The sequence below is a fragment of the Ictidomys tridecemlineatus genome, chromosome 10 (assembly GCF_052094955.1).
Source record: "Ictidomys tridecemlineatus isolate mIctTri1 chromosome 10, mIctTri1.hap1, whole genome shotgun sequence".
NCBI classification, from domain to species: Eukaryota; Metazoa; Chordata; class Mammalia; order Rodentia; family Sciuridae; genus Ictidomys; species Ictidomys tridecemlineatus.
This window is the reverse complement of record NC_135486.1, coordinates 87,458,297-87,519,244: the sequence shown is the minus strand read 5'-3', so window position 1 is coordinate 87,519,244 and position 60,948 is coordinate 87,458,297. Positions and strand designations below refer to the sequence as shown.

General features: G+C 41.0%; 1 protein-coding gene and 1 pseudogene across 1 annotated transcript; both read left to right on the top strand.

Annotated features, from left to right (window-relative positions):
* The first annotated feature begins 220 nt into the window (after positions 1-220).
* On the top strand, positions 221-41,832 carry LOC101957444 (melanoma inhibitory activity protein 2-like). The gene is given in 5 exon segments (XM_078024685.1): positions 221-453; positions 1,067-1,308; positions 3,086-3,331; positions 40,942-40,994; positions 40,996-41,832. Coding segments are annotated over 5 exon segments (1,611 nt in total).
* Positions 41,833-47,972: 6,140 nt separating this feature from the next.
* Positions 47,973-49,696, top strand: LOC144364788 (protein lin-54 homolog pseudogene; annotated as a pseudogene).
* The last annotated feature ends 11,252 nt before the right edge of the window (positions 49,697-60,948 follow it).

Genomic DNA, 60,948 nt, shown 5'->3' with positions numbered 1-60,948 from the left:
GAGCTCAGGCCAGAAACAGGGCAGTCTCCGCCCAAAGGCTGACCCCTGCCCCAGCTCATGTGCAGGTCCTATCTGCCTTGCTGATCCACTCAGGAGTCCAGAAAAGGGTATGTCCTGTTTCCTCCTGCCAACAGCCACACTCTGCTGGATCTCAGGATCCAACCAGGTAAGTCTTGCAGATGTGCACAGGAGCAAGGGAAGACAGTCACCCTGAGAACATATGGCCACCACCAGACCACCACCTGAGCTCAGGCTTGGCCCAGGACCGAATCCGCCCACAGGCAAAACCTTGCCAAAGCTCATAGAAGGCCCAGATCAGTCCCACTACCCTGTGCTAGAGCCCAGGCAAGGGGAAGCCTGGGTCCATCCCGCTGCCTGCAGAACCCCACCTGAGTTCCAGCTCTGCCCAGATTCTACTCGACTACCTGGCAGGAGACTGAGCCCAAGCCCAAGGTACCCCCAGTTCATCCAGTCACCTTCAGACTGGCACCCGAGTTCAAGCTCTGCCCAGGAATGACTCCACCCACTGTCAAACAGTCACCTAAGTTCAGCCCCAGTGCAGATCAACCTAGCTGACAAGGGCGAGAGCCTGGTCCAAGGTAGGCCTGGGCCCAACTGCCACAAGCAGGCCACAAGCAGAGTTCAGGCCAGACAGAGGACCCCCTCTACCCACAGGCTGACCCATGCTGGAGCTCATCCATGGCCAAAATCAGCCTCACTGCCTTGCGCGGGAGCCCAGGCAACAGCAGGGCCTATTCCATCCCGCCACCTGCAGAACCTCACCAGAGCTCAGGCTCTGCCCAGATCGAACTCGAAGGCTGGGCATAAACAAAGACAGAGACCAGGGTAGCCCAAGTCCATCCAGTCACTTCAGATGGGCACCGGAGCTCAGGCTCCGCCCAGAAATGACTCCACCCACTGTCAGGCAGCCACCAAATTTCAGCCCCAGTGCAGATTAGTCTAGCTGAGAGGCGTGGAATCCTGGCCCAAGGTAGGCCTGGGACCAACTGCCACAAGCAGGCCCCAGCAGAGCTCAGGCCAGACACAGGACCGCCCTCCCCTACAGGCAGAGCTCAAACACGACCAAGATTGGCCTCTCTGACCTGCGCGAGAGCACGAGCAAGGGGAGGCCCTCTTCCATCCCGCCACATGAAGAACCCACTAGAGCTCCAGCCCTGGCCAAATCCAAATCGACGATATGGCAGGACGAAAACCGAGTACCCGTGTCCTTCCAGTCATCAAGAGACTGGCATCCAAACTCAGGCTCCTCCCATGATGGACTCTGCCCACTGACAGACAGCTGCAGAAGTTCAGCCCCAGCCTAGATCAGCAGTGCTGACAGGTGAGGGAGCCTGGCCCAAGGTAGGCCTGCGATCAACTGCCACAAGCAGGCCCCAAGCAGAGCTCAGGCCAGACACAGGACCACCTCCGCACACAGGTAGAGCTCAAACATGGCCAAGATTGGCCTCCCTGACCTGCGTGGGAGGCCCGGGAAGGGGAAGCCTGGTTCCATCCAGCCATCTACGGAACCCCACCATAGCTCCAGCTCTGCCTAGATCCAACTCCATGATCTGGCATGAGATGAAGCCCAAGCCCAGGGTAGCCCAAGTCCATCCAGTAACCATGAGACTGGCACCAGAGCTCAGGCTCCTCCCATTACTGACTCCGCCCACTGAGAGTCACTGAAGTTCAGCCCCAGTTCAGATCAGCCTTGCTGTCAGGCTCAGGAGCCTGGCTCAAGGTAGGCCTGGGACCAACTGCCACAAGCAGGCCCCTAGCAGAGCTCAAGCCAGAAACAGGGCAGTCTCCACCCAAAGGCCGACCCCTGCCCAAGCTCATCTGCGGGCCCTATCTGCCTGGCTGATCCACTCAGGAGTCCCGACAAGGGTATGTCCTATTCCCTCCTGCCACCAGCCAACCCCCTGCTGGATCTCAGATAAGCCTTGCAGATGTGCACAGGAGCCCTGGCACAGGGTAGCGCTGGGAACATATGGCCACCACCAGATCTCCACCCGAGCTCAGGCTTGGCCCAGGACTGACTCTGCCCACAGACAAGACACCCTTCAGAGCTCAGTCCCAGCCTAGGTCCACCTGGACCACCTGGACCAAAGCCCGGGAAAGGATTGGCATGTTCTATTCCTCCACTGTCTGACCCCTGCTGGAGCTCAGGCTTGGCCCAGGACCGCCTCCACCCACAGACAGACCCCTTCCGGAACTCATAAATGACCCAGATTTTCCTCGCTGACCTGCCCGGGAGCCCGGGTAAGGAGAGGCCCGGTTCCATCCCACCACCTGCAGAACCCCACCAGAGCTACAGCTCTGCCCAGATCCAACTCAATGACCTGGCAGGAGATGAAGCCAGAGCCCAGGGTAGCCCAAATCAATCCAGTCACCATGAGACAGGCACCAGAGCTCGGGCTCCGCCCATGACTGACTCCGCCCACTGACAGTCACTGAAGTTCAGCCCTAGCCCAGTGCTGACAGGTGTGGGAGCCTGGCCCAAGGTAGGCCTGGAACCAACTGCCACAAGCAGGCCCCTGGCACACCTCAAGGGCCTGTACACACAGTACCGCCTTGCTCCACAAGCAGACACCTTCTGGAGCTCAGGCTCTTCTCAGAACAGCCTAGTCTACCTGCATGGGAGCCCTGGCATGGGTAGGCACAGTTACATCCTGCCAGTGTCCAACTCCCGCTGGAGCTTAGACTCATCCCAATACCACCTCTATCAATGGTCAGATGCCCATCAGAGCTCAAGCCCCGGCCAGGACTGCCTCTGCTCACTTGCTGACACCTGCTGGAACTCAGGCTCAGCCCAGATTATCCTAGTACACCTGTGGGAGTCCAGTTCCAGGGTAGTAGGCCTGAGTTCATCCCACCACTGCGAGATAGCAGGTGGAGCTTAGGCTTGGCTCAGGATTGCCTTGCCAACTTTCATGGGAACCCTGGAAACGGTAGGACTGGTTCCATCCCACCACCTGCACACCTCCACTGGAGCTCAAGCTCTGCCCAGGAGCTGGGCCCCAGGGAAGGCCCTGGTATCTGTGGTTCTTAAGCTAGGCTCAAGACTGCCTCTGCTCATTGCCAGACACCTTTGAGAGCTCAGGATTGCCCCAGATCTGCCAGGATGACCTCCGGTGGAAGCCTAGGCACAGGATAGCCACAAGTCCATTCTGCCACCAGCCAACCAGCGAGGAAGCTTATACCCAGATCTTATCCACCTGGCCAAATTCTCCCGAGCTGATGCTCAGGGAAAGCCCAGGATCATCCCGCTACTGGCTGACCTCTTCTGGAGCTCCAGCTCTGCCCAGATCAGCCTATTCCAACTGTGTGGGTATCCTTACCTAGGGTAGGCCTGAGTCCATCAAGCCACCAGCAGACCCTCACCAGATTTGAGGCTTAACCCAGGACTGCCTCAGTCCACTGGCAGACACTTCTGGAGCTCAGGAAGGGCCCAGGACTGTATGCATCCATCAGCAGATGCTCAATGGAGCTCAGATCTGGTCAGATCCTCCTCTCGGATCTACATGGCTGCTGAGACCCTAATTAGGTATGGGTAATTATTCATATTCTTGATTTTATTCACATTTACTTTCAGTAGGACTTCATGGATTGACTCTATTCTTCAATGCAAGGGACTTACTTATATTACCTAAGCCTGATTTGGGTGGCCCAAATGTTATCCATGTAAAAATAAAACATGATTGTAATATATTGAAAAATTTTTCCCTGACTTTCAACAATTTCAATCATATTCACCAGAATACCATATCTGAAAAATTTGATTTCACATCTGAAATTTGGAAATAGAACCAGAATTCCCAAGCTGGCAAAGGACTCTCTACATGAGGCAAAACTGTTGCCGGTTGGTAGAAAACACTATTTTGGTGACATTCCTTTGGGTTTCTGAACAGCTCACCAAAAGTAATCATATACCAAGCTCCCAAAATTCAAGGAAAAGAAAGAAACAGCCTAATAAAAATGGGAAAAGACAAATGTAGGCTGTTTATAAAATATACCATACACTTGAGCTGGCATTTCATGTCAATATAATAATCCAAAGAATACATAAAGTACATTTGTGTGTGTGCATATCACTTAAAAAGAATAAAGAGAATGAGAAAACCTAATGTTGAAAGTGTTGGAAAATGTAATTGTCATGCTCTGATAATTGCAATGAAAAATTGTCATAACCCTTCTGCAGAGAAGTTTTAAAATATATACCAAAATTTGAAGTGCCCACTTTCCTTTAACCCAAGAATTCCAACTCAAATAACTTATGTATAATTATTGTGGCAAATTTTAAATTTTACCATGAAATTGATCATTGTAATAAAAGTCCCACCGGCTGGGGATCAGACCTCAGGTCCCTGGGGAAAGCCACTGGGCATCATTTCTCTGCTCACACCCATGCCTTTCCTGGGGGTTGCTTGCACTCATAAAAAGATAGGCCTCCTTCCAAAGATGTCTCTCCCAGCTCTTAGCCTATAGTTTCATTGTACTGGTAACATTTTTGTGATTAAACTCTAGAACATTCTTATATATTTTGAAATTAACCGTTCCAACTCTTTCCTCCCATCTGCAGGTTGTTTCCTGCCCTGACATTTGTCCCCTTCTGCAGTATGGGCAGATATTGTCCATTATCTATTCTTGCTTTTGTTATCTGTGCTATTGATGTTGTGTCAAGAAAGAAAGAAAGAAAGAAAGAAAGAAAGGAAGGAAGGAAGGAAGGAAGGAAGGAAGGAAGGAAGGAAGGAAGGAAGGAAGGAAGGAAGGAAGGAAGGAAGGAAAGAAAGATAAAGAAAGAAATCCTTGCTAAGACTAAAGTGAAGACTGGACAATGAAGGTTTTTTCCTCCTGTTTTTTCCTAGGGAGATTATAGCCGATAGGTCTCACATAAGTCCACCTTACTGACCTGCAGAGGAGATGGTACCCAGGGGAACCCAGGTTCCATCCTTCCACAAGCTGACCCCAGGCAGATCTCAGGTTCCACCTAGATCTACATTGCCGACACGCCCGGGAGCCAGGGGACAGGGTATCCCTGGATCCATAAAGCCTCTTGAGAAACACCACTAGAGCTCAGGTTCTGCCCAGACAACCTGTGCACATCTGCCAACCCCACTGGAGCTCAGGACTGCCTCTGCCCACTGAAACTCCTGCCAGAACTCAGGCATGGCCCATGATCTGCTCTGGCCACAGACAGACACCCACGAGGGCTCACTACTGGCCCAGATCAGCTTCGATGACCTGAGCAGTAGCGGGAGCACAGGGTAAGCCCTGATTTTACCCACAACCCACAGAACCTAGCAGGAGCTCAGGTTCCGCCCAGATCCACCATGCAGATTTGCAGGGGAGCCTTGGCTCAGTTTGGGCCTGAGTTCATCTCGCCACCACCATACACTGGCTGGAGCTTAGCATCTGCCCAGGATTGCCTCTGCCCACAGGTAGACAACATTCAGAGCTCATACACAATCCAGGTGCTCTTCAAGGACCTATGCAGGACCTGAAGCCCAGGGTAGGCCCAGGGCCATCCCGCCACTTGCAGACCTCCACTGGAACTCAAGCTCTGCCTAGGATCCATGCCCTAGGGAAGGCTCAGTTTCTTCCCACCATCACCTGACGCCCCATAGATCCTTGGGTTTAGCCAAGGACTGCTTCCACTAATCAGCAAACATCTTTGGGAGTTCAGGATCGGCCCAGATCTCCCACAACGACATGAGGCGGCAGCCTGGGCAGAGGGTAGTCACAGGGCCATCCTGCCTCAGGCTGACCCCTGCTGGAGCTCAAACTAAGCCCAGGAATGACTCCGCCCACTGTCAGTGGCCCTCCAGAGCTCAGTCTCTGCCCAGCACTGACTCCACCTACTGGAAGACACCTGCCAGAGTTCAGCCCCAGCCCAGGTCAGCCTCTCTGACAGGCGTGGGATCCTGGCCCAAGGTAGGCTGCCTGGCTCCATCCCACCACAGGCTGACCCCCACCAGAGCTCAGGCCAGACCCAGGATCACCTCTTCCCAAGGGAACATCTTCCAGAGCTGAGGCTCCTTCTTGATAGCCAAGGCCAGCTGCTAAGGAGCCTGAGCAAGGGCAAGCCAAGTTCCATCCCGCCACTCGCAGACCCCTGATCTGCCTGATCTGCCCTGTTGAACTGCACATGAGCCGTTCTTAGGGTAAGCCTGAGTTTTAGGTGCAGGACAGGCTGAATAAGTTTTCTGCAGGACATGCCAAACAAAGTTAGCTGCATGGTGACCTGTATCATCTGTTTGCTTCAAGCCCAAACGCACAAGCCCCCACTCAAGGCTGAACGCTTCGCCCCACTGCTCAAGGCAGCTTGCAAACCCAGAGACTCTGTCAGATTTAGGCAGCACAGCAGAAGGGGTATAAAAACCTTCCCTGCCAGGCCCCCTGTTTCTTTTTCTCTCTTTTCTCCTCTGTTGCACAGCTGCAATAAAGATCTCTTGGTTGCTGGCAGAATTGTGGTCACTTTCCTTTCACTGGGTCCAACCCACCACTAGCTGACCTCTGCTGGAGCTTAGGCTCTGCCTTGATCAGCCTCTTCCACCTGCAAAAGAGTCCTTACCTAGGGTAGAGGAGGATTTCTAAACCACAATGTGGAAAGCAAGAAGGGAAAGTTGGTTACTAATGCATGTTTTGTATGCATATGGAGGTGTGTGTGTGTAAGGACATGTATACACATATACTAGCACACATTGCCTTTGTACTTTGGTGGTGTTAAAATAAATCTTTGAAATAATCAAATTCATACAGACAGGAAGAACGGTGCTTAATGGGATGAGGTACAGGGAAAAGTGGCAAGAGAGTATTTAATGAGGACGGGTTGAATTTGTGAGTAGGAAAGTCTTGGGGATGGACATATAACATATAATGGTGATGGCTGTATAATATTGGGATTCTCTTTGGTTCCATAGAACCATACTCCTTTTTAAAGAGTTAACATGTTAATTGTCTCATATCATGAACATGAACAACTGTAGCTGTGTTCACTTTTTTAAAAAAGCTCCATCTATATTCTTTTTTCCTGTTTTTTTCTCAGTTGTTGATAGATCTTTATTTTATTTATTTATAAATGTTGCTGAGAAAGGAACACAGGGGCTTGGACATGCCAGGCAAATATGCTTTGGCTGAGCTACAGTCCCAGCCCAAGTGGTAACTTACTAAAAAAAAATGTGTCTGAGATATAATCATATAGGAATATGTATCCGATATGTAAAAGTATTTTTAAGAAATAAAACACTAGAGGGGATGGAGTTGTAGCTCAGTGGTAGAGTGCTCAGCTAGCATAGGAGAGGCCCTGGGTTTGATCTGCAGTACCACATGAAAATAAATAAATACAATAAAGGCATTGTGTCCAAATACATTTCCCCCCACTCCCCCATCAAAAGAAATTTAGTAAAAATATATTTTTATATGCATGTAAAATGATTACAATGGACCACTTCAGGGCAAAATTTAAAAATTTGGACAGTAAAAATGAATGACTTATTTAAATTGAAATTCTTGGGATAAAGGTAGGCATGCACTTTAAATTTTGGCATATCTTCTGAAACTTCTCTGCAGAAGAGTTATGGAAATTTTGCATTGCAGAGCTTGACATGTTTATTGTCTCATATCATGAACATGTACAACTGTAACACGTACAATTCCATTTTCCAACACTGTTGACATTCAGTTTTCTCACTCCCTTTATTCTTTGTATTTGATAGGCAAAAATACACATGCACTTTATGTTTTCTTTGGATTACTAAACTGTGATGTGGAAAGTCATCTCAATTTTTGGTATATCATCTTTTTTTGATATGTCAGCTGTTTGTTTCTTCTTATTGATTTGTATGAGCTCGATATGTGATTAAGTTCTGGTGAGCTGTTCAGAAACCTAAAGGAACGTCACCAAAATATTGTTTTCGACTAACTGGCAACAGTTTTGCCTCATGTAGAGAGCCCTTGCCAGCTTGGGAATTCTGGTTCTCTTTCCAAATTTCAGACATGAAATAAAATTTTTCTGATATGGTATTCTGGTGAATATGATTGATATTGGTGAAAGTCAGGGAAGAAATTTTCAACATTTTACAATCATGTTTTATTTTTACATGGATAACATTTGGGTCACCCAAATCAGGCTTAGGTAATTTAAGTAAGTCCCTTGCATTGAAGAATAGACTCAATCTATGAAGTCCTACTGAAAGTAGATGTGAATAAAATCAAGAATATGAATAAGCTTTGTTTTTTCTTTCTTTCTTGTTTTAAAAAATATTTATTATTTTTTTTTTTTAGTTTTTAGATGGACACAGTATCTTTGTTTTATTTTTATGTGGTGCTGAGGATCAAACCCAGTGCTTCACACATGCCAGCAGAGCATGCTACCACTTGAGCCATATTCTGAGCCTTCCTTCCTTCCTTCCTTCCTTCCTTCCTTTATTTATTGTTTTGACTATTTATTTATTCATGAGCTCCTGGGGTATTTCCCCTGGTGGGATGGACCCATATCTAATTAGGATGGAGGCAGCCATGCAGATCTGCAAGGAGGATCTGAGTCCATTGAGAGTCTGCTGATGGATGCATACAGTCCTGGTCCCTGCTTGAGTTCCAGGAGTATCTCCCAGTGGACTTAGGCAGTCCTAGGTTGAGCCTCAAATCTGGTGATTGTCTGCTGGTGGCTTGATGGACTCACACCTACCCAAGGTAAGGACTCCTGCACAGGTGGAATAGGCTGATCTGTGCAGAGCTCGAGCTCCAGAAGAGGTCAGCCAGTAGCAAGATGGTCCTGGGCTTACCCTGAGCATTGGATCAGGAGAGTTCAGTAAAGGAGGATCGGATCTGGGCATAAGCTCCCACAGTGGCTGGCTGGTGGCAGAATGGACCTGTGACTATCTTGTGCCCAGGCTTCCACTGCAGGTCATCCTGGCAGATCTGAGGCAATCCTGAGCTCCCAAAGATATCTGGGGATGAGTGGAGACAGTCCTGGACCGAGCCTAAGAACCACAAAGGTCAGGTGGTGGCAGGTAGAACCAAGGCCTTCCCTGGAGCCCAGCTCTTGGGCAGAGCTTGAGCTCCAGTGGAGGTGTGCAGGAGGTGGAATGGAACCAGTTCTACCCTTTCCAGGGTTCCCATGCAGATCAGCAAGGCAATCTTGAGCCAAGCCTAAGCTCCAGAAGCTATCTAGCAGTTGTGGGATGAACTCAGGCCTCCCCTGTATCTGGACTCCCACAGGAGTATTACAATAATCTAGGATGAGCCTGAACTCCAGCAGATGTCAGCAAGTGATTAGAAGCAGTCCTTGTTCAGGCCTGAGCTCTGATGGGCATCTGACCATAGATAGAGTTGGTATTGGGCCGAGTCTAAGCTCCAGTGGTGGTCAGACACTGGCGGGATGTAACTGTGCCTACCCATGCCCGGGTTCATATGCAGGTGGACTAGGTTGATCTGAGAAGAGCCTGAGCTCCAGAAGTGTCTGCTCATGGGAGGAGGCGATACCGTGTGTGGCCTGAGCTCTACTAGGGGCCTGCTTGTGGCTGTTGGTCCCAGGCCTACCTTAAACCAGGCTCCTGCTTCTGTCAGCAAGGATGATTTGGACTCAGGCTGAAATTCAGTGACTGTCTGTCAGTGGGCAGAGTCAGTCATGGGAAGAGCCTGAGCTCTGGTGCCAATCTCAAAGTGACTGGATGGACTTGGGCTACCCTGGGCTCTGGCTTCGTCTCCTGCCAGGTCATGGAGTTAGATCTGGGCAGAGCTGGAACTCTGGTGGGGTTCTGCAGGTGGCGTGATAGAACCAGGCCTCCCCTTGCCTGGGCTCCCAAGCAGGTCAGTGAGGCGAATCTTGGCATTGTTTGAGCTCTGCCTGTAGGGGAGGGCAGTTCTGTGTCTAGCCTGAGCTCTGCTTGGGGCCTGCTTGTGGCAGTTGGTCCAGGACTCTCTTGGGCCAGGCTTCCACTCCTCTCAGCTAGGCTAATCTGCACTGGGGCTGAATTTGGGTGGCTGTCTGACAGTGGGTGGAGTCATTTCTGGGTGGAGCCTGAGCTCAGGTGCCAGTCTGAAGGTGATTGGATGGGATTTGGGCTACCCTGGTCTCAGGCTTTGTTTCCTGCCAAGTCATCGAGTTGGATCTGGGCAGAGCCTGAACTCTGGTGGGGTTCAGCAGATGGCAGGATGGAATAGGGCCTCCTGTTGCCAAGGCTCCCGAGTAGGTCAGTGAGGCTGATCTTGGCCATGGATGAGCTCCAGCATGGGTCAGCCTGTGGGTAGAGGGCGTCCTCTGTCTGGCCTAAACTCTGCTTGGGGCCTTGTGGCAGTTGGTCCCACTCCTATCTTGGACCAAGCTCCCACCCTTGTCAGCTAGGTTGATCTGCACTGGGGCTGAACTTAGGTGACTGTCTGACAGTGGGTGGAGTCATTCCTGGGCAGAGCCTGAACTCGGGTGCCAGTCTGAAGATGACTGAATGGACTGGGGGTACCTTGGGCTTGGGCTCTGTCTCCTGCCAGGTAGTCGAGTAGAATCTGGGCAGAGCTGGAACTCAGGTAGGGTTCTGCAGGCAGCGGGATGGACCCAGGCTTCCCCTTGCCTGGTCTCCAGCACAGGGTAGTGAGACTGATCTTGGCCTTGTATGAGCTTTGGCAGGGTTTGCCTGTGGGCAGAGTCAGTCCTGGGCCAAGCCTGAGCTCAGGTGGTGGTCTGGTGGTGGCCATATGTTCCCAGGGCAACTGTCTTCCTGGGCTCCTGTGCACATCTGCAAGGCTTACCTGGTTGGATCCTGAGATCCAGCAGAGGGTGGATGTTGGCAGGAGGGAACAGGATCTACCCCTGTCAGAACTCCTGAGGGAATCAGTGAGGCAGTTAGGGCTGCAAATGAGCTCGGGCATGGGTCGGGCTTTGGGCGGAGACTGCCCTGTTTCTGGCCTGAGCTCTGCTCAGGGCCTGCTTGTGGCAGTTGGTCCCAGGCCTACCTTGGACCAGGCTCCCATACCTGTCAGTGAGGCTGATTTGGGCTGGGGCTGACATTCTGCAATTGTCTGTCAGTGGGTAGAGTCAGTCATGGGCAGGGCCTGAATTCAGATGCCAGTCTCTTGATGACTGGAAAGACATGGGCTACCCTGGACTGGGGTTTCTTCCTGCCAGGTCTTCGAGTTGGATCTGGGCAGAGCTGGAGCTCTGGCGGGGTTCTGCAGGTGGCTGGATAGAACAGGGCCTCCCCTTGCCTGGCCCATGCAGGGTACTGAGGCTGATCTGGGCCTTGTATAAGCTCTGGCAGGCTTCTGCTTGTGGAGCCATCAGTCCTGGGCCGAGACTGAGCTCAGGTTGTGGTGTAGTGTTGGCCATATGTTCCCAGGACTACCCTCTTCTGGGGCTCCTGTACACATCTGCAAGGCTTATCTGGTGGGAGCCTGAGATACAGGGGTGGGGGGTCTGCTGGTGGCAAGAAGGACCAGGGCCTACTCTGGGCTTCAGCTACCACTCAGATCGTTATGGTTGAAATGGGCCAGGATTGGCCACCAGCGAGTGTCTGTTGGTGGGCAGTTTGTCCTGGTCAAAACCTGAGCTCTGGAGGGAGCTGCTGGAGGGAGGAGGCAGTTCTGGGCAGAATCTGAACTCTGGCAGGAGTCTCATGATGACTGGATGGACTCAGGCTACCCTGGGCCCCATCTCCTGCGCAGGTCCTTTGGGTGACCCTGGACTGGATCTGAGTTCCCGCACTGGTCTGCTGGTGGGCAGAGGAAGTCCTGGCCCAAGTCTCAGCTCTGGGGCGGGTCAGCCAGTGTTGGGATAGTCCCATACCTACCCTTTCTCAGGCTCCATGCAGGTTCTTGAGGCTGATCTGGGCAGAGCCTGAGTTCCAATGGGTGTCTGCCAGTGTGCGGAAGTGGTCCTGGGCCAGACCTGAGCTTGGTACAGTTCTCCTGGTTGAGTGATGGACGTGGGCCTACCCTGTGTCTGGCCTCCCAGTCCAGGTAAGTGGGGGCAGATCTGAACTGTACATGAGCTCTGGCTGGTGTCTACAGATGAGTGGAAGCGGTCCTGGACTGGGCCTGACCATCCCACTGGTGGAGGGATGAAACCAGGCTACACTGGGCCACAGCTCCAGTGCATCTGGGAAGGGCCTGAGCTCAGGTGGGTATCTCTGGACCTTTATTTTATTAATTTAGGTGGTACTGAGAGTCAAAGCCAGTGCCTCACATGTGGGAGACTAGAGTTCTATCACTGAGTCACAACCTCAGCCCTATTTGCTTCTTGTTGACCTTTAATCATACAATCTATTGGTCCTATATCATTTTTTCATGCATGAATTTGAATTTTAACAAGTAGTTATTATGTGATATCACCAGCAATGCTTCCCAAGCTGGCCCCTTGAGGATCTATGAGATCTTGATCCTTAGCAGGATTGCATCCCACACATCCATGTCACCTCTGGCATAGGTGCAGAAGAGAGATAATGAAGACATGGTCCATGACTCTAAACTTTTGGGAAAAATTGCTTTGAAGGGTTAAAGGATAAGCAATCACAAGAGATCCTGCAGAATGCAGAGCAGGTATGTTTTTGAATAAGGATTTATGTATTGATAAAGTTTATTTCCTTTTTGCTGGCGTTCATGTATCTGTAATTTGTTTTTCCTTTTTCTTTTTGGAATGGGGATTGAACCCATGGCTTTGGGAATGAGAGGCAAGTGCTTTGCTGCTTTGCCACTGAGCTGCTTCCCAGCCCATTCATTCATTGTTAGCATGTGAATTCGGGGCTGCTTTTATGAATGAATCTACTATGAATATTAAAAAGAAACTGACCGATGGCATTTGTATGTGTCCAACCCAATTATCATAACTTTGGGGCAATAGCATTGGTACTTCTTTCAAGTCCTAATTAGCATAAGTTTGGACCAATAGCATTGGACCAAGTGCTATATAAACCCTTTGGAGGCTGTTCTGAGGAAGAGAAGCTTCTAAGGCCATGTAGGTTGCTGCAGTGGAGTGTACTCGAGTTCGCTGGAGTTTCTGGAGTTCTGCCGGAGTTTCACTGGAGTTTTGCCCCCAGTTCTGCAGGAGTTTTGCTGGCGTTCTACTGACATTCCAGCCTGCTTCGGTTTCCAGAGATGATTCTTTGACCGAAGAGACTGCCAAAAGGAGAAGAAATAATTGAGGATCTGCTCGGGTCTGCTGCAATGCTGGATGGAATGGCCCGCCATGAGGAGCTAGCACTCCTCTCTGGTCCAGAAGCCACCTCTCCCAGGCACGCAGATCCCCTACCTGCAGAAGCCATGGAGATTCATCCTAGAACTCCGGTTTCAAAGGCATTGTTATATGTTAGATAATTAGCATCTAAATATTGAAATTTGTTAATTTTAGTTTCTAGTAGTGAAAATTATGAGATTCATAAAGAATAGAAATTATTCCCCACAGTTCTGGAGGTCAGAAGCAGGAAAAGTCTGTCCCAATAGTTGTGTCATCATTTGGCAGAAAAGTGGGAGAGACTAAACCCACTCTTAAAAACCCTTTTTCTTTCCATTCATTTGAAGTTGATTTCAGTGCTATAGAAATGTTTAAAGGAACCTAGGAAATGTTTCATTTCATTAATTTTCATTTATTGGTTGCTTTAGTTATAAAATCCGTTTTTTTTAATTTTTAAAGTTATTAATGGACCGTTTATTTTATTTTATTTACATGCACTACTGAGAATTAAACCCAGTGCCTCACACATGCTAGGCAATTGTTCTACCACTGAGCCAAAACCCTGGTCCATAAAATTCATTTTTATACAGTCCATATTTGTATAATTATACCTTATCTCTTTGAGTTGCATTCTTAGGATGTACATGGTGGTGGGATTCACTGTGTTGTTTCCATGTATATACACGGGAAAGCTGCGTTAGAGTCTTTCCACTAACTTTCCTTTGCTTATGCCCCCTCCTTTCCCTCCATTCCCCATTGTCTAATCTACTGCACTTCTGTTCCCATCACTCCTCCTGTTGTGGGTTAGCTTCCACATAGCAGTGAAAATATTTGTCCTTTGTTTTTGGAAAACTGGCTTAGCTTCAGTTAGCGTGATTGTCTCTAGGTGGATTCATTTATGGGCAGATATTGTAGTCATATTTTTTTTCAGCAAATTGGTATGTTTTTTTTAATCTACTTATAAAAATTTTGTTCTAATTCTACATGACAATAGAATGCACTTTGACATATCATACATAAATTTAGTATGATTTCTCATGCTTCTGGTTGTGCAGGATGTAGCATCACACCAGTCATGTATTTGTATATGTACTTTGGAAAATAATGTATGATTCATTCTACCCACTATACCCCTTCACTCTATTCACTCCTCGATGCAATCTAAAGCAACTCTATTCTTCCCTACCCCACCCCCTTACTGTGATTATCATAAGCATATCAGGGAAAACTTTCAATCTTTGTTTTTTTGGGATTGGCTTATCACTTATAAGCATGATAAGCTCCATCCATTTCCCAGCAAATGACATAATTTCATTCTTCTTTAAGGCTGAGTTGTATTCCATCATATATATGTCTGTAAAATTGGTTTTTTTGTGTGTGTATGTGTATACATGTATATATATATATATAAAATCATACACACCACATTTTCTTTATTCATTTATCTGTTGAAAAGGCACCTAGGTTAGCTCCATAGTTTAGCTGTTATGAGTTGAGCTGCTGTAAACATAATGTGGCTGTGTCTTTGTAATATGCTGATTTTAAGTCCTTTGGGTATAAAATGAGGAAAGGGATAGCTATGTCAGATGTTGGTTCCATTCCACGTTTTCTGAGGTATCTCCATACTGCTTTCCAGAATGTTTGCCCCAATTTGCAGTCCCACAAGCAATGTGTGCATGCACCCTTTCCCCACATCCTTGCCAACATATTGTTACTTGATCATTGTATTCTTGATAATCATGTTTGTGACTGGGGTGAGATGAAATTTTGGAGTAGTTTTGATTTGCTTTCCTTTAATGGTTAAAGGTTGAACATTTTTTCATGTGTTTGTTGCTTCTTCTGTGAAGTGTCTCTTCAATTTCTTAGCCCATTTATTGATTTGGTTATTTGTTTTTTTGGTGTTAATTTTTTTCCTGTTCTGCATAAATCATAGAGATTAATGTTCTGAGGTGCATGTGGTGAAAATTTTCTCCCATTTGGTAGGCTCTCTTTTCACATTATTGGTTGTTTCCTTTGTTGAGAAGATGCTTTTTAGTTTGAGTCTGTCTTGTTTATTGATTCTTGAATTTACTTTTTGGAATGTAGGATTCTCCTTAAGGAGGTCAGATCTTAGGCTGACATAGTGAAGATTTGGGCTTACTTTTTCTTTTATTAGGTGCAGGGTCTCTGTTCTAGTGCCTAAGTTTTGATCCATTTTCAATTGAGTTTTGTGCAGAGTGAGAGAGAGGGCTTTACTTTCTTTTAGTTTTATGTGGCTTAACAATTTTCCCTGCACCATTTTTTGAATATGCTTTTTTTTATTAATGTATGTTTTGGGTGCCTTTGTCTACTATGAGATAACTGTGTTTTTTTGAGTTTGTCTCTGTGTCTTCTATTCTGTACTATTCATCCGTATCTGTGTCATTTTGGTGCCGATACAATGCTGTTTTTGTTACTGTGGCTCTGTAGTATAGTATAAGCTATACTATTATGATATGTCTTACTTCACTCTTCTTGCTAAGTATTGCTTTGGCTATTCTGCATCTCTTATTTTTCCACATGAATTTCAAGGTTGTTTTTTCGAGTTCTGTGAAGAATTGTCTTTGGGATTTTTATATGAATTGCATGAAAATTTATGACCAAATGCAAATTAGTTAAAACTATGAAAAAGAATCCCAACTCATCATGGTCCTGACAGCTGTCTGGTCACTGGTGTCTATTGACCCAGCCACACTTGGTGGTAGCTAAGCTCAGGTTACTCCTCGCATTTTGGTGTTAAGAATGTCTTAGAGTTGAGTCTGCTCTGTATGTTGATACTGAGGTCTGGGTTCAGGCACTTTGCCACCACACAGACTGGGATACTTTGCTGGGTTTTTTTAACTTTTAATTGTGTCTGAAAATTTCTTTGGGTCCTTTATTCACTTTGCTTGATCAACTTCTGTGTGCTAGGCACTATACTAGGTGTGGAGTACAGAGTGAATAGGCCAAGTCCATGCTTCCATGGAACTTAATGAAGTTAGAAGGATAATTATAGCATCTACCTCAATGTTACTGTGAAACTTAGAAGGCAGTATGTCTGTTAATAACTGCAGTGCTGAGGACTGTAATATTGTTGAGGCAATTTGCAGAAGATTTCATCAGGCACCATCACCTTGATTTTGTCTGGGAAGTCTGAGTAATGTAAAGTTGTTACTTTTTCTGTTATAAAAACAGACATTTAACACAGTTTATATTTGAAGTCTGTGAACTTCAGGGATCCCTGTGGGTTGCCTGTCTCCAGGTCAGACACACAGTCCTATGATTATGCAATTCAGGTGTGGAGACCCTTGAAGCCTGTTCTGTAACCATGAGAGCCAGTGCTTCATAGTCATCAGGCCAATTCTGAGTCTCCAGGTCACATACATGATACATCCCTATCGTGCTGACTTCCCCCCAATCAGTTCAAGTCCTGCCTTCACATACTCACTGGCTGCCATTTAGCTGGATGGGCCCTGTTCCACAATGAGAATTTTATATCCTTTGCATTTATTGTCCAGAGCTTTTGGGTAGAGGTCTGGCTTTTCCTAATCCCCAGAACTATCTCTGTGTCCTCTTCACAGGGTCCTGTTATTACTGGCTCTCAACGTGCTTTGTGCAGATGGTGGTGTACTGCAAGCTCATATCGCATTCATTTTGTATCCTCTTTCTTATAGCACTTAACAAGATCCTGGGAGTTGGTCTGAAAAATGGCCCTAAATTTCATGACCATACAGTTAGGAAAACCTAAGGGTTGGAGGCCATGATAGTATGAAGAAAAACCAATTCCTCCTAGGAAAACACATGCACAATCAAACTTCATTTTAGTAAAACGATATCCTGCACACCAAAATCAAGCAATTCTGGATGGATATCAGAGAGTTTAAAAAAATGAGGGGAAAACAGAACTAGAAGATAAAATTGAATAGATTTTGGGAGCTGGTTCTCACTTTCAGGTCACACACTGTGCTCTAGCTAGGGATCATGAATATCACATGAAGTAAGAGATGTACAAACACATCTCCAGTTACTTGTCTTGTTATGACACAGCATATTTCTTTAGTCCTTTATGGGATAAAAATTGCACATTTCCTTTAAATATTGCTCCTAAAGAATGCTGTGCTAGGGCTGTTCTGCCTCAGCCATTAAAGGCCTGGGCTTTATGCAGAGGGATCTAGATCTTTGTAACTTTTGTTAAAAAATTATTTATGAATCTAATCAATAACTTCTGAGAATCCTAGGCATTTTTATTTTTATTTCCTCTTCTATAGGCTCAGTAATACTTCTGTATTTTTTCTAGGGTTTTGGTTTTCTCATTTAATATATTTTAGCTCACTATTAAATGAAAATCAAAGTCAAGGTTGCTCTTCAGCAGACATACAAGAAGGTTCTGAAACTTTTGTTCCTGTGATAAGATATTAGGATGACACAGTCAGTCCCTCTCTCTGCATCAGATCCCTTGTGATACTCTGCCCGCCCCCCGCCATAGATCTACTTTTTTCTGAATTACTGGATTATTTATTGTATTTGTTATTTGTTGTATGCTTCTATTCATCAGATTGACACCAACAATACAGGTTTTTTTTTTATTTATTGATGTATCGTAATCTACTGTAAAGCAGTGGTTGGCAAATAGTGGGTACAGTATAAATGCTGTGTGAGTGTACGCAAAACTACCTACCACTCTAAAATATGGATCTGGTGAATAAAGATAAGGAATTCTGCCATGTGACCTGCAAGAAAGAGAGATTGTGTAAGAAAAGCATCATGAGACACAGGCTACATATTGAGTATAAGGATGCTTCAGAAATATTATTGGATTACTCCTTCATTCACTCTTGAAAAATTAACTTTTATTGAGTGCATACAGTATGTTACTTGGAGCTGGGAAAACCAGGACAGCTGGCCCTGAAGGACAGGAGATTTTCTACCTTAGGGGCAAGTGTTCTGGGATAAAGATCAAGGCAAAGTGGGGATCTCAATCTGCAATACTCTTTTCCTTGGATCTGAGTGTAGATTTAAATGAGGAAATATATAGAAAATGAAATCCCTTTTTCTTAACAAATAAGATAACTGGGACTCTGGGGTTTCTTAAAGTAGGATCTATTTCACTTTCCCTCTTTTCCCAAAGCAGCAGATTTCTGGGCTCACCAATCAACTAACAATGTGAGTCTGGGGAGGAGGCAGCTGCCTTTGTCCCTGGGATCAGTTCCCTCACTCCAAGGGCAAGTGGCTACAGACTCCCCAGGCCCCACCCTGTACAACTGAAGCTGCAGGCAGCCTTCCTGCCAAGAGCACCTTCCCAGTGGATGATCTGGTGACACAGGGGACACCAGGACTCTTCTGGGGTATAGACTGACAGCGCCCCTGGACCCGGTAAATCCTGCCTGTGCCTGCATTACTGCTGGGCCCTGGCCAGGCACCCTCAGCTATTGGGATAACAGAAACAAAGTTACTCGCACCTGCCAGGGACAAGAATGCAAGCCAGGGGAATGGGGACTCATTGCTGCAAAGCAGATTTCCCTGACATCTACCTGCATATTTCTGTTTCACCCCAGGGGTGACCAATACCAACCTAAGGCGAAAGAGTTTTTATTGTCTGGTTGTGCAACAAAGGAAGGAGAGGCACAGGCCTGATCTTGTGTGTCCTATTTCTTTCTTTTAAAAAATTATCTTGTGCTGCTGGGAATGGAATTTAGGGCCTCACACATGCCAGGCAAGCACTATGCCCCTGAACTCCACCCTGGTGCCATCTTCTCTTTCTTTATGCTCCATTCAGTTGCCAGCAGCTGTGCTGGTTCTTACTTCCAGTGCATACAGAACCTGGCCTGCACTCCACGCCTCCATTGCTCTGGCCTCCCTGGTCAAGCTGTTGTCTCTCCTGGTGGACTCCTGGCTTCTCCCATCTATAGACTCCTATCTGTAAGAAAAGACCAGTGGAGAGTATACTTCCAATACTTTCCTTTTTAAATTAAGTACTACCACTACTAAAGTTTGAATCTGGAATGACTCCTATAGTCCCAGGTGGGAAAGCTTTGGTCTCAGCCACAGGTGCTATTCGGAGGAGGTGAGACCTTTAAGGACGGGCTAGTGGGAGCTTCCTGATAGGGGACTGAGGAACCTTGGCCTCTTCATTTCCAACTCTGCTTTCCAGCCACCATGATGTGAGTCACTTGCCACCATGCACTTCCAGGATGATATGTGGTTTCACCCCAGGCCCAAGAACAACAGAGCAACCAACCATGGACTGAAGCCTGCAAACAGTAAGCCAGAATATACCTTTATCTTTCTAAGCTGATTACCTCAGACATTTGTCACAGTAATGGAAAGCACGCAAGTACAAAGCAGGGAGGGGACCACAGTGAAAATGTGTAACTTTGTGAAAAATTGGGTGAAACACCCTAGAACCAAGTCAGGAACAGCACCTTGCCAGCATCCCACATGGCTGCATCCTAACCCAAGTCCCTCCTCCCTCCAGAAGTAACCAGCCCTATGGCCCACAGGATGAAAGCCTAAGACACCCCATGCACCACTTGGTATGTCTTGGTGCAGGTCTTGGTTTGCAGGTTCTCCATCATGTGTATCTTTTCCTTGGACTCTCTTTGTTACAGTGGCAGGCCCTGTGACCCATTTAGTTTCTCACATCTGGATTCTGCAAATTCATATTTAGAATATAGTCCACACCTTCCTTTCTCTTTTCTTCATATTTCTTGCAAAATGTCAGCTGGATGTAGAGACCCAGCTGTGATGCTGAACAAAGTTCTGAATTTTAAAGTAGATATTGGGACCTGAGGGAAATAACATTAGAAACATATCATGATGCTGATGTCCACCAATGAAGCTCACCAGGCTGTCACCTGTGGTCAGAGTCAGTTTACACAGATTTCTGGTGGCTCCACAGCCACACAAAAGTATCTCAGAAAGAAGCATGGAGCAGTGCCCCTGGCTTCTATTCAGTGACCCCAAGATGTGAGTCAGGACAGGGTCAAGAAGTGAGGCAGCTTGGTGATTGGGAATCTTAACTACTTTTGTCTCAGGGGTGGGAAGATTACTGGAGAGTCCCTGTCTATGTTGGTAAAGAGGCAGCTGTCACTCAGGTTAGAAAAAGGATGGACTCAGTGATTTCTGTGGCCTCAGAGTCAGTCTCCACCTAGTTTTTGATATGACCACCATGTGGTCTTGCCTGAGGTTTTCATTCTATTAGCAGTGCTTGTGTTGACTTGGGGAGATCATGGACGAGCCACTTATTGTCAGGAAGGTCATTTCCCTTTGTCAGCTCCTCTCAGGGTCTAGATGAAAACAGCACTGAGTTTATTTTATCCATGGCCATATTGCCAAAGTCCTCGAATTTCAGTGAGAGGAGGTTTATATCTAGTAAGGCACATGATATTTAGATAGGAGGTGTCTCCCAAAAGCTCATGTGTGACACAATATGGAAATGTTGAGAGGTGAAATGATTATATCCTGAGAGGTGTAACCTAATCAGTGGATTAATTAATTTTGTGGGTTAATAATTTGAAGGGGTTTATGGGTGACAATTATATGTCAGTAGGATGTAAGGAGGTCATTGGGGTTGTACCTTTTTTATTATATTTTGTCCCTGGCCAATGAAGCTCCCTCTCTCCCTCTCTCTCTTCTGGTGGCCATGAGCTGAGAAGCATTCCTCCACCTTCCACCATGATGTTCTGCCTCACCTCAGGCCCAGGGTGATGGAGTCAGCCAGGCATGGACTGAAGCACTGAAACCATGATTTGAAACAAGCTTTTCCTCCTCTAGGGAGTTTCTTGAGTATTTTGGTGACAGTGATGGAAAGCCAACTAACAGAGTGGATAAGAGAGCCACCAGGACATTGGGTGCTGGAGTGCTCAGCTGAGCATCATGCTTGAGGGATCAGCATCCATCAGTCTTTGGGGAGATAGGTGATCTGAGGCAGGTCTAGGAAGAGGCAGTTCCAGAGGTGCACCTGGGGGGAGGAAGTGATGAGGCTGAAGCCCTGGCAGGATGCTGGCAGAGAAGGGAGTGAGTGGGGAAGCCGAGGTCTACCTCTGGACCATGCCTGCTTCTCTGCCTGTTGCATGGTTTTTCTAGATAAAATGGGAAGGAATGGTGAGCGGTCAAAACCAGTCCTGGCTCTCCCAGACACTTGGTGAGACACCTCAGGGCTCCCTTTTGTGAGGGCTTCCCATGACCTCACTCTGGCCAATGGAGTCCTGGGAAATGTTCTTATATCTTGTCAAAGTAGGAGTAAAAAGAGGCTGCTCCCTAAATGGCTATTTTCCCCTTCTTCTTGGCAAACCTAGGGTAGGTAATGCCTGGTGTCATCCTTACAGGTTTTCTTCTAAATTTTCAGCACTTTCAGAACTTATTTAGTTGGGAATGTGGTTCCTTGTAGCCCAAAGCATCCCCATTGCAGCACCAGAGACAACTGGACTATCTGAGGTAGCAATACACCTGGCCATGGAGCCTGAAGAGGAATGGGAAGCTGGGGGACAAGCTGTATTGGGGGTGGATAAAGAAAAAGAAATCTTTGTTAGAATTTTCCAGGGGGTATGTTGACAGTAAATGTCAAGATCTGGGTTTTGGGACAGTGGCTTCCTGTGGGGAAGCAGGCAGAACCCTGGCCCAAGGCTGTGGTTTATGTCACAGGAGAGGAATCCAGCAAGTGATCAGGGATCCTTGGTAAACAGAGACTAATTGTTCTCCACGTTTTCAGATATTGCTCTTAGGAGTTGGTGAGTTCAGGGCATGGCTGGGTTTTTGCACTTCCAAGCCCTGCCAGGAATATAAACCACATCCCTTGTAACTATACAGCCACCACCCAGTCCTCACAGGAGATTTTCTTTCTCCTCTTCTGGGGCTTTGTTTTCTTTTTTCTTTTTCCTTTATATTTTTCAGTGTTCCATATGCAGCTGTCACCACACTCTCTAAGAACCTGTACATAAGCAGAGTGGCTTTCAGGAGGGATAGAGCCTGTGCATGCAGGAGGAAGAGAGCATGGAGGTACAAGGTGCAGGGCTGGTACTGTGAATTAGGAAGCACAGGCCTCATGGTGAGTCAGAGTTTAAAGGTTGACAAGGAGGACCCCTGGTTTTCTAACCCCTCTCTCTTTTAAATTATCCACATCTATTGATTTTAAAGCAGGAACAGATATGGGGAAAGTGAGTCACAGAGTTTCTCATTTTTCTAAAATCAGGGATGAATTTGGCATTGGAGCCAGATCTACTTCTTAGTCTTGCTCCCTTCCCTTCCTGTCCTGATAATAAGATGAATAATCAACATAGGGCTTAGATCAGAGGACTCATAGGGTCTGCTCCATACTGGGGGACATCTTTCAGAGTGCTCTATTGAGCGGAGGTGGCCAGGAGTTGTTACAGGCCTGAAGGGCAAGAGGCAAAAGGCTGGGAGAGATGAAGCTGAGATCCAGTGGGGACAGTGGAGGAAAGCTTGGGAAAGGCTTGTTATTTCCAGAGATGGGGCCAATTGTCCTGATGGACTGCTGAAAGTGAGGTGACAAAGGTGACTCCCAGGTTAGGTCCTGAGAACAGGAACCATGATCTTCCATTGACTGAAATGCTCCAGGAGCAGCAGGTTTAGAGGGAGGTTGTCTCTATCTGTGCAGGCTGTTATAACTAAGTACCATAGACCAAGTAGCTGATACATGACATAAAGTCATTCCTCACCATCCCAGAGGCTGGACAGTCTGAGATCAAGGTGCCATTCTGTGTCTTGACCTTTCTGGCTCATGGAGAGGCCTTCTGCATGCATCCCTGCAGGTGAATGAGCTCCTGGGCCTCTTTGATAAGGACGCTAATTTCACTCCTAAAGACATCCACATGACCTGATCCCCTCCTGGAGGCCCCTCCTGATACTTTGGGGGTCAGGATTCAGCCTTTGGCTTGGTGTGTGGGCAACCAGCATTAAGGATAGAGTGAAGACATGAAGATTTTCACTTGGACCTGTTGCATTTTGATTTATCTTGGCAGTTGGGGAAGGAGTCAGGAGAGTTTCAGGTGAGAGATATAAATGTGGAGGCACCTGGGAGGTGTTAAAAAGTCTCCAGCTTCAAAGGATCTCTGGAGAGATAATGCTAATCTTCTCAAATATTGGGGCCCCTGCTCCATCCCAGGCAAGCCATGCTGCCATATGAGCCTTTTTCTTGACTATAAAGATGTGAATTGAAGCAGTTTTTCTCCAACTTTCTGTTCTGCAGTGGAATGTCTTCAAAACAGATTGGTCCAGACTGACCAAATGGGTGCTGTCCACACCTCAGTGCTGATCTCCTCTAGGTGAAGAACTGGGTTACCTGGGTTATCATGGGACTGACATTGTGGGTGCTCCTGCAATGAGACCTAGGATGGCTCCCAGTTCTTCAAGCTTCTCAGCAGGAGGTTTTATCTCCAAGAAGTCAGAACCACTCAAAAAACCAGTCGAGGTGACCAGTAACCTCTGCAGCCATATCCCCCAAACCTGTTTGCAATCTGTTCTCTCCCAGCCATTAAGCCAAGCACTACAGAAACAACCAGAGCCTTCCTGTCCAACATTGTCTCCTGCCATAGGGCACTGACATTCCTATTGCAATCATTGAAGGTTGTGACATTACAAGATGACCTTTCTCTGTGGTATCACAGGCTGTTGCATTAGAAGCAGGGCCCTGGAAAATGGGGAGGTCAGTCTTTGCAGGTCAGATGGGCTGTTTCGAGGAACAGAGAGTAACATGGCCACTAGAACAGAGTGAAGAGTTTTGTGGGATGGACTGAAAACTCCCAGAAGCCATACAGTTTAAAAAAAAAGTCACACAGTACAATCAGGCTGTGCTGAGACCGATAGGAGCACCTACACATGAAGCCCTCCATGTGACAGTAGGTGGGGTGGCTAGGAGCCAGAACTCTGGGAATGTTGCTGCAGTTTGAGGCCAGATATCTGACCCTTGGGTCCCAGCAAATCAGGTGCAGCCACTCATCTCAAAACCAATGGAAAGTAATGAAGAAAACAAGGAAGGAGCTTTCCTCACCATGGCCATATCAGAAAAGCAAAGTGAGCTTCAGGGTCTCGTTCCTGTCCATGGGGTGCTCTAATGAGTTTTCTGGTTAAATAAAGGAAGGATTGAGGCAGAGTGAGAGGGCTGAACAAAGATGCAGCCCTGGGAAACTGATTCTGTCATCGTCAACTCCCTGGTGCTCCTAGAAGGGTCTTCTTGTCTATTGAGCTGTAGGTCAAGAAAGGGGCAATTTGGTTCCAACTGGACATGGGCACCTACTTGTTGGGGCCAACCTTGTCACCAGCAGGTCTCTGCTGCAAGGTTCTGCTGTTTCTGGGAGGTGTATGGCAACGACTGGAGACTTCTAGGCCACTCCAGAGCTGTGGAACAGGATGTTGTGAAAGCTGACACGGAATGTCCCTGAAAACTTGGAAACCTTATTTTCATCTCATCATCTTGTCCCTCTTCAAGACTAGGTAAATCAGGGCTAATAAACCTTGTGCTACCAGGTTTTAGAAGAGCACTCCTTAAAGGAGAACACCTTTATTCAGAGCTGAGCAGGAGTCTGAAGAAAAATATCAAAAGAAGGCAGAGATGCTAGGCTTCCTCCTTCTTTGTGCCAACATAATTAGCAGCTTCTAATTCTGTGATGGGGACCTGCACACTCCCTTGGCTGGAATCCTGCCTCTGTCGTTTTCTATCTGTGTCATCTTGGTTGAGTGAGTTCTCTGTGTTTAGAAGTTTGACATGAAAAAAGGATGCATACCTGTGCCATTCCATCAGGTCATGCTGAGGAGCTAAGGAGCATTATGCCTCAGAGCAACACTCAAGCACTGGGAGTGAAATTTAAGACTTGTTCTTCCCTAGGACTGACTGATTCTGTAACCAAATTCTAGATTCTTTTGACTCTGAAAGATTGCCAGGAGCACATCTGGATTCAGAAGTGTCTCAGAACCCCAGAGGAAGACCACAGCCACTGATGTCTTCCCCCTTCAAGAGATCTCTCATCAGATGATATCAGAGTGATTGACTGTGGTGTGGGCAACTTAGAACCTTTAGATGGAGATGTGAAGCCAAGAAACACAGAAAGAGGCACCAAGTGACATTTAGGATCATGCTGGGGACGTTTCAAAGGGCAGTATACAACAAATGGATGGATGCTTGTTGTGACAGATGCAGATGCAGATAATTACTGTACTCAGAAAGCCCCATAGAATCAGCTACAAGTGTCAGATCTTATAATTCTGTACAGAATCCCACAGATATGCTGGGGCTCAGTCCATCAGTAAAACAGCCATATGAACAGGAGGTCAGTAAGGGAACACTAGGAGTTTAAGGAAAGGCAGGATGTTTAGGAAGAGCTCGCTCCAGTCAGACTTGGTGTTCATTTTGGAATGAAGACAAAGATGAAAGAAGTCTTGTATGTTAAGAATAAAGTGCTTGAGCCTGGTGTCCTTTCACATGGATGCTGAGGCAAAAGTTCAAAGCCAGCTTCACATATGCAGATTTTGAAGATAAAGCTGGGATCAGGTGGAGTACTGTTGTCTGATGGAGAAGCAGATCTAAAGAGGCAAACTTGTAGTTGTGGACAAAGTGGTCCAGAGTCACTTGGGTATAGAGAGGGTCTTATAGATAGTTGGAGGGAAATGAAAGATCCCATTAGGTGGGCTAGGGCACTGCTACTCATATTGGTAGAACCTGTACCTTTCTGTATTTTATTAAAATTATACAATAGGACACACATCCAGAAAGAGCCCAACACGCATTTGTGATCATTAACATGCAATTGAAGTGAAAACTCAGGTGCCACATTAGGTTGCAGGTGCTCCTGAAAGGCTTCTTTCCTCTTGTGCGACCACAGCCTCCAAAGTCTTCACTTGCAGACTCAGGCAGTGGCTTCCTGTGTTCCTCTGTTTCCATGCTGCCCAGTGCTGCTCACTAACATCACATCTGACTTTTACCTGATTCAGACTTCATGTGCATTCTTCCATGTCTGATTTTGCTGAACGTGGCTTCATCCTGTCAGTCATGGTGGATAGTGGGCCTTCTGGTAGGCATGCCAAGGTGCTTATCTGTCTGCTGTAAGAGGCTGCTTGGGTAATCTCTAGGCCCAGGAACTCTTCCCCATGCCATAGTACTGTGGAGGAAACCTTAAACATGTGTCCCATGGCATTTCTGCTGAGGATACACTGAGAGTGCATTGATGGGACCCGGAATTTCCATAATTTCAATTCCATTGGAAAAACTGCTCTTCACAGGGCTGGCAATGCCCACATGCTCCATGGACATGGTGAATCCCGTCACTTCATGTACTCACCGATGCTTGTCAGGAGCTTCTGTGCTCAATCAGGTCCCTGCACTTGGCAACAGGCTTTACTTGAATCCATGGAGGCCAGGACCCAGGATGAGCCTCTTCAGGCAGCAGTGGGGACAGTGTGTTCTGTGTCTATGCATCAGGCCACTCCTCAGAATGGCTTAGAAAAGCATCCCTGGAACTCCCATCTTGGCTGCCCCTCTTGCTAACTGTGTAATCATGGGTGATTTAATTAATTTCCCTGTGCCTCCATGTCCTTGGGCCTGGAGCATGGGTGAGAAAATGTGCCTCCCTGGGCCATCTTGACAAATAACTAGTGAAGGCTGCAGAGCATTTGGAAGGAGGCAAGGATGCTGTAGGGGATTCATATCTGTATGCCAGAACTGGAGTCTGACTAGGGCACAGTGATGACTATGTTCTACAAATGGCTTGGAAGACAGAAACGGGGTTTGTTCCATATCATTGGTAGAGTTCTATGTGTCTAGGTGTGTCACCTCTCAGGGAGGGAGAGGCGTCAGTCTTCACAAACTGAGTCCAGATGAAGAAGTTGGCTGTTTTCAGGGACCTGTGTTCATCTGCTATTCATCACAGTGACGAAAATGCCCCCAAAATAACAATTTACAGGAGGGAAACTTTATTTGGGCTCATGGGTTCACAGGTCTCAGTCCATGGTTGCCCCAGCTCTATTGCTCTGGGCCTAAGAGTGGGGCAGAACATCATGCAGCAGGGTATAGCAGAGGACAGATATTCAGCTCATGGCAACTGGGAAGCAGAGAGAAGGAGGAGCTTTAGGGACAAAATTATAATCCCCAAGGGCATGTCCCCAGTCACCTAACTTCTTTAGCCAAGCCCCACCTGCCTATAGTTAACATCCAGTACAGTAGTCTTCAAATCCATCAAATGGATTAATCCACTGATTAGGGTCATGGTTCTTCTTCTGTAATCATTTCAGCTCTGAACTCTGCTACTTTGCCTAACATGAGCTATTAGGGGGACCCCTCACATCCAAATCATAACAGGGCTGGTCATGTTGTAGGAAAATAGTTTTTCTTTGAAGAGCAAGAGTGCTTCCTCTCCATGAGATGTTCAGAGGGCAGCAGCATGGTGGACAGCAACAGTCTGGGAAAGGAGCACATGGGCTTCTGGTCCATGCTCACATTGCCTTCTGACTAGCGGATGGCCATGGTGGCCAGTGCTGGTCCTTCCCTTTTGTCAGAATACACAGATGGGATGGCTTCAGGGTTTCAGGCAGCTGAGGATGTGATGGTACTCAAGATGAGTGGAGGGTTCCATGACCCAGCAATGGGCAAGGCCACAGCCCATCCAGCACTGGCTCAGTTTAAATTCATTTTGAATCTTCTAATCACATCAAGAGGAAGTTCCAGGGTAGTCCTGGGAGTCTGGAGCCACTTAAATGTGTGAATCTTCCTTTGGGAAAAAGGAGAAAACTGGCCCTTCCCAGAGCCACCAGAGCCTGAGTCTGCACAGAATGTACCATCAGTGTTTATCTTCATTGACTAGTATTCTCTTCTTCCTGGCCAGCATCTGAGGGCTGTGGCTGGGTGTCATCCATGGGGCATGAGTCTCTGCAGCTAATCTAAGGTGAAATCCAATGGAGTCATATCAGCCCTTGAAAACCCATAAGGAGCCTGGGTAGCAAGGGACTGCATACCTAACCCTGGTCAACTCTCCCAGTGATGCTCAGCATATGACAAAGTACAGATGTGCAAACTCAAGTGACAGTACATTTTTAGATACTTGGATTCTTTCAATTTAGCCCACACATCATTAAATCCACAATTGTAAAGCAATCCTCTCTCCCTCCTCAGAATATGCATCCTGTGCAGAGTCCCAGAGGTCTTAATCATCAGCAACATCTAGTTTGACTACAAAGTCACTGTTTTCAAACTGTGTGCTGTGACCTCTGGTCAGGAGAGGTACTTCTTAGTTTGGGGGCCTGGAAGAGGCTTTGAGCTTTATCCCACTTCCTGCTGTTACTCTTCTCTGCCTAAACAGTTATTTTAATTTGCTTTTATGCATCGGGGTTCTTTGTAAATTTTAGGTTTGAAAATCCATGGTTTGCAATTTTTAGAAAAAAGCTTTAAAAGTTCTGGCTTAGGCAGTTTGTTTTTGAGGTTGCTTCTATTTTTAACATTCCCTGATTATCAATATCTATTTTCTTACCTTCATGATAACATGCATTCTGCCTGATAACCCCTCATTCCATCTCTGAGATCTATTGTAATCCCACAATCCCAGGCCCAGGGCTGGGCAAATCAGAGGGTTTCATGATTGCCTGTCAAATCAGTGAGTGACCTCTGGGCTAACTGCTGCTAGTGTGCAAGAATGGCAGGGGGACAGCAAAAGATTTTCAGTATGTTGTAATAGGTCACCAGTGATATTTCACTAAACATGTTGTATCCTAAGCTGAGCCTTGCATCTTAACAAACTTTCTTTTTCTTAAAACCAAACAAGCAAACAAATAATCAAAGGTGCCCTCAGTGCTGGTGGTCATGAGACAAAAATGCCTTTTATGCCTCAGGGTTGTGAGGAAGCCCAGCTGGCTCCATTAGCTCCTCCTCTGTTTTCCCAAGTGTCATCCTTTTCATGTCTGTTCAGGCTTCTGCCTCCTGGTCTGTCCCTTTCCATTACTGGACCCTGCTCTTACAATCTCACTTTTTCAGGCCTATGCCTCAACAACTTGCACTCCACTATTTCCATTCTGTGAAATCCTGGGCCAGAAAGTTCTTGTTCTGTGCTGTGATTCAGTTCTGGTCACCTGTTGAAGTTAAAATCCATATCACCACTTCTCTGAGAATAGGACCATTGTCTAAGGAATATTTTGGTTAGACAGATGTCTTCAAGGACACAGCACATCCTGCAAATGCTATTGTGGAGAGTGGGCTGTTGATGAAAAGCTACTAACAGGCAGAGGAGAACAGTTGGTGAGGAGCAGAAAGTTGTTCTTGTCCACTCTATAGAGCATGTCCCCAGTGACTGCATTTCATGGTGTTGAACAGGCTTACCTCTTCTCCACAGTGTTGAAATCATGGCAGAGGCACCACACTGGGGGCCAAGAGACTGGAGTGGGATCCATGTGGTATCTGGTATCTGTCATTTTTTTGTAGCACATATGTTCTTCCTGCAGAGATGGCAGAAGCCAGCATTTGCATCTCATTTAATCTATCTGGGCTCTCCATGTTGTGTGTGTGTGTCTGGATTGAAATGGAGCTTTTTATTCTAGAACCTCTTATCTCTGAGCCCTACCTGTGTTTCACAGTTCAGGACATGTATAATCTGCTCCTCCTTCTATGCAAATTATACACTAGCAAGCAGTTTCTGTATCCCTCACAATAAATCAGTTCTGTTCCAACCAAGAAAATGCATTCATTAATGTTGCTTTCTTTCCTTTTAAAAAAAATATCATCTTTTTTCATAATTAAAAATTGCCAGAAACTATACACCTTATTATTATAAATTAGTAACAGTATTTTTTCGTTTTGAGTTGATGAAACATAACAGAACCAAATATCTCCTATTAATTGTAACTGTTGATTTTAAGATACATTATATTCAGAACTTTAAATGTGAAAAAATTTGTCTTGCAAAGATGGACGTATTTCTTTTGATTAGCTTGCCTTTTTTTCATGTAGTTCTCTTAGGAAGTAAAAAAAGCATTGGTGTAAAACACACATAATTTAGCTTTGCAATATGGGATTAGAAGAAAATAAATTTACATTGGTAATATGAGAACTTCTGGGGGAATTTTGTTGTTACATTAGCTAAATAATAGCACATTTTATTTTATAACTTAAGTTTTTTTTTCCCTTCTCAGTATGCTGACCTCTTTTGTCAACATGCATTTGAGGAAAAACAATACATACTAAGTTTAGTTTTATCAAAACCAGAATCCATTTATATTAAAATAAAACTACTATGAAAGAATTCAAGATATACACTCCAAAGTCAAAGTACCTCATGAATTGCTCTCTTTAGTTAAGCCATTTAACAGTTAGTTGAATGTTGTGAAATGCTAAAACAAAACAAAACAACAACAACAACAAAATAAATGTACAATATAGGAGCCAGGAAGGTGGCCCATGCCTGTAATCCCAGCAGCTAGGGAGGCTGAGATAGGAGGATCCTGAGTTCAAAGCCAGCCTCTGCAGTAGGGAGGCAGTATGCCACTCAGTGAGACCTTCTCTCTGAATATAATACAAAATAGGGCTGGGGTGTGGCTCAGCGGTTGAGTACCCCTGAGTTCGATCCCCAGTACAAAACATAAATCAGTTTTTGCTAATTTGAATTTTTAAACATTAAGACTTCAGTTTAAGAAAAGGAGCTTGGATTTGTTTTCAGGAAGTTTCTGAATTCAGCATGGGTGTGTATGTGGAGTAGCGAAAACTCTTTCTTAAATTTATGTACCCAACGTGCTCAGTTCCTGTGTAGAACTTTGCATACCTGTGAGGCCACCTTCATCAATTTTTATTACATTGTTATTTACTTGTCATTAATTGACTGAAGTTGGTGGTGGTCAGGAGATTTTTTGAGTTTAGTGAAATCTTCCATTATTAATGTGTTATATATTTAACCCAATTTAAGTGACATTTTAAAATGGTACCTTGTGAGGACTGTGAGTATTCCTGTGTAGAGTTTTCCCATTTGGTTTTTGCTTTTCCAATGAAAATACTAAATTATTAAAGAATCTGTTTCTACCATTATGGCTTTAAAATTTGTATGGTAGTTCTTTATAAATATGGAGCAAAAAAGACAACTTTTCATATTTTCAGCTCTTTGTTCATATGGTCATGTACTCAACAAATATTTACCGATGCTTCCTTAGGTCTTGTCCTCAGAGTAGAGTACTGGTTGAGTAGTAAGTAAAAGGTAATGTTAGGTTATCATTTTAATTTTGTATTTCTTTTGTTTATGATAGTTATGTATGTCTTAATTGCAGAATGAATGCGCTACATGAAAGAGAAATAAGCAGCTTCATTCTTTACTTTCTTTTTAAAAAAAGAAACTTAGAAATATTTGTCTTTATAGGTAATCACATGGAAAAGTAGCTGAGAGTTCAGTGCACAGAGCAGGTTGAAACAGGTAGAAATATTGTCAAAATAGATATTTCTACTTGTTTGGAAGGTGATAATCATCTCTTTTTGATCAGAATGTCTGAAAAAGGAAAGCAAATAATCTGTAAACATGAACAAAATTAAAGTGAAAAACATAAAAATTTATATAGCATTTTCAATAGTAAATTTTCTAAGTATTAATTTGATTAGTTGTTGCATTGTAATTTAATGTGTGAGCACAATAGATCAAGTCATTTACTGCTGATATATTACTGGTACTTTTCTTAGTTCAAAAATTTTTTACATAAATATTTTTCCATCTAAGGAATAAGACTATTTTATAGCCCTCATTATAAAGCTAGTATTAAATGTACAAAGATTGGTTTTGAAACTTAGAATCTGACGAGCTTATTAGTGACCTTAAATATAATTTTATATTTAGTAAGCATTTTTCTGAAGATATTGAAATGATGATACTCAGAAATCTGACCAAAGGGCATTGTCCAGGTTTTACTAGTTGTTTTTTATTTCCCTGGGCATTTGTTTGCAGCTGCTGTCTGCTTGGTTGATCTCATTTTTGGTGCCTCGAGAATGGAAAACAGACATAAATGAGAAGTACAATAACAAAAAATTGTACAAGGAGCTCTTGGAGTATAAGCAAAAGGTGGTTTCCATGCAGGAATTGTAGAACATAGACTGGCATACATTTAGCTCTATTGAATATGGAAATTGGCCTCAGTTTTTCAGCTTTTCATAATTGCTTTATAGTGATTTGGTTAATTATTTTGAACTTGGGTCACACCCAAATAGGGTTGAAGTAGTGGTCTGTGGGGAAATAGTACACAACCTTGCTTAAGAGTACTAGGCAACATACTGCAACCCTGCTTATGATATATTTGAATTTTCTTGGGTCTACGCAGGGCATGACCTGCTGGGATAGAAAATAAGTTGGCTCGTGTTATTTTGTGAGTGTCTTGGGATTGAACTCAGGGCTTTGTGCATCCAAGGCAAGCACTCTACCAACTGAGCTGTATCCCCAGACCTGGCTCATATTTTCAACCAAATTGTCAAGCAAAAGAATAGTGAACCTTTGTTTTTGGTTTTGTTGTTGTTGTTGTTGTTGTTGTTATTCTAAAATAGCTGGCATCTTTTTTAAAAAAACAAAACTGTATTGTGTGGCCATCATCTGATAAACTTTTCTTAGATTTGTGAGGGTTTAGAGGCAGAAAACAAAGATATTTGGTCTATATTAGCTAGTTTGAGTCCCTTAGTTTTGGTAATTCAAGTGCTCCTGGCTGGTTGAGAAGCAAGACCAAATTTCACATGATAAGATAGTGAGGTCAGTTATTTGCAAAAGTTTGAGATGAAGTCCTCACTGTCCTATTTGATTCTGTGTTATTAGACATTCAAAGTGATTTCTGCCTTATTTGTTGGTGCTGCAAATAAATGACCTTGAAATTGAAGAAGTAATGAAGATGCCATTATTCTTAATGTATTTAGAAAACAGTCTTATGCAGCCAATCTCAGAAAACATTGCTAAGAGTGACTGTTGATATGTGCAATCTATGCTTTTTACATATTTCATATCCTTATTGGTATATTATAATTATACATATGTAGTGGTGGGATTCATTACTGCATATTCCTACATACACACACAATATAACAATATAATTTGGGCAATATCATTCCCCAGTTTGCTTCTTACTTAAAAGATAAATTAGAAGCCTACTTCAGTTATTTGCCATTCTTGCAATTGTAAAAAGTTTGAACTACCCTTGTTTCATAGGTTTAAAGTATGGACTAAATGGAAGAACATTGTTACCATTATAACTTTTATCTACAAAATATGAAGAAGTGAGGGTTATTGATTTTCATGCTTTTAAGCTGCCCTTATGCAAAAGGCAAAATTTGAGAATTAGAACCTGTAGTACAGATAGTAGCATTTAGTAATGATGTTGGCATTAACAATATAAAGAAACATTATAGAGCCCTTGAGGATCTGTTGTTGTTATATACCAAGAAAACCCACTCTTTTGTGTCCAGAAATCATAAATAGACCTATTTGGAACCCTGAGGAAAGAAGTCCTGTGCCAACAGTGGTTGCTTATAGTGAGTGGTACAGTTTACCAAATTAATGAGGGACCAGGATGTGTCTACATTGCCTTAATCAAGAAGAAAGGAAGCACTTGGGGAAGGAAACTTGCTTGTCTTCTTTCTTTTTATATTGCCACTATAGTGCAAATACCCTGAGAGGTCTGTGCTCTGTAAGGAGGGTTGAAGTCCTGCCCTCATACATGTTGTGTAGCAACCAGAATGTTATGGTACATACAGAAGCATCTAGCTGTCTAGCCAGGAAACTGCTTCTGTCTTGCAATGGTGCATCCTCTTCGTGGAGCAGACATGTGTGCCTGTGACTCATCCACATTATATATTTCCTTCTAATTCTACTCAACATTAAAGAGTGTTGCTATCCAAGTTGAGGGCAGGACCATTCTGCTGTAGAAAATATGGAAATGTAAAGTTCTCAAACATTTTTGATTACTTATGTTTGTGGCTACAATTCACCATATTTCTTATTTTTATTTTATTTTGTTATCCAGTGCCGCAGTCCGGCTGCAGCAAAATAACCAGGGGGGTGACAAACAACTTGTGTGCATTGATAGAGCAGCAGTGGAATCCATTTATTGTAGGACCGGAGCAGTATTTATACATTCCACACAGCTTATCTAATTAACATAAACTAGATACATCAGTCAACCAATAAGGAATCTCCACACTTAATGGCTCGCTAGCGTTACTTCACAAACCACTCCCTCTGGCATTTTGCCAGGCGCCATCCAGACTTGTTTACAGACTCTAACATTTCTCTGGCAAAATGCCAGGCGCCATCCTGACTTGTTTACAGACTCTAACAATTCAGTGGAAGAAGACACAGACTAAAGTTCACAATCAGGAAGAGAATCTATATCCACAGCCAGTGATCAGCCTTTGTGCTCTTTGGAGAGACAAATGAATGGGAACCAAGAGAAAGGGGACCATACTGATAGGAAAAAGAACAAAACTGGAAAAGAAAAGAAAAAAAGATAAAATGAAAGCCAAAAAGGGAAAGCTGAAGGGTTTGGGAGACATGTTCAGGTAAGTCTTTACCACCATAAACCAGAGCATCCTTAAATATACAGTCATGCACTTAACAACAGGATACCTCTGAGAAATTCATCTTAGCTGGTTTCACCATTGTGCACACATCTTGGAACTTACATGGTATAGCCTACTACGTGTTTGCCTATGTTGTACATGCATTATATATGTGGTCTGTGGTTTACCAAAATGTTAGGTGGCCCATGACTTACTGTGACATTTAAATAAAAAACACAAGAAGCACAGATTTGAAAACAGTGTCTTTAAAGATAATGAAAATTCTTTCATCATTTCCAGTCTTAGCTACTGCACTTTTACTTTTTTCAGGATTCTGCTTTAGTTATTTCAGCAGCCTTCAACATGATATCTTGCCAACAATGTAGATAACCCTGGGGATGAAGGAGGGACTCTTCTGTGTCCCCATTGTGTACAAGAGGAAGAAGCCCATGGAAACAAAGGGCTATTAAAGTAGTGTTTATTCTTTTTTTGTGTGGCAACAGTGGTTCATTATCTAGACTTAACCCAGAGTTCAAGTTGTGGTAGCATTTAAAGGTTCATTAATAACAAGTGTAACAAAAAAATTGTTACACTTAGAGCTTCAATTAAGCTGTGTTGATTAATTTAATATTATTATTTTAGTCTGCAAAGACTGATTAAATATAATCTCTGCCTATTTCTTGACAGTTGTTTTTGTGTCCCTAAATTATACTGTAGGATTACTTAGCATATCAGTTTTTACAACTCATTGCTTTACAATAAAATGAAAAGTTGTTCAGAAGTTTCACTGAAACTCCCCCATAAATGTTTATTTAAGGTGATTTATAATATTCAGGTATTTAAAGTTAAATATAAAAATTGTCCAATTGTTCCATAAATTAAAGCCCTAAACATATCAAGATGATAGCTTAAAATTGAAATCATATAGCACAGTCTCTTGACTTTTCAAAAAGTAGTTACCCTATGTTATGAATTCCTTTCTTTTAACTTGTTTTTAATTACAGAATGAGACAAGAGTTTTATTGTCATGGACTTATGATCCTCAGGTTGACCTCAATAACTCATGGTGTTATAGGTATGTCATATCTTGAAAGTTGAGGAATCAGGCCTCAGCTGGGAGGTTACACAACACAGCAGATGTATTTTGTAAATGTGTTGAAGTCAATTTCATGGACGAAGGAAATTATAGATTCATATTAACATAAAATCTGGCCAGTTCACACTATTTAGTTTAAAATAGGATTCATTTCTCCAATGGTTCAGAGCAGTGAGATCTTCATTATTTTTCATTAATCTTTAAATCCATCTTCAGTCAATTCATCTTTCTTCATTATATTCCGAGTCCAAAAATATTCACAGAACAAAATAGCTCTTACTGCCCTTTGTTTCAGCTCCTGTGTTAGCCAGTGGCTTTTCTTTCCATATATACAATCTGACACCTTAGAAACTGGCACCTACACAATGCACAAGACACAGGCTGCAGTCCGTCAATTAAAACTTAAGGAAGTTGTGCTAGTGTCATATTTAAATTAGAGAATAATAGGTGGAAGGAAACCTCCTGCAAGTTTGGAGCATAGTCGCATTTCTAGGGCTCTCCTAAAGGCATATTGAAAACTAATGGCTTGTTAGTTTTGATTCATCAACCAACATTTATCTGATAGATAAAAGGGTTCTGGACTTGTTATGATGTAATTGGTAAACAAATTTCTAGTCTTTGGGGGATTACTTTAGTTATAAATCATCTTTGTCTACAATTTGCAACTTCAATGGTCAACTTACAATTTGTGGCCAGAGGAGTAAACTTTGGGCAAAATCTATATTGTTTAAAGGAACCATGAACAATTCATGACCCTCTTTTTCTTAAATGGCTTCCAGAACATTATATGAAGTTTTCTCCAGATCTAAAACCATAGACTTTACCTATAATCTGAAAGGAAAGGCAGCATTGTAGTAGAAAAAATTGACCTACTTATAACTCCAAAAACCTGCTTACTCTTGAAAATCAAATTATATATTCTGGGGCAGGGGATGAAGTTTCTTTTATTTTATGTTTCCTTTCTTTTTCTTCATTAGGCTAATATTCTTTCAGTACTAAGAATGGCTGATAAGAAAATCATAGACACCTAAACTTCTCTGGATATCTGGAAACATAGGTTTGCTAAAGTCAGCCCACATTGATTTATTTATGAGAGTAGTTTTTATAAATTTTGCAAATCATTGTTAAATCCTACCATTATTAAAAATTAAGTAGATCATATAAAAATCAGGAATAATTAATACACAAAATTCATCACTTCTTAGCTATTTTTACCATACTATGATCCCAGCTTCTGAGATGATCTATACCTGCTTAAATTTTGGAATTAATATATGTTAATTAATATATACATCTGGAATTAATATACACATTTCCACAAAATTGGCTTCGAGAATTTGTAATGAGAAGGTATCAAATCTGTAGATAAATTTGGGGAGAACTAACATCTTCATAATACTTAATCTTCTAACCTGTGAGCAGTGGATTCTGCCACGAGACTGGGTCCCATTCCAGCAGAAGCAGCACAGCACTTGGCAGGATGGAGGAGAGAGGACAGTGGTAACCATGAGAAGAGGGTGTTGGAAAGGGAAGATTCATAGTTTCATGGGCACCTGGAGAGGGGACATCCAACAGGAAAGTGAATGTGGGGCCAGTTGTCACTGAGCTGCTTGGATGTGGGGTCACAATGAACGCAGCAGTACTCACATGAATCTGAGAAGGGGCACTGAAGGAAAGACCAGACCATTCTCTGATTTTTTGTGGCAGTAGAGTGTTGCTGGAGATGCTGAGGACTGGAGGGCTGATCTCCATGGAGTGGCAGTTCTGGGATGCATGAGAGGACTTGTTTGCCATGGTGAGGGAAGTGAAGGAGTGCTGCTTTTTGGTGTTCCTCTTGGTGTCATGAGTGCTTTGGGGCAATGCTACTCTGGGCTGCTGCTGAGGTATATTCTTCAGTATCAACTCCTGGCATGGAAGACTATCCCATTCTGTCAGCTGCGTAGCAGCCAAATTGAAATCAATGTAGGAAATCAAAAAATTCCTATTTTGTCTGCCAACATTCCTTCAGCACAGCTTTCCTTCACTCTTTGGATCACAGTCAAAACATCATTCTTAATGAATTGAAGACCGTCATTATGTGCTTCCTTGTCTTTCACTTCAAAGTCATAAAGTGCTTTGCACTGAGGTGGGATCTGAGGCAATGGTTTAATAATCTGCACTAAGTTGGTTGGGAAAAGCCATGAATTCCATTGACTTACCCTGTGGGACCAGTTTTATCAACGTGTTGTCAAAAAATGATGATGTCACATTTGCTGAATTTAAAGTCTCCAGGCTCCTTTCCTTCATAGTTATGTAATGCTTTAGGACCTGGTAACAGGTACACTCCTCACTGGGGCTTCCAGGCTTGCACCTGAGGCTGCCATTCACACTGGAAGCTCTACAGATTTTTTGCATTACAATAAGACATAGTGCTGCCCTGAACCCTTAATGCATTTGTGCAGTTGCTCACACTGCCCCTACTGGCTAGATTTCCAAGGCCTCTGCTTGATGTCATCCAGAAGCCTGACCAGCAGGATGTTACCTGGAATTGAACTCAAGGGCACTTAACCACCAAGCCACATTCCCAGCCCTAATTTGTATTTTATTTAGAGACAGGGCCTCACTGAGTTGCTCAGCACCTTGCTTTTTTCTGAAGCTGGCTTTCAACTCACAATCCATCTATTTTAGCCTTCTGAGCTGCTGGGATTAGAGGCATGCACCACCACACCCAGGTTTACTATTTTTTAAATATAGGATGCTTCTGATTCCCTACAACACAATGCTTGCATTTTCCAAAGAAAAATTGTTCAGTACTAGAATTTTGGTAGGAAATGAAATTACAAGTTGTGGGAAAGTGCATGGATAGCTGTTTCTGAACTTTGGAAATGTTTCAGAAGCATATGGGGTACTGCATGTGTCATCATCATCTCTGGTGATCTAGAGAATGATGACATGAATGGTGCAAAACTTTCTCACATTTAAATAAGTGGTTATACCAGGTGCCCATGTCGCAGAGTGGAAAGCCTCAAAGGTAATTTCCCAGATTTCACTTTTTAGCTGGGTGTGGTTTAATATCTTATTACTATTTGATATGCTATCAAAGTTTCTTTGCCATTTCAAAATCCAATAATCCTTCAAAGAAAAATGATTTTCAAATGATTTTTCCCCTATTTAAAAGTGGGAAAAGGAGAGTGGGAAGGAATGGAACAGCATTTGTTGTCTCTTCTGTCTGTCTGTTTAATGATGAGAATAACTCTATTAGTGAATATTATTATAACTATTACTAAAGTGTTATTGACGCTGGTCAGATGAGGAAAGGGCTCAGGAAGTTGATTTGAAAGTAAGTAGCTTGATACAGCTGCAATAGATGCAAAGAAGCTACTCTCATTTTGTGACTTTTACATCCAAACAGAAACAGCTCTGGAAAGTAAAGAGGAATCTGCAGCCTGGTTTTTGTGAGTTTTACTTAATGGCTAACTGCTTCTAATGGGGTTTGGAACTGAAGACAATTGGTTTGAGTCCCAGATGTGTTGCTTTTTAGTGGTATGCCTTGACCAGTAATCTCTCTGAAACTTAGTATGATTTGTGTTGCTATAATTGAATACCGCCCTTGGTAAATTATAGAGAAAAGACATTTATTTATCTCACGGCTCTGGAAGTTCAAGAGCATGGCACTGGCATCTGCTGAGTCCTACTGGGTCATAAGGTGGTAGAAGATAACACATGGTTTTATGGTTTGAATCTGAAATGCCCCCTGAAGGGCTTGTGGGGATTTTTTGTTTGTTTTGTTTGTTTTGTTTTGAGGCAGGGGCTAAACTGCTTAGGGCCTGGCTAAATTGCTGAGGCTGCCCTTGAACTTGTGATACTCTTGCCTCTGCCTCCTAAGTGACTAGGATTCCAGGTGTGTGATACCATGCCCAGCTGAAAATTTGATTCTGACACAGGTATATACATTGTGAAATATTCACTCAAACTAATTAACATTCTTAACCTCACATAATTATATTTGTCAAAAAGTTTCTAAACTTTCATACTCTATCGAACAGGATGTGTTTTAGTTAACATTGATACAGCTCTGGCCATAGAATTATAATCATTCTAATTATACATGGTGGCATAATGCCTTTGAACTTCTCATGTATTTAGAGATATTTAGAAAAGCAGTGATTTCTAGTGAGCTCTTTTCTTCAAACATTAAATCTGGCTTATTAACAATTAAGCATAAGTAGGAAGAAAAAAATTTGGATGTCCTTTATTTACATCCAGCAATAAACTATTTATCTGAACAAAAACATAATTCACCTTCAGAAGCTAAATCCATTTCAAAGAGTCATATCATATTCTTCTGTTTTCTAAACATTTATAACGACCAGCCTACTTAGAAGTTTTTACATTCTATGAGAAGTCAAAATAAAATAACATCTGAAAAAAGATTTTGAAGACTCTTAAATAGTAATCTAGAAAAACTGACATGAAAAACATCTGAAGCTTTAAGCTTCTTTTTAGAAACATTACATATGCTGTACTTTTTAAAAGGAACTTGTCATAACTGTTTGTGCCCAGGTTAGAAACTCTTCTAAAATTACTATTAAAATAGTCTAACAGGATAGTTTTTCCTATAGAAACAATTCATATTACTTCTATAGAAAGGGTCTACAGGGCTGGGAATGAAGCTTAGTGGTAGAAAGGAAGGAAGGAAAAAGAGAGGGGACAGGAGGGATGAGTCACTAAAACAAAAGGGCAAGTGGTATAAATATAAATATATGACATACGAGCTTTAGAATTTTAGTTACATCAAACTGGGTGATATTATGAGTGTATAGAATGGCACATAATAAGTTCTGCCTTGGCCTGGCCTAAACCATCGGGTGGGTGATCTGGAGAGGACTCCTCTCTGGCTTGATTGAGACAGGCTTGAACCTGTGCTGCTTCAGGATGCACAGCATAGTGAAGGGGCCACAACTTCCCTGACAGGCAGTGTGAATGTTCTAGGCCCCTAGGAGCCCATGACCAGAGCTCCCCATGCCCATGCCCAAAGCCCCTCCCCCCCCACTGCCTGGTTCACAATGGTCTGCTCTGTTGCCTGGTGCAGGTTTGTTCTTGACCAAAGGCCTGAGTGTCCACAGTCTGTTTTGGAATGGCTAAGCATGGTGTGGTTGTAGAGGGAATAGCCAAAGTAACCTTAGTGTGATGAAGGTGCAACAGCTGCCCCTCATCCCTACATGGGGGTGGTCCTGGAAGAAGTAAGCAGGGTTGTGGTGTGCATTGTCTGAAGACATGGAAACACACCCTAGTCCTTATGGCTGGCTGTGGGAGTTGGTGATATGTACAGCTATTGGATTTTTTGTTGTTCTCTTGTTTTTGTGGAGAAGTTATCAGCCTGTGAGAAGCGGGCGTTACATGAGAATAGAAGAAAAGTTTGCTCTAAAACTTTCTAGACTAATTGAAGAAAGATGTGAACTACTTGAAAAAGTTAGCCTTGTTCAAAAAGAGTATGAAGGCTTAGAGTCCTCTTTAAAGGATGCCATTTTGGTGAAGGAGTCAATAGAAGCAGAAAATTTTGAAGCAATCTATGAAAACCTGGATAGGTCCATATCTAAACTTGAGGATGAGATACTCCTTCTAGAAAAAGAGGTAAAAGAAGAGAAAACTAAACAGTCTCAACAGGATGAATTAATGGTGGATATATCAAAAAGGATTAAGTTCCTAGAAGATGAATCAGAATCCCTCAGTTCACAAATACTGGAAGCTAAAACAGCCTTTAGACTATTTCAAATGAATGAAGAAGAAATTACAGTAGCAATAAAAGCAACTTTGAATGAAAATTCTCAACTTCAGGAAAGTCAGAAACAGCTTTTATATGAAGCTGAAGTATGGAAAGAAAAAGTGAATGGCCTTAATAAACAGAAAACAACACTTGAAGACTCCAGAGTACAAGTAGAACAAGTTCTAAGAGATAAAGAAAATCACAATAAGTCTCTGACTGAACACTTACTGCAGATGGAAGATTTGGCTTCTGTGTTTGGAGAAGTCCTAACAGATTATGGTAACTTGGAATTAGAAATGAAGAATGTTGATGCTCACTTAGAGGATTAGCCAAAAGGAACTTTGAAGAAACAGTTTTATACTACTAATTTAAAGACCTCTTTTAAAACCTTACAAGGAGAAAGAAATCAAATTTTTACTTTATTTTCTGAATTAATTGAATCAAAGGAAGACCTTATAGAACATATTAAAAATCTTAAGACAGAACAAGCATCTTTGCAGTCAAAAAATACACAATTTAAGTTTCAGCAGAAACTCAAAGTCATGATTGAACTACATCAAGAAAATGTAATGAAACTCCAAAGGAAATTAATAGGAGAGGAAAACTACTAGATAGAGTGAGAAGAGGAACTTTCCAAAATGGAGAAAAACATCAGCCATGCAACTGAAAAACTGGAGACCTATAGAAAACAAGTCAAAGACCTTGAAGAATTGGAGAGAACCATTCATTCTTATCAGGAACTGATTATGTACTGTGAGAAGAAAGCACATGATAATGAGTTGGTAGCTCAGAGTGCTGAAAGATACCTCAATGATTTAAGGAAACAAAATGCTCATGACAGACAAAACTTAACGGAAAATGAGTTTGAATTTAAACTTGTAGGAAAAGATCCTTCTGCAATCAGAAGTCCATTGTTTCCAGTGGATCCAAGGAGTCAGTTCATGAGAAGAGGACCGTTTTTTCCTCCACCTCCTCCAAGAAACATGTATGGAGCATCTTGAGAATATTTTCCACCAGGCCCACCACTCCCTCCATTCCCAATGAGACCGTGGTGTTTTCCTCATTATCTTCCCCCAAAAGCTGAATTTCCCCCTCCTCCCTCCCCTGCCTTCTGAAAGTACAAGTGAGTTCCCTTCAGGGTTGATTCCACCTTCAAATGAGCCTGCTACTGAACATCCATAAGCACAACAAGAAACAAGAAACCTGACAACAGTTTTTATCTTCCTTCAAAAGTAATATATCTCTTATTTTTAGTTTAACTGCTTTTATTCAAGTGATTACACTTTTGCTCCAATTGAAGCTTAACAGAATTACAATTCTTAGAATAATATTTTATAAATAAAGATGGTTTAAATATGAATCCTATGAGTAAATTATTTCCATTTTATTTTATTCTGGATAGTGTTACTTAATTTCATTAATTTACTATTACATAAGCAAAAGTGGGAATATTATATACATAATCTTGCAGTCGGGATATTTTAAAATCTAAACAAAGCATGTGCCTTGATACAATTAAATGTACTTATTATGATTGTAGCAAATGTAAAATAACTTTATGCTTAATGAAAGATTTTAATTGATTTCAAGTCTTGCTTGGCATTGATGATGATAATAAAAATCAGCTAGTTTTTCCATAAAAGAAGAATAACTAAAGCATATTAAGAGTGTTGTTCCTTATATTCTTTATTTTATGCCCATTTTCATAAAATTAAGAATTGTATTCTGCTTTGAGCTAAGTCCCCTTTTTTATTTTTGTATTAAGAGGCATGTCTTGAGGGTATGATGTGCTCATTCAATGAAGACTTGTGTGGTAGAAAGGGGAACTCCATAGGTTAAATTATATTCCAATGAGTACAAAATTGTGCAAAAGCACAGGTTATATATGCAGGGACTTATCTGCTTTCAATACGTAGGCTTGTCCATAGTGGCAAAGCAGAGTAATAAAGGAGAAATGTAAGCAGATACATTTTTAGATTAATAGGTGGTAGCTCAGGTAAACCCAGAATGAGTATCAGTGGAAATATGAAGAAAGAAGTAAGGATGAAAAGGAGGGAAATGGGGAACATGCATTTGCCAAAGTGCATTAGAATGTAGGCCTCATGGATTTTCACATAGGGGCCAGGAAGGGTGTACAGCGAGAACAGTTAATGATAATGGCATGAGCTTGTTGGGAAGAAATGGAAAAATCTTCTTTAGTGATTGTGCATTTTGATGGAAAAAAAAATCCATGAGGTTTTACAGCATCTAAAAATAAAAGATAAAGGGATCTCACAGCTATATCTGTGTGGGCATTATTCTCTGTCAGAGGTCCAGGAATCTTGGTGTGGCTGTGCATATGAGCAAGGAAGATGGGGGATATATGATGATGTGAAAAAGTTTGAAAGGTTAAAAAAAGAGATAGTAAATTGGAATCCAAAAGAGGGGATAACACAGCTACAGAAATATAAGGAACCGGTTTAGCCATATAAAGAATTTGTAAAGATGTTTAAAGTAGTAGAAAATAATCTCAGTGCCAGGATAATGTTGGTTAATTCAGCTTGCTGTGGAGAGATTTGAGGCAGGATTCTGTCGTTTCTTTAACAATTGGAAAGAAAAAGGAGAAGTAGTTGGGCGTCAGTTGTAATTTCTAATTTATTTAAGAAAACATATCAATGATGATTTATCCCAATTATTTTAAATTTAATTTACTTATTTTAATCATAAAATAAGAATATCAGAAAATGTGATTAGCAATATTAATTATCTCTTCTCTGTTAAAAAAATTTTGAAGCGATGGATGTTATATTACATTTTAGACATTTTTTAGAAATAAATAGTTTATTGTCTGGCCATCTAGAAAAATTTGTGAGTTAGAATTTTAAAGACATCTATATTTTTATTTAACTAATTGATTTTTGAATTGAATTATTTGGCTCCGTTTACTTGTTTAAATTTTAATTCATGAGTGCTAATTTGTTTAAATGCCAGTTTGATACCAAGTACATAATATATAAAAGACAGGCCTGTATAATTGAAAATGCCAGGTATAAAATCTAATAGCCGTGATGGACACTTAAATCAAAGGTTTTAGATAGCTAGCTATTTGTCCCTGATAGTTATCAGATTTATTCACATCATCACCATGATTATATTCTCCTAAGCATTTATTAAAAGAAATTTTTTAAATGTATTTTAGGGTTAACTGGAGAAATTGGCCTTTGGACAAAGAACGTAAAAACCTTTAGCGTTAGATAAAATAAGATTTATCAGAAAAATGCATTAACTAACATAGAATATTAAAAAACTTAAATAGCCACAATACTACTAACTTCTTCATCAGATTAGAGTATACTTTTAGCTCAGATACAAGTCATTTCAGATATAACAATGTGGAAACCTGTGAAATTCTCAAAACAACAAAAAAATTTTTTTAAAGAAAGCTTATATATTTGGTATCGATTTTTGTCTTTCTTTCCTGTAACATTAGGGAGGATACATATTAAGTGGGGAATTATACAGTATGTAAATTATATCTGGGGCTGGGGATGTGGCTCAAGCGGTAGCACGCTCACCTGGCATGCGTGCGGCCCGGGTTCCATCCTCAGCACCACATACCAACAAAGATGTTGTGTCCGCTGAGAACTAAAAAATAAATATTAAAAATTCTCTCTTTCTCTGTCTCTCATTCTCTCTTTTAAAAAAATATATCTTAATAAAGCTCTTTTAATTATAAAAAAAAAAAGACAGCTGAAAACAGATAAGATAGCCAGCCAAGCAGTTTGGATTTAAAAAGACACTTTTTCTTCTCTTATTGTTTTGGAGAGCCGCCTCAGAAAAGACGCTAAGTTCTAATTCAAACAAAAGAGAGCTTTATTTACCTGGCCAGGGACTGTCTCCTACCTATAGAGACTGATACTCTGTGAGAGAACCACAATTTCCTGGCCTGTCTCTTGGGAATTTAAGGATATGAAAAAACAAAACAAAACAAAACAAAAACCTCAGGGGCTTTTCTCAGCATCATGCAAGCAAGCAAGTTACAGAGGCTAAAGAAAGCAGTTAGCTTAACCACATCTTGGATCTGAACAAGAGTTGGACAACCATATCCTAAATTTCAGCTGAGTGGGAGTAATAATCTATTCTAAAGTCATGTAGACCCATGAATATACTCAAACCCAGGATTTAACTCACCACGACCACCACCATATCCTGAGTTGGGTACATTCTGTGGGGTACAGGAAAACAATTTTGAAAGAAGACATCTTTCATTTCAGTTTATCAGAAACAGCTCTTGTAACAGTTTTTTTTTATATATAGAAGGCAGCAAAATGGAGTAAAATATCATATCTATAATCTATATTTTTTTACTAATCTATAACCTCTAACTTATAACTGACATTTTGATTAGTTTACACCACAACATTGTCTTAACTGGTTTTTTATAAGCCTAGTAAATCTTGTAGGACCTTTAATTTATGTTTTGAATGTAAGACTAGGTGAGCTAGAGATCCAGCAGAAGCTAAAAAGTAAGAAAAACTGTTGTAACCATTTTTATAAGATTATTTTCTTTTAAAAAATTTTTTTGTTAGTTGAGTTGAACAGAATACCTTTATTTTATTTACTTATTTTTATGTGGTGCTAAGGATCCAACCCAGCACCTCACACATGCTAGGTGAGCGCTCAACTGCTGAGCCATATCCCCGGCCCCGTAAGATTATTCTCTTAAAACATGGTGTTGTAGCTTATATTCTTTGAGGAGTTTTCTCCTTTTCTCTTCTTTGTTTTTGTCTTAAATCTTGGTAAATATGTTTTGAGGGTTATTGGGATTAGTATTTTCAGTTGATTTTTTCCAATAGTTATGCCACTGGGAAAATTAGTATTGTTATTATTATCATTATTATTATTATTAATCCCATCATTATTCAAGACTGATAATTCCCTTCTTTATATTTACTGTGATGCCTTTTAATTTGTACAGTAAATTCATTCCCATTCTCACACTGTTACTGTGCACTAAGTATTCTGTCACACAAGCATGTCTGTTATTGTCAACTGCTGTATTTTAACAATCTGACATTTTAGAAATGTTCCAGTGTTTAGTAATAAGGAGGTCCTCCCTCATTTCTTTTTTTCCTTCTAGAAGTTGTTCATCCTCTTCCTGACTATTGATTCCCTTCATATGAAATTATTTGTGGTATTTGATTGTATTTATTAATTCTCATAAGTAGCCTACATGGGAGAGAGCTACTATATTATTAGTATCCATCCACTTGAATTTGTTAACTTGTAAATTTATGCATGAGCCATTTTAGCATATTCTGTGCTTTGAAGAATTATTAGTTACAGTGAATTATAAGTAAACATGTTTTCCTGAGTGTTTGGGCAAATTAATATAACATTTAATTAGTATTTTAAGAGCTGTCCTGTTCTAAAACAGGAATTATTTAGAAAGTGGTAGATCATAGTCCTTTGTTGCCTTGTTTAAACTTTTTTTAAAAATAATCAAATTTGCAAATAAAACATAAGGTCTTTCCTTGAATCAGGTTCACATGTGTTAGTGTGGAAGAGTGCTAAGATTACTAAATCTTCATTGTTCAACATCTGAGAAACAAGGGAGTTTTACCTGATTAATAAAAAAAAGCCACAGTAAAACCAGAAAATAGGGCCAATGTCTTAATAAATTACTGAACTTCCATTTGTGACTTCATTTGCTTAATTAAATTTATGGTAAATTTTTCAAAGTGATAATAGGAAGGATTTTGCAGACTCATACAGTTTAAAATAGAAAGCACATTCAATATTCCAGTACACAGAGATGCTATTTAATTATTTATAATTTCTCTTATATCATTGCTGTACCATTGTGTCTTTATTTAGTACTTTTGAATTTTCCATTTTAAAATTACTCAGCCTGTACCTGAGAGCACTTAGGAGGAGACTACTTTGTTGGAAGTCCAGTGAGTCTATAGTTCTGCAATTTGAAAACACATGTAAGGAACTGGGGCAGTAACTCAGTGGTAAAGCACTTGTCTAGCACGTGTGAGATGCTGGGTTCGGTCTCAGCACCACATAAAGATAAATAAAATAAAGGCATGTTGTCCATCTACAACCACAAAAACATTAAAGAAATAAAAAAATAAAATACATGTAAAGATGAAAATGGTAAATAAAGGAAAAGTAGCATGCTAAATAATGAGAATACTAGTTATTAGACAGAAAGCAAGTTTACAAGTAACCAATGCAAAGCCTATGTCAGTAGGTATAAATGTTGGTTTATAGTTTAACAAATTCTAGTTAAATATTTGTTTCTTTCCCTTTCCACTTTCAAGGTTTAAACTGATTGCCTATTAAAATATAATTGATTTACCCACATGCAAATGTTTTAATGAAAGTGTACAGTGTGGCTTTCATTTAATTCTTTGTTAACTGGCAGTTGGTTTACTTCTTTAACAAACTGTCTTTCTCCAAAGAATCCATGTATTGCAGGAGAATGATCATAGAGGTGGTGCCAGATGAGTTTGCTAAGAAGCCTGGAACACCAACCTGTGGTCCAGTAATCATGAAGTTGATCTTTGCAAAACCAATTAATTGTAAAGCAGTTATAGGACAGACAATTCAAGTATCACATCAGTCATTGCAGGTAGGGTTCTTTCACAGTCTACCCCTGGAACTCCATCTGAGACCATAACAATATCTGAAAGTGGTGTTATTGCATCAACTTTTAATTCTACAATGCAGATGCCAAATAAAATAGCCATCTCACCTTTTAAATCACCAAATAAGGCAATGAAATCAGCTGTTCAGACCATCACTGTTGGAGGAATGAGCATATCACAATATAAGATAAGTATTCCGGGGCTGGGATTGTGGCTCAGGTAGAGCACTCACCTAGCACACATGGGGCCCAGGGTTCAAGCCTCCAGCACCACAAAAAAAATAAATAAAAACAAAGGTATTGTGTCTGACTACAACTAAAATATTTTTTTAAAAAATTATTCCTCTGTAAACTGCTCCCAATCCCTCTGGAAATGCTGGCAAATGCCCAGCAGATTCAAGTACCTGGAAGGAAGTTTCATTATGTCTGATTGGTTACTGCCACAACAGTATCTTAACCCAAACAGTCAAAATCCCAGTACAAGCATTAAGCCTCTTTAGGAAGCAAAGCCAATACAACACAATCTCAGTGCAGATGTCAGTTCCATTTGTCTAAGCTCAGGCTCTCCAACAAGTTGTCCCCAAATCTATCAATCCAGCTTCATAAATAGTAACTAACAGCCAACCACAACAATGGCTTATTATGCCTTCCAGCCCACCGCCACAGATCCAGCCCAACCTCCCTAACCTGCTGTCAGGTACTGTCCTGGCACCAGCTCCAGGAACAGGGGTTGTGGGTTATGCAGTGCTTCCAACTCAGTACATTACTCAGCTACAGCAGTCTTCATATGTGTGTATAGCAGTCAGCTCTAATGTTCTGGCACATCTGGTATCCAGACCCAGCAAGTCTTCCATTCAATGGCATAATCCCATCGGTATCTGCCAGTTGGCCCAGAAAGCCCTGTAATTGTACAAAATCACTATTTGAAATTATACTGTGATTGCTTTGTAAATGACAAATTTTATAACGATTGCAGTTGTACTAATTGTTATAACAATTTAGAACATGAAAATGAAGAGCAAAAAAAAAAAGCAATAAAGGCATGCCTTGACAGAAATACAGAAGATTTTAAGCCTGAGATAGGGAAAGGAAAGGGGGAGAAGCATATTGATCTTATAGCAAAAGATGTAATTGCCAATGTCAGGATGTCTTAAAACCTACTGAGTGCTATGAGGCAAAAATAATGTGTTCCTCAATATGTAAATGTGTTGGCTGTAAGAATTTTGAAGAAAGCCCAGAATGAAAGGCATGGATGCATTTAGCAGGTGAAGCTAAAGTAAGAGTGCAGCAACAAACAGCAGAAAGATGAAATTATCTTCTCAGATTATTCAGACTTGCTTACTAGGCCAACACTGGCTTTGAATAGTGGAGGAGGAAAATTACGCTTATAACTAAGGAAGTAGGAATTGGCTTCACATCAAGGCAAAGCAGGCAGACAAGAAGAGAGAATCAAAGGCAGCAGCAGAGTGGATGATTCTTGAGGAATTGGGATGATGTTTGAGGTGCATAATCACTCTGTAGGAAAAGCAAAAAGTGATCCCCATACCATGAATTGCTAATTCTTGCACAAGACTGATAAATAAACAATTACTGTGTTATAACTCAATCCTTTTTTAAAGAAATCTGAAATTATATTGAAAGAGTAAAAATTTTAAATGAGGAAATGAGAACAATTTAAATCTTAGTTAATTCCATGCCCCTTCTAAATTGGATTTTTATTTTTAAAAATTTTTCTTTACTGTATATAGATTCTTAATTTCCTTAAGTGCTTAAGAATCAGATGTCCTATTCTTCTAATTCTATTGAAAAAGAACATTTATAAATCTCTATAATATAATTTATAAAATATGGAGTTGTATGACTTTGTGCAGTAGAAACAACCAAAGCAGCATTGGTATTGCCAAGTCATTCTTTGGTTCTAGATTTAGAATAAACACAGATAGAATGTCTATGTAAACAAATTATGGAACATATTTTAATGACGTATTTATAAAAACAATATCTTTTTAAGAAAAATTAACTTTTTTAGGGTGAATTCTGGAATATGCTATTTTTACTTTGGAAAATCTGAAGGGGAAGAAATCTTCAGGCACATTTTTAAAATTAAGAAGTTAGCAACTTTGAACAGAGCAAGGAGGAAGAGCAGGAAGAAAAGACTAACATTAAACAGAGTCATGAGATGGGAGGGAAAGGAAGAGTAAAGGGAAATTGCATGGAAATGAAGGGAGACCCTCATTGCTATACAAAATTACATATAAGAGGTTGTGAGGGGAATGGGAAAATAAACAAGGAGAGTAATGAATTACAGTAGATGGGGTAGAGAGAGAAGATGGGAGGGGAGGGGAGGGGGATAGTAGGGGATAGGAAAGGTAGCAGAATACAACAATTACTAATTGGGCATTATGTAAAATTGTGGATGTGTAACCGACGTGATTCTGCAATCTGCATTTGGGGTAAAATTGGGAGTTCATAACCCACTTCAATCTAATGTATGAAATATGATATGTCAAGAGCTTTGTAATGTTGTGAACAACCAATAAAAAAATAAAAAATTTTAAAAAAAAGAAGTTATATTTTCAAAGGTACAGTTAAGTGATTTTCAAAGGAGGGAAGTTTTTCTTTAATGAGGAATGGCAAAAGGTTTAAGGATCTCTCCAGTGTCTTTCAGAGGTGGTATGTATTTGAAATAATAAATTGTTGAAGTGATTACTGGATATTGTTAAAATGAGGTATGTGTGAATAGAATTAAACATTATGTAGTGGTAACATAGATCTTCACATAACTATCAAGTATAAAATTTAGCTTGGATGGAGAAATAAGGAATTTAGAAGCTGTAACAGATGAGTTTAGGGAAAGACTTTTCATCAATATAGTTCTCTTTGTAGACTTTGGAACTAAAAAGTTTCAAATCAATACATGAGTCTTACTTTTTTACTCAAATGGACTGCCTAACAAAGCATTCAAAATTGTAGTGGGATTTGTTTTTATAAGATATTTTTAATGTGCTATTATTTTTAGCCAGTGATTTGGTAAGCTGAAGGTATCTGTGTTTTTATATAACTGCTAAAATAACCTCAATCATTATCAGTAATTTAAAAACTGTGAAATTAAGAGCCTTTTTAAAAATAATGCTCCAGATTTTATGACAAGAAAAAAACCATGTTGGTATTCAAGCATTCTGTTAGGTACTTTAATCCTCAGTAATTATTGGTCTATGATCATTACTTTCCTATAAGGACTCCTTAGTTGTATGTATTAAGTGTACATATGCACTCATATGAAAATGCAAGATATAGGTAATAGCAATTAAGTAATCCAGAAGAGGATTCCATTATTTATTAAAGAACCCTTTTTTTGAAATTTGGATTTATAAAATTATAGTGTAGTAACTTTAAATGTAGATACTGCAGACATTCTTAGCACCTGAATCTAGTATGTTTAATTAAAATTTGTATAAATGTAAATTAGTATAAGAGATAAAATAATATCTAATCAAGTTATTTTTCAAAAGATTGCAATTAAGTTTTTTGTCTAAATCTAAACTTTGTTCATTTTGTATATATTCTGTATTAATTCTAATTGCATCATTGTGATGTGTATTTATATACAGTGTGCAAAAAATGTGAAATTTTGAATATAACTGCAGAGTGTGTATGATGGCATTGCTTAAAAATGTCTTGTTTGTAATCAAATACTACTAGTTTTTGATTTTCAAGAAGCTATCTAAAGTCCTAAGCCTTTTTCTTCCCATGTAGTACTCACTAAAAAACCTTTTTGTATTTAGGTATTTGCATCAAATTGCTGAACAAGGTTAATAGCCACTTTAATTCAACAATTTTAAAAGACTATTTGGGGAGGTGTGGGCATATAATTTTCTAGCACTGTTTATGTCCCAAAGTAGAAAGATTATATTTACTAGAGCTATTCAGATATACTTTTCTATATTGTAAAAACAGGACAGCAAAGTCAATCACACAGAAAATAAACATTTATACTATTCTGTGTAATACACACACACACACACACACACACACACACACGCATGCACACACACACACACACACACACACACACCAGGTTGGGTATAGGTTAGCATAGAGTATTGCCCTAACCTGTGAGAGGCCTGGGTTTGAGCTATTCCCAGCACAGAGGGAGGAGATGAACTCATGAATTTTTCACTTGAGTAAACACCATTAATAATTGTGTGCTATTTTCCAGAAGAATACCTTGAGATTGTATCCCAGAAAGGGCAAAAGAAATAGGTTGGCAAAGTTGTACATATGACCAAGCTGCATAGAAAGGACACTGAGTACATTTCTATTATTACCTGAAAAAGAAATCATGGTGAGAAGTATTGCTAGAAATGAAAAAGGACATTTCATTATGATGAAATTGGAGAGTTTATAAGAAAAATAAAATAATTATGAATTTATATGAATCTAATGACATGACTTTTAAATTTGTAAAGCCCAAAATGAAAAATAAGTATAAGGGAAAAAATAAACCAATTTACAATGTAACCAGGCATATCTCAACTATTACAATAAGCAGTTATATCAGTCAATGAGGATGTAGAATCTGAACAGTATGCTTGATAAACGTACAGAATACTGCACTATTGACAAAGTACACAACTGTTTCAAGAGCGGGTGGATCATTTGCCAAAATTGGTCATGGTCCAAGTATAAATTTCAAAGGTTTGAAATAATTTAGTAGTATATTCTGACCATTATGAAATTAAACTAGAAACCAATAACAAAAAGATAAATAAAAATCCATAAATCTATGAAAAGAATGAGTTAATTACAATGGAAATTTATAGAATATTTTAAACTGAATAATAATGGCAAAATGAGACATATCTAAAATTACAGTTGCATTAAATATTTTTTATAGTGTTTTTGGCCCTAAATACAGAAGAATGACTGAATAATTGACAAAGTATTTCAAGAAGGTAACAGAAAGTAAATATTAAATACCCAAAAGTGTAGAAAGAAGAAATAATAAAGAAAACAATTTAATGAACTTCAAAGAGACATAAGGTATCAAAGTCATTCCACTGATACTGAAATTTCCTGGAAAAATAGTTTACCATCTTTCACATAAGAAGTGGGAAATATGAACTCTCTATTTATTAAATAAAATTATATGGTAATTAAAAGCATACTGTCACAAAGAAGTCCAGGCCCAGGTAACCCTCCTGGACAATTCTACTGAACAGTTAAGAAAACACTAGTACCAACCTTAAACTCTGAGGACAGAGTTTCAACTGATTTTATGATGTCCACTTCGAACCCTGATTCTAAAACATACAAAGACTACACAAGAAAAGAAAAATTATAATATCCATCATGGACGTAGATGCACAAACACTCCAGAAAATAAGAGCAAATCAAATCCATCAATATATCAAATATTACAATGAGGTTGGGATTCAAAAATCAATTATGTATTCACAAAACCAATTATTATGTGTCACCATGTTTAGAGAGGAATAAAAAAATGATACCATAAAATGTTTTTAAATATTTAACACCCATTTGCTGTAATACCAGTATGTCAGTAAATTAAGGAAACTTTATTAAACTGGAAGAAATATCAGCAGAATGGAAAACGAATGAAATCTTGAATTCTCTCAAAACAATGTTGAAAACAAGTATTAAAAGTGGACACTTTTAGGGCTGGGGTTATGGCTCAGTGGTATAGCACTCATCTAGTATGCGTGAGGCACTGGGTTCAATCCCCAGCACCACATAAAAACTAAATAAAGGTATTGTATCCATCTACAACTAAAAATATTTTTTTAAAGTGGACACTTTTAGAATTAAAAAGTGATGGAGCTGGGGTTGTAGCTCAGTGGTGGAGTGCCTCCCTGACATATAAGGCACTAGGTTCAATCCTCAGCATCACATATAAATAAATAAAATAAAAATATTAAGTCCATCTACAACTACAAAACTATTTTTTAAAACGTTAGTAAAGCAAAAACACTGCTCAACATAAATTACTGTTACCTTTTTATATGTTAGCAAAGGTAATTGTAAAACAAAAATTTTTAAGTGAATCCACTTAAGTAGAATAATAAAATATCATATATCTGGAAATAATTCCAATGAAAGATGTGCAAATCTTTAGACAGAAAATTGAAAGCATTTTTAGAGAAATAATGATGATTTTAAAGGGAGAAATGCCAGTTCATGTACTAAGAGGCTTGGCATTATAAAGATAGCACTTCTTCCCAAATTAACCTATAGATCACTGCAGTTTCAATCTAAATTTCAGTAGGCTTTCTCTCTTGTGTGTGAAAATTGACAGAGCTGATTGTGGGCATCACAGAAAATGCGGAAGTGTAAATACTACAAATATAATATTAAAAAACAAATTTGGAATCTTTGTCTACCAGATGTTGAGTCTTAGAATAAGACAGTTTAATGAGAGATTTTAAAAAAAATAGGCCCCACTAGAACAGAATTTTGAAGTAGATCCTTGAGTTAGTTTCTTGACACATCAGTGGCTGACCTTGCAGAGCAGTGGATCCTCAGTTTGGAATTAGTGCAGGGTCATCTGGACAGCTGCCCAGGGTGGAGAGACAACCCTTGGCTCCTTCCTCCCATCCCACACAGAGATCAATACAGGTGAGTTCTGGCTCTCAGGTGAAATGTAAAACAATGACCTTTCTAAAAACAAAACTGCAGGAGAAACTTCCTGATGGAACACCGCCACAATAATCAAGGGAAGGATTGGTAAATTGTACCCCACTTAAGATGGTCTGTTCATCCAAGTTGCTAGTAGGAGACTAAGAAGGTGAGACTCAGGCTAGAGTAGACATTCGCAGTGCGTATATAGAACAGGGTACCCACAACTGAAAACATGAGTCATCAAACAAATTGGGGCAAATGGAATGGTGACCAGGGTGGGTCAGAGTGCCTGTGGCAAGCAGGACCTGTAACAGTGTGGAGCTTTCCATGCAGATTTGGGGTCCTTAGGTGTTGTGAGTCAAGTTATCCTGACCTGTCACCCTTCTGTGGCCAGGCTTGGGCATGGTACTGACTCCTATTGCCAAAGCCCACTCCATGCAACTCTGCAGCCCCGTCCCAGGAACCTCAGCCTCCTGTTTCTTGGACCAGCAGGAGAAAATGGAAGTGGGATAGAACTGAATGGAAGGAGGACTCCAAAGTTGACCAATACCATCCTATAGTACATCCAAGCCTTCATTAGCTTGAGTTTCAAACCAGTAACATTGGTACTTCTTCCAAATCCTAATTAGCATAAATATGGAACAATGGCAGTGACTCAAGTGTTGTATAAACCCTGAGACTAGCAAACTTAGGTTTTTATACTGTTCACAGCAAGACTTCCAGTCTTGCTCTTGCTCCTGCTCCTGCTTCTGCTTGTAGTGAAAACAGGTAAATGCTTTTTATCCTTGAAAAGACCAGAGTACAGGTAAGGGAAAACACAAATTACTGCAATCAGATTCATAGGCTCAAAAAGCCCATGGAATATAACTTAGGCACTGGCTTGCCATCCCCCTGGCCTGTGAACACCTGCCAGGTTGAATGTAAGAGCATTGGAATGATTTCTTTTTTTAAATAATACACCCCTTGGTGATTGTCACATGTCCATTAAAATCCTTCAGTAGTTTCCATCAACACTCTATTTACTTTACTTTGTTCATTAATTCTCCCAAAAACCTAAGTACTCACTAAGAAAAAAAAAAATCCCAGATTTACCTAAAGAGAGCTGTGGAAATAGGTGTTTTAGGATAAGTTATATTGTTATATCTTAATTGCTTATGAGGCAGTATTATGACCCTGTACGTTGCTTCTTGTTTCCATGGTTCTGATACATTTTTTAAATTTTAGGTTTTGTTGCCTCCTCACCTAGAGAGGATAAGAGAAAAACTAGCAGAGAATATCCATGAATGGTGGGTTATGAATAAAGTTGAAGTTGCCTGGCATTATAGTCAGGTACATGATTTTAAAATACATTTTCAGATTCTATTAATTCATCTTAATATAAAACTCTTTTTCTCTCTTTCTGCTGTAAGGTGACAGGAGTCAATTTTCCAGCATATTAATTTTTGCATAGGTTTTACTTTCATATTCTAGATAGACTGAGATTATTTGTAGGTTCATTGAAGGATGGATTAGTTGCCTAATTCATTGAAAGTTATCTGTCTTTGGGCTGAAAGCTATATTTTAAAATCGAGATTAACAGACAATGGGCAGGGATTTCTAAGCCACTTAAATAACACTTCAAGCCTGAAGTGAAAGAAGTAAGTCAATTTTCTTTCCTGTTTCTAATCTTCCTCTCCTCTTAGTTCCAGCTTACATAGCAGTCCAAGATCTGTGATTAAATGCTTCCAAATGCTAATTTCCTAAAGATCTTAGTTTAGAATTTTTTAGTAAATTGAAAGACCTATTTTTAGTAGGACCTTGCTGATATTTTCATTTTTATAATATTGTGTTTTTTCTGGTATTTTTTTATTTTGTTTTAATTAGTTACACATGACAGCACAATGACCTTGACATAATACATTTGAATCAGATGGGATATAATTTCTCATTTTTGAGTGTACAGGTTGCAGAATCATATTGGTCATGTAGTCACATATATGCACACAGTAATAATAATGATTGTTTTATTCTACTATCCTTCCTATCCCCCCCAACCCCTCCTCTCCCCTCCCATCACTTCTCTCTACCTGATCTATATTGTTATTCTAAATATCCCAGAGGTTGTGTTACTTTGTTATACTTGGTTAAGCATAGAAATTATTCTTCAAAGTAATAGTCTATTGCTTCGAAGTCTGAATGAAGAGGATTTATTACTAGTGTGAGTTGTACCAACAGCTATTCTACATCACTCTGAAGTGTTCCTCTGCAGATGGCTTTGCATTCTCACACAATATCAGGTTGAGTTGTAATTACAGTGCAAGCTGGGTTATGCGTTGTTATTTGTTTATCTGAAGATATAGCTGAGGCTCTTTGCAGAGTTGTTAAATGCTTTTGAATAAGTTGTATAGCTAGTGAGTAGCATCTCTAGCGCTGCAACCCAGGTTTTCTAACTTACAGTTGAGAACTGGTTTTCACTACAAAACTTGTCAAATCACGTCCAGAAATGAGAATCTTGCATTAACTAAACAACAGTTAGATGTTTGTTACATCAGAAAACACTTACTTGGTATCTAATTTGGTGTTTCGTGCATTGACTCTTAAAAATTGAGGAAGTGGATAAATGCTTAATAAAAAGAGCCACCAGTTAAAATCAGTGGGAGAGAGATTATAAATGTGTACATTGTTGATTGCCAGAGGAATTAGACAATATTCACCAAAAGTTTCAAGATTAAAGAAAGATGATTATAGGGTAAGAAGATTGAAAAAAGTGCTCATGCAGAAAAATAAAAGAGCAACTCCCATGCCCCTGTGGTAAGAGCAGCCATGTTCCCAGGCTGCGTTCAGTGAAGACACTGTCCCTTGCAAGCTCATAAATTACCTCAATAGTTATGCTTTGCAGTGAAGCATTACTTATCTTCTTCCAAAACTGAGGGAAAGTTCCCATGACTGTTACTTTGGTTGACTCTGGTTCAGTTCCATTCAATGTCATAAGGGCTCTTCCTGCTGTATTCAAAGCACTCTGAGTTTCCAGATTCTGAAGTGAAAAAGTCACCCAGACACATGCACATTTACACATAGCCCAATGCCTCAAGTTACCCTTTCTTGGTCCAAGATGCTTTGAAAGAACTTGAGCCTCATGTGGCTCCAGGAAGAGATTGAGCCCTGGGTCTCTGAAATCCTGCTACCATCTGCCCCTTTCATGGGCTGTGCTCCGTAAATACTTCCTTGTGGTTTCCCAGGACCCATTCTGGGCAAGTACTGATCTGGGCTCCCCATCATTTGCTTAGGTGAGTCTTGAAGTGACATTTCACACTCTCCTTTCATCAGACATGTGACTAGTACCCAGCTTCTTTTCAAGTCCTTCCCTGAAACTCCTTTCAGTTATGTAGTTAAAAACCCAGACCTTAAGATCTTTCTTATTCTAGAGTAAGGTATTGGCCTGTGATTAAGCTAATTCACAAGTTTTTTTATCATTTTAAATGATGTTTCAAAGTATGCAAATGTATGGGCGTGTTTAGGAATTTATGCTTAGCTGTCTGGTGTGTTGAATTCTTAGTTTTCTGCATAGATTTTATAGTTGATCTGGGATATGTTTCACAGGAGCATCATGTAAGGGCTGTATGTTATAGAATAACACCAGAAAGATCCACTCAGTTATTTATCTGTTCCTTTAACATTTATTGCTTGCCTTCTACTAGCTTGGCTGTTCTTGGTACTAGGGACCTAAATTCAGAAAGACCCTGGCTTGAAGGTTCTGTTTACTTTTTGGGAGCTTCCTGATTAGCTCAGTAAAGACACACAAATAATCACAGAGAGAAAAAGAAGACAGTACTTTTCTGAGAAACTGGAAGGCTTCCAGGAGATAAATATTATCCCTGAGTCCAGTACCAGCAGCAGTCAGAGGAACCAGCATTTGTAATGTGAGGAGGGGAAGGAATTGGCATTTGCATGGTTTTTAAGTAGCACAGCACAGAGGACAGTGCTCTATGTACAAAGTAGTCTAGCTACTCAGGCAGAGGGCTTTGGGCAGTGGGCTTTTATTCTGTATGTGTCTTAGAGCTTGAAGAATGCTGAGGAGGGAAGTAATATTCTCAGGTCTCTGCACTGGGGAAGATGTACTGTCCTGCACCAGGGGATGGGCAGTGAGGGTCCCCATTCTGCCTGTCCTGGGAATAGAGGCCATGATTGCAGGAACTGATTCAGAATTCAAGAATGAAAGGGTAGGTTCCTGTTTCATTCCAGGCACCTGAGAGGATGGTGGCATTCATTCTCCTCTGAAGCAGAGGTGGAAGTGGAGTTTTATGCAGGGGTTACTTTGGGACTGACACACATTCACTTTTTATTTAATATTTAGATTTAGGATTAGAGATTTCTACAGCTAAATTTTAAAACTCAATTTTATGTATAAGTCCTATTCATTGTATTGATTGCAAGAAAGAAAAGAATGAAGATATTGTTTCTAACTTGGTGTTACATGAAGAAGACCTTTAAAAAAAAAAGATCTCATTTGTCTTTGCATTCTTTTCCTGTAGCATTTAGAGAAACTGGTAATTATTCCCACAGAGGAATGTGTTTCCTAACAGTATATGGCTGTCATCCAGTGCCACTGTGGCACTAATACTATAATTTAGGTCTCTAAGAAGATAGAAAATATAATTACCAATGGTTAGGGAACATCTTCCTCACTCCTAAAATCTTAAATTTAGTTTAATGCCATGGCCGATAAAATATCCAAGTTGGTCCTCTGTTATCTTTGGTTTCCACATCTATGGACTCAACCAACTGCAGATCCAAAATACTAAAGAAAAGTGATTTCATCTTCAATGAACACATGGACTCCTTTTTTGTAATTATTTCTAAACAATACAAGTAGTTAGTAGTAGACTATTAACTACTTTCCATCAGATTGATACAAATAATTTAGAGGTAATTTAATGTATCCAGCTGGGTACTATCAGGTTATATGCAAACACTGCCATTTTTAAAGAAGAAGCTGGAGCATCCATGGGCTTAGATATCCATGAAGAGTTCTGGAATCAACTCCCTGTGTATTCTGAGGAAGAGCAGTGTACTCTTTCAAGGATTACTCTGAAAATTGGCTTTGTTAAGCTAACCGGTTTCATTAAGTAGAGTGATTTATGAAAGTACAGATGACTTTCACGGGATAAAATGAACATAAGTTCAGCATAAATCAATCATGTTGTTTATTGATGTCTCTAATCAGAATAGTGCTAAAAAGAAATATTACTGCACTGGGCTTTTGTATTTAGCATATCCTACCTTTCCTTGGGTCATAGAAGTTTGGCCATTACACTTAGTAATTCATGGCAGCTCATAATTTCTCCATCTTTTAGAACCTAATTTGATTAAATCTGAGCTACATCCCTTTCATTTTGATCAACATGATCAACAAATAGGATACAAAGAATAAACCCTGGAGTGTAGACACCATATTTCCATGTAGTATGCTGAGCCCACTGTGAATAATCCACTCTCATTGCTGACAGCTACTGGTGGATGGTTTAATTAATTATTAGCTGCATAAACTGTGGTGTCCTTCCCTATACTGAATGCTAACACCCTCTTTTCATGAGATAATTCTTAGCATTTTTCGCAGATGTTTCTTATAGCTACATGGTGTTTATTTATATGATGAACTGATTTTACTAGTTTCTTTATAAATCAAATTAGAGAGATAAGCCCCTCATTCTCCCAAATTTACACTGTGTTCACTTACACTATGCAGAGGAAGTAGGGTGCTGTCTGGTTTTTTTGTTATTCATGTACTGATTTGGCAAGGGCCCCAGCAGAGTAGATGAGAGAACAGTCTCTGGCACTGGGGGGCCTGGGGTCTAGGACTTGCTCCACCAAGGTGATCTTCCTGAAGTAACTCAGTTTCACTGATCCTACACTTCGTTCTCCTTGTTCAGTGGTGATAATAGTGTATCTATTTCCTGTCATGATGTGGGGGCTCAGTGACAGCATTTTGTTGAAGCCTTCAGTACCACCTATGTACAGCAGAGCAAGCCACATCTGGGGTTTCTGCTTGCTGGCTCTACAGTATATCTCAGAGGGATTAACAACTTTGTTCATTGAATCCTGAGAATTGACAAACTCTCATTTTGGATAAAGGGGCAATTGAATGTAAATATAATGTGGTGCTCTTTCTGTGGCTTTCTCCCATGTAAATCAT